The sequence below is a fragment of the Strix uralensis genome, chromosome 7, assembly GCF_047716275.1.
Source record: "Strix uralensis isolate ZFMK-TIS-50842 chromosome 7, bStrUra1, whole genome shotgun sequence".
Classification (NCBI taxonomy): Eukaryota; Metazoa; Chordata; class Aves; order Strigiformes; family Strigidae; genus Strix; species Strix uralensis.
The window spans coordinates 24,041,301-24,112,999 of NC_133978.1; the positions used below are offsets into that span (position 1 = coordinate 24,041,301).

The 71,699-nt window shown below is 40.0% G+C and overlaps 2 protein-coding genes across 4 annotated transcripts; one reads left to right on the plus strand and one right to left on the minus strand.

Moving 5' to 3' along the window:
- The first annotated feature begins 17,699 nt into the window (after positions 1–17,699).
- Positions 17,700–54,202, plus strand: TNKS2 (tankyrase 2). 3 transcript variants are annotated; one of them, XM_074874920.1, is made up of 27 exons: positions 17,700–17,922; positions 23,824–24,048; positions 25,019–25,114; positions 25,433–25,469; positions 25,753–25,828; positions 27,152–27,246; positions 28,440–28,506; positions 30,196–30,382; positions 31,263–31,384; positions 31,888–31,979; positions 32,071–32,149; positions 33,161–33,332; positions 34,009–34,088; positions 34,474–34,619; positions 35,046–35,211; positions 35,510–35,729; positions 36,148–36,257; positions 36,957–37,145; positions 37,914–38,166; positions 38,714–38,796; positions 39,403–39,523; positions 41,999–42,096; positions 42,729–42,803; positions 43,821–43,926; positions 45,494–45,680; positions 47,102–47,258; positions 50,094–54,202. In XM_074874920.1, the coding sequence occupies exons 1-27, from the start codon at positions 17,721–17,723 to the stop codon at positions 50,103–50,105; spliced, it is 3,453 nt and encodes a 1,150-aa protein (XP_074731021.1). In that variant the 5' UTR covers positions 17,700–17,720; the 3' UTR covers positions 50,106–54,202. The 3 variants fall into 3 exon arrangements, with proteins under 3 accessions (XP_074731021.1, XP_074731020.1, XP_074731022.1); XM_074874919.1 differs by lacking the exon at positions 50,094–54,202 and adding an exon at positions 47,549–49,749 and having other exon boundaries at positions 17,701–17,922; XM_074874921.1 differs by lacking the exon at positions 50,094–54,202 and adding an exon at positions 47,549–49,749 and having other exon boundaries at positions 17,701–17,922; positions 33,281–33,332.
- A 13,791-nt stretch (positions 54,203–67,993) lies between these two features.
- FGFBP3 (fibroblast growth factor binding protein 3) lies at positions 67,994–69,096 on the minus strand. Its single transcript, XM_074874017.1, has 2 exons — positions 69,005–69,096; positions 67,994–68,588 (listed from the first exon to the last, which is right to left on the minus strand). Exon 2 carries the CDS (start codon positions 68,513–68,515, stop codon positions 67,994–67,996), a length of 522 nt encoding a protein of 173 aa, XP_074730118.1. The 5' UTR covers positions 68,516–68,588; positions 69,005–69,096.
- Between the last annotated feature and the right edge of the window lie 2,603 nt (positions 69,097–71,699).

Here is a 71,699-nt window from a genome sequence, read left to right on the forward strand (position 1 = left end):
GTCAAATTTCATGCAGAGATTACTTTCATTTTTAGATCTGCTGGAAAGAATGAAGCTCTTAAATCCAAGTTGCTGTAACAGTATCAGTCTTGTTTCATCCTGCAATGGCAGGGAAAGTAGTTAGGGCCTCTGAGTGTAGAAAGATCTGTGGCCTAAATAACATATTTGCAATAAATTGGTTTTCTTGGGTTATTCTTGGATGCTGCTTCCCAGAAGAGAGAGAGTTTACTGTCAAAATGTGCTTGCTCCATATATGCAACAATGCTTACAGTAAGTTTTGCAATCTTTAAAATTGATTTAATCAGTGAGAAAAATCTTGCGTGCTTCTCTGGAGAATTAGAGTCATAGAATAAGAGAGGTAGCAAGGGACCTTTTGAGGTAATCTAATCCAGTCTCCTCAAAACAGGAGTAGCTTCAAAGTTAGATCTGGCTCCTCAGGTTGCTTGTCCAGCTGAGCTTTTAATACCTCCAAGGACAGAGAGTCCACAGCTGCTCTAGGCAACCTGTGCAACTCTTGCAATCTTTTCCGTTTACCTATCTGGAGTTCCTTTGCTGCAACACTTGACTGCTGCCTCTCTTCCTTTTGCTGTACATCCCGGGAAAGTCTGGCTCTATCTTCTTTCTAGTCCCTCTCTCAGTAGTGGGAGGCTGCACTCTGCCCCACTGTTACTTAGTCTTTTCTTCTGCAAGTTAAGCAAACTCAGCTCCCTCAGCCTCACCTTGTGCAGCACTTTCCACTCCCCTAACTGTCTTGGTGGCCCTCTGCTGCTTTCACCCCAGTTAGTCCATGAGGCTCTCCTATTGAGGCACCCAAACCTGGACACAGTTGTCCAGATGCAACCTCACAAGTGCCACATGGAGGGGAATAATCACTTCCCTTGGTCTTTATTTCAGGTTTCTAAACAAGATTGATGGTTTTCTCTCAGCAGAACAGAAGGAGAACTTATTTGTTTGCTGTGGCAAAGCCTCTGTACAGGTTGGTACATAGAAATTTGTGCAATTTCTTCAGGACTGTTTGGTTTGTTTGGGAAACAACAGTTATCTGTATTTTGGCATACAATAAGTTACATTTTATTTGTGCGTTGGGGGATTCTCTTTTTATCACTCTTTGTTCCAAATATGGCAGTTTTGGCAATCATTCTCTCTCGTATATGATTTCAGTCTCTGTGGAAGGGATGTTGCACTCCTGCTAACAGACTGTTGCAATCTTTCTTTCAGGCCTTCAGGACTTTTGATTTAACATCTGCCTCCATTTCCAAATGACACCTGTTCACACTTATCTGTAAAACAAAAAAAAAGTTTTCCCAAAGATGCTGATACACAAACAATTTGCTTTGCCCGCTTTCATGGATAGGCCAACTTCAAACCTCTGTGGAGGCTTTTGCTCTGACACTACATCTTAAGATCTTCCACATCTCTATTTCCACACATGTTGCTGCTCCCATCTTCCTATCTCTTCTAATTGATTTTGGTTGTGTGACTTCTCATGCCGTTGATTTACATTTCACCTTCTCATCCCTTCTGGCTCCAAATCTACTGAATTGTTTCACCACACTTCTACTTTATCTCCCTTAATCTATTACCCAAGGTTTATTGCCCTGTTAGCTTTGCAAAAGCCACTAAGATTTTCATTACTAATTTACCTCATCTCATTTAAACATTCAGGATGGCAACCTTTCCATTTTTCTTTCTGAAGCCCCTTATATAGGTATCTAATGCAAAAAATCACAGCTGCTCTTTCATCATGCTGTTCCTACACCACACCAACAAAAATTTCCTTCAAACCACTTAAGGTTGCTCAAATGCGAATCTAACCCACACACATCCTTCCTGGCTAGTTCTTTTTAGCCACTTTGTCTTAAGCAGGCAACTGGATGGACTTTGTTCATTAAGCAAAACATAGCTCATGCACTAACTTCATCTAACTTGCACTCTACTGCAAAAGCATAGATCTCACATCGGTAACGCTGACATACATTTACTAGTCATAATGTACTATTTAAGGGCATGAGTAGTTTTTTGAGGACTTTTTTCTGAAGGAAAAAGCACTAGGTGTGTTGGAGATGAAAAGGAATTCTGTTTTTATTCCCAGACTAGTAAAAAGGAAGAAGCTTCACTTAACTAGGGTAGTGAGAAATTTTTCTTTGTTACAAAATTGGAACGTTTAGAGGAATAATCAGAGTGCTTCTTGGAAACATAACAGTTGTTTTTTTTAAAAACAACCACACCACCTTTCTCTTTGCCTTTAGCAAGGAGTTCTACCAGGGACATTCTCCTTCCCAGAGAATGAGATGGGACACAAAATAACACATGGCATGGGTGGCATGGCATTGATGTCCTTCTCCTGGGTTAGGGAAAAAACATCCTAAAGTTTCTGATCCTTTTTCAGATGCCTATATATTTCTCTGCAGTATATTTATGTATGCAAATCTGCATATCTCTAACAGGAGAGGCTGAGAGAGATGGATTCCAGTAGAGGCAGTTTGCAGCCTACTGATTGGGCAAAAGCAGGCTCTTGCCAGCAAGTGCATGGCCATGTCATCTGGCTGTTATGGGAGAGGAAGTTGTGATTCTGTCCTTTGGGAGCAAGGGACGAAATGGAGGGAAGTTAAATATTTACAAAATAAAGCTTAATGAATCTGTTTCCATCCAACCCAGAATGCTGACTTTTTTAAACTCTCTGTCCCCCAAGGGAAAGGAAAGTTGCTCCATTTGTAGCTTTCTTCTCAGGGTAGTCATAAAGACAGTGAGCATGAGAGAAAATAAATTCTAACTCTGTATAAAAATGGTAGCATAGAAATGATGTATCCATTTTACTACTGCCATCATGCATTACACATTTGGCTTCTACAGATAATAGCCATATTCATAATTCATACAGTCTGTACTTGAATATTCCATGAAGAAGGTATTTAAGGAGAAACTTCTCTGCTAGTCATAACACAACAATGTTGAAAGCAGGATGGGGTGTTGGTCAATGGAATGTCTCTGTTTTAGAAATGACACCTTATTATGAGGGCTACTAGCTCCAAAATCAGGTTATGAATGCCCTGAAGGTATAATACCAGAAAATAAAATAGTATACCTGGCCCTTTTATGTAACATGATGTAAGTACAGATAGAGGAAGAGAAGTGATGATTCATTATCTGTTCATCCAAAACCCAAGATCGCTGATTCATACGCTACATCCTAAAGCTTCACAAGTCTAAACGTATTCCTGACTACTGTCAAATCTCTATAAAAAGATGCTGTGCACAGGAGCATGCCCATGCTTTCTATCATTGATCTTGTTCTAAATCAAAAGGTCTAGGTCAGCCTTAGACTCATTGGTATGTAAAGTCTCTTCTAGCACACCCTACTCCTAGCATCTCTTGTTATAAGCTTTACAGGTAATATAGCATTAGTTTTGTCCTCTGTGTTTTTTAAATGGCATGTAGAACTTTAAAAATAAATAATATCATCGATAGCACACTACAGCTTCTATAAATTGCATTCCAGGCTCATGCTTGTGCCCTGTTTTTTTTATGATAACCATATACAAATATACAAAATTACCTTTACTTTCAGGTAAAGGTCATTCTGTCCAAGGCAGGGAGCTTCTTTCTATCATTTTTATCAAAATAAGGCATTAATCTCTGTTTTGTTTAAACTGTACAAACCTGCTAGAGTTGGATGCAATGTTGATTAGAAACAACTGTGCCTAATGAAACTGAAGATTTTCTGAAAAACATGAGACTTACTCCAGTGTAAACACATCAAACTAGTGTGAAATGGTGAATAACTTGTTACTATATAAATATAGAAGGTCCTTGTGATGATTCTCCAGCTGGCATTTCCAATGATAAGTTCTCAATTAATTCAACAGAGATATTCCTCTCGCTTTTGTGGGTCTTTGAGGTCCTCTGTTCTTAGGATCATTCCCTTTCTTTAATCATATGAATTTGAAAGAGTAATTATACTCCTGAAGATCTTTTCCTGAACAATGTTACTACACTCAGTGTAACCCTTACAATGCAAGTAATAACAAGGGTGGAAACTCCCACTTGAAACTCCTACTACCAGTCTTTTCTTGATGGGGCAAGGAGATGCTTAGAAAGCCATTCAGTGGGATGTTCTCCAAGTTTTAAGACAATTCTACTTTCACTGTACATCATCCCCTCAGCCACAATAGTTTCCACAAATTTAACAGAGCACACGGTTCCTTTGAATACATGGGTTTCTGTACTTTAGTACCAGTGTAATTCAGTCAGCTTGAATAGCAATAACCAACACCAATCTGTTGCAATGCTGAAAAGAAACACTGTAAAAAACTATGATAGTTTCATAAAGTGTTGCCTAATATTTATTTCATCTGTCTGTATTGTTTATGGAAGAAGTGGTTCAGCAGACCAGCTGAGCAAATCTGCTACTTTCCCTGCAGATTAATATTGGTATAAGTTACACAGCTGAATGATGATGTTTTCATGCCTTATCAAAAGAGTTATATGGTCAAAGATCTGAAACAAGAAACTAGAGCAAGACTTTCTAGCAGGAGGGAAAGGAGACTTACAGATATACCGTACTATATACCCTCTAACAACCTATAGCCAAACTACTGTAGAATTCTTTGAGCTACTGTTACATTGCACAATATTTTAACTGTTGAGTCAGCATACTTTTAGCAGGGTAAGACTACTGAAACTTAGTATGACTCCATCGCTGTTACATAGCATCATATCTAAAACCAGTTTTCTTCCTTTTAAGTCTTATGAGTAGATGAGTTCAATTACCCACTGAGACTTCATTCTTGCAGATAATTGACTACTCATCCATCTTAAATTTGTCTTTGGTAGACTGGCTCAGAAGGCAGGTGATGGGATGGCTGATGAAAAAAGTGTATGCATGGATTTAGAGTGGGTAAGAGAGATATGAGCATACATTCTGAGAAAATGCTTAGTTTGCCTTTTTTTTTTGTCTGAAAAACAGGGCACTGATTTTCTGCCGGGGACACTTTTGAATAGGAATGTCTGGAATTATATACAAAACTGAGTCTAAGTTGGAGTAGGAGGCAGAGAGCAGGAGAAACTGGTGATGGAAAACATGGATGCCAGGCTAGGAAATGAGTTAGAGGCTCCATATCTTGGAGGCTTTGTTCTGTCCCTGAGCAGTGTCCCACAATGGGTACTGACACGGCACTTTGCTATGATGTCCTACGCTTTCCTCAAAGGGGAACCAGAAGAGAGCACTGCCAGTTCATGTTAGTCATTTCCTCCCATCACATATGTCATAATTTAAATGTAACATGTGACAAGAAAGAACTAGCAAAAATATTTTTATTTAGATACATTGTCTAAATATGAAGGGAAATTTTAAGTCTTCATAAATTATGTATTTTCACTGCAGTTAAGTGTTTTGTAGGCACATTTGATTTTATCCAAACATCAGTACCCTAGCAGAAATTCCCTCTTGGGTTTTATTTTAAAAAAAGACTTTCAGTGTCCTTGAGCAGTGCTAAGCACAAGGGCCCTAATTCAGAGGTGATGCTGGCCATTGCCCTTCCTTCTGTTCTCTTCACCTGTGCCTCAAGTGATGCAACACAAATGTTAGGAAAAGGTGAGAGCTAAAACGGTGTGTGACATTTTAAGAGGCACATTTCCCTGCCATCCTATTCCTCCTCCCACTGCTCTTTTTTTGTCTCTGCAGTTACAGGAGCTGTGCCAGTCCCAAGCGTGTCTAGCTGCTGTGTGTGCCAGCCTCAGGGCTGGGCTCACACATCCGCACAACAAGCATTCCCCAGTGGAAAACTCATCACTGAATTGAGGCAAGGCAGGTTGCTGGAGGGAACATAACAGAGGACTCAACCTGCTGTTCTTGCCCTGAGGAGATAAGGGGAAGGGATCAGACCCATCCATGTCTCCTCTCACCTGTAGCTAACAGAAGACAGCCAAGAATTGATTCAGTGAGTCTTTCTAATTCATTTTGGGTCACGTCAAAGACGTTTGCTGAAGCCACAGCAGGACTTCAGATTAACTTCTTTGCCCTGAAGAACAACTAACAGCAGTCGTGTTCTCAGTTAGAGCTGAGAGGCAGCTTAAAAAGTTAGCAGCCTGTCAGCTCCAAAGTGGTGCCTCACTGTAACTGTGCTATTAGACTTACCATATGCTAAGATGTCAGATGCAAAAACAAGGTTTGCATGTCAGTGGGTCTACTGCAAACAAGCTCCAATTCAGCAGCTCAAATGCACAACCATGAACATATCTTTAAAGGGAAAGGCTCTAGATCAAATTCAGAAGCAATTTAAAAATAGGAGGGTGTCAGTTTCATATAGATAAATATGGGAGAGTGATATAAGGTGGTAAAAGGCACATAGCAAAGGAAAAGATCATACAAATAAATCTCTGCAGGTCACTGTGGCCTTGCTTTGAATTCCTTCTGAATTTAGCCTGGAATGTCAATGCCTATATCAAGTCATTGTTTGAACACACCACAGCACAACCTGCCCAAGCTAAGCTACAAACACAAAAACCAGTTCCCCTATCTCTATCACATTTTTCCTTGTTAATCCCTTGATGATTTAAAGCCTTTCGACAGCTGATGGAAAAATTACTAGTTAGTAAGCTGTTTAGAGATCCTTGAATTGAAAGGCAGAATGTGAAATGAACACCAGTCGACATACCAAGAAATTATGGAAGGCCTTTCTCTTCTCTGTGATCAGTCCCTGGAAAAGATGTACTGTTTGTCTTTTTACATTCATAGGTTTTCCTATAAGAGAAGCAATGTAATTTTTCCTATTAAGCCGCCACAAAGTGCAGATAATTGTCACACAATGGTGAAAATATTCTTCCCCACCCCAAAATTCTGAGACCTTTTAAAATATTTTCACAGTTTTTTGTTGTTTGGAATTTTTTTAACATTTATGCTAATGTTTCCATCCATTAATTTTAAGTGCTCCAGTGTTTTGCAAAAGGTTAAGGTACAAAATAGCCTGTGTGCAGAATTACAAAGTAATTTCTTAACCATATTTTTAAAGCAGCTGTTACCAAAATGAAAGCACCGTTTTAGCCTGAAAAATCAAGGTCTTTCGCTGATTGTAAATTTCTGGCTTGAAACATTTTGATACATAATGCACATCATGTTTGTGTTGGTTTCTCTTCACTCAACTTTTTAAAGCCCTGAATGGTGGGCAGAAGGCAGGGTTTCCAAATGGCACTGACTGTGTTCCAAGATGTATCAGAGTACTTGGCATCAGAAGTAAAAAAAGCAGCAGAATTTGCCAGTACTCACAATAACCACATATCTAGCTGCTTTACACAACTCCTCCCAATATAGATACAGAGGTGCTATATCAAGCTTTTACACAATATAAGTTTGGAAGCTCTGTCTGGGTAGTATGAAGTCAGCTAAGCCTTCACATTTGTGCTGGGATCAACTGGAGCAAAAGCAGGGGTTTAAAAGAGGACGCTGGCAGTTTGCCCAAGAAAAAATAACTGCCAATAAATCCTCTGTCTAAAGTATTTGGACAAGGTGTAACTTAGAAATTAAAAAAATCAGTAACTGGGCAATTTCAAAGTACAAGCATAGACAATCTTGGATTCCTTGTTTCTTTGTAAAGAAAAAAATATATTTCTGAGTAGTTCAGTAACTAAAAGTCACATCTGGTTCCTTAGGCTTCTCTTTCCTAAAGGATGATTTTCAGTGTCGTCCCCAGATGACTTCTGTCCATACACACAGATCTCTAGCTTGAGTAACAGTATGAGCTTGGCCTGTGTAGGAGCATAGCTTGGAGTTCATGCATTTCTGATGCTCAGAGCAGTAATAATAGCAAGGTTATGACTACTCCATTCTGCCAATAGAACTATTTGGGTGGTTCTAATATCACTTTGCAGCACGTCTGCTTTTACTTAACTCCTCTTTCATTCTTGAGTTAGTTCTTTTACCATATCTACAGTGACCTCTTCTACCATCTCTACAGGTGAATTCCCTCCATAAAAAAGACAAAACAGCTCTACAAAACAGCTTTGAAAGAGTCCACGCAGCAGTGCCGTACTCTCTGTTCATGTTCCATCCATCCTGCTGCCTCAAAAGCTGCTTGCAGCCTGCAGCCTTGGTGGCCTCAGGTGCTGGAGTCTCAGCACTGTGAGGGACCAGCTCACACCATCTCCTAGCCTGCACTTCTAAGTCCGCATCTGACTGACAAGATTGTTGCTTCAGAGAGTGGTCTCAGGGCAGCCATTAATGCATACTTTAGGTTTAGCCAGTATGGTTTCCCATAGCTTTTTTTAGCAATGTTAAGTAGTATGAATACTTGTTTAATTACTTACTATACTGAAGCATAATGTCTCCAATCTCATATAAGAACTGGTTCTTCTCTTCAGGGGCTTATTAAATATTCCTTTTCAGAATGTTATGAGCTCAGCATCAAAGTATTATAAATCTGTCCATAGATAAATAAAACAGTACTGAGGAATGGTAGCTAAGAGACTCTATAGTAAGATTTATTTATTTCTCTATCCCTTCTGCCAGTGCAGAACTTCAGGCCTCCCCCAGCAGAAATGCGTGGCCCAGAAGCAAAGCCTTCCATTTCCTTTTCTATCCTAAAGGGACTGGTAGTTGACCAGCTTATTTAGCAAAGCATTTAGGTATGTTACGGAACTTCCCATATGCAGGTGTCTCTATGTAAGTCAACATGACTACTCAAAACATTATAATACTTTGCTAGCCAGAGCTAGGCTACCTGGGGGAAAAAAAAATCTCTTAGTCAAGATGGGATACATCTACAGGACTCCATGAGATCTGAACTAAAAGCAAAGCAATTCTCCCCCAGAAGCTGGTCTTGCTGTGCTGTTAGATGCAACGGACAGTTTCTGCTTCATACTCTCTGTAAGGTGAATCCAACTTTCCAGAGCTGTCCTCTCTGTGTTACCTGAGCAGATGCCAAATAAGAATAGCTCAGAAAAAGTATGATTTTATTTGGTTCCAAGTTCATTTTGCTAAAAGCTATTTTGGCTAAATTGGAAGATTCCTAAGACCTCCTGATGTTTCCTTACTATAATTGTTCTGTCTCAGAAAAAATGCTAGTAGCACGAGGGCAGGCATGTATCATTTGTTCTGATAAGAAAAGTCTGCACTTTGGTCAGCAAGATATTTGCTACAGCAAATGGGCTGCTTTCGGATCACTCGATCTAGATACAGAATGGGAAACTGATATTCCTAATGAAATTATTAGATACTGTTAAAGTGCCTGAATAGAGAAGTCCCTGAGCCATTTGTGTGCTTGCCTGCATATGCTGTCATAAGATCTACAGTGCTCTGCACCAATCTGAATACATACTAGGGACTTTGCTGGTTGCATCAAACTAACTCAAATGATAAAAATGATTTGTTTGCCTACAATTAAATGTCCCTAGTAACTAGCATGCATTCCAGATATTTTTTTCAAGGAATATAATTTATTTTGGAGCAAATACAAATGAGGCCAACTTCTGTCCAGTGCTTATCTGTTCCACAGGATTTCTGTTTACAAGCTAAGAGGGCCACAAAGTCGGCTGGGTGCTATGTCCTCATCTATACTGCAGGGGTTATTCTGGTCCACACTGAAGAGTTCCCCATTGTCCTGGTTTCAACTGGGATAGAGTTAATTTTCTTCCTAGTAGCTGGTACAGTGCTGTGTTTTGGATTTAGTATGAGAATAATGTTGATAGCAACAACTAAAACATCAGTGTGTTAAGTAGTGCTTATCCTAAGTCAAGGATTTTTTTCACTTCCCCATGCTCTGCCAGCAAGCAGGTGCACAAGATGCTGGGAGGGACCATAGCCAGGACAGCAGACCCAAACTAGCTGACAGGATATTCCATACTGTAGGATGTCATGCTCAATATATAAACTGTGGGGGAGTTGGCTGGGAGGGGCTGATTGCAGCTCGGGGACTGGCTGGGCATCGGTCAGCAGGTGGTGAGCAATTGCACTGTGCATCACTTGTCTTTCTTGGGTTTTATTTCTCTCTTTGTTATCTTCCTTTTCATTACTTTTTTTTTTTTTTGCCTAATTCTTAAACTGTTCTTATCTCAACCGGCAAGTTTTACCTTTTTTTATTTTCCTCCCAATCCCACCAGGGCAGGGAGGAGTGAGCAACCAGCTGCGTGGTGCTTAGTTGCCGGCTGGGGTTAAACCACGACACCATACATGGACATATCAAGAAAGACAGTAGTATCTCTGCTGCATGAGTTGTCCAGACAATAAAGAAAGGATTGTCAGTGAAATGATTTCTGAAGAACAGATACTGACCTATTGGGAGAAAGGTATTTCACTGTTACATGCCCATGGGGCATTTATTTTGTGTGCAGTGATAGCATTTCAGATGTCTTTAGGGTTTTAAGATCTTAATCGTGCCCCCTACCTCCCCACCAATCTAACCTTTGATTCAGCTTTTCTGTTTCCAGTTTGGAAATTGTTCAGGTTATGAGGTAGGTCTGCAAAGTGAAATGGGCTCCCACTGGGCATGTACCGTTGAAGGGAGCTAGGAGAGTCCTTCAGCTAAGTACTTTGAGATCCCAGCTTGAAGACCAAAGGGCCTGACCAGATGAGGCAAAAAAGTGAAAAGGAGAGGGAGAAGGATGACCGCTCACTCTCCTGGAGGGACTCCAGAGTGATAGAACCCAAGATATATTTAGTTTTAACCCCAAGTAACCTTGCTGTTGAAATGACATCCTGTGTAACTTCATCTTAACAGCAATTGTTAGTGTTTATGTAACTCTATAAAGTAAAAATGGCCTATTTTTTAATTTTATAGAAATGTATTCAGTCACCTCTAAAATACAAAAAGGATAACTTTTACAAATATTTCCCAGATAGGTAAAAGAAACCCCATGACATAGGATTATCCTATACACTCAAAAATGTTGCCATCTAAAAAGGAATTTATCAGGTGTTAGGCACTGGCTGTACTGGCCAAGTACACAGCGGGTACATGCTATGCAAAATAATCACAGTCACAGGTGAAATACAAGCACTCCTATTTACTATTTTTAGGCAGCTGGATTATATCACTGTGTAACCATGATCTTCAGAGTGACCATAAGGCAACATTTCAACAATCAACATATGTTCAATACAAAAAGAAAACCAGTAATTTCCTGGAATGAATGGGAAAATGATTTTCCATGGATCCATAAAGACATAACTTACTGTTAAAAGGCTTTCCATAACATATGCAGAAGAAACATCTCAGTTGCTTATAAAGAATTACAAGAAGAAGTGGATCACAGAAATAATCCTAAACTGCTTGGATAAAGCACTGAAAAATTTTCCCTCTCTCACTAGAAAATGCAAGAAAATGCAGAAAAAGGTTTTGTATATACATAAATGAAGGGTACATTGCTATTTGTTTACATCACTCAGCTGTGATAGAAAGCAACAATACTCAATTTGCTAATATTTTCCCATCCTTTAAATAGTATCGGCAACAAACAAAGCCTACCAATATACTAACTCTTCTTTCAATTAAGAAATCAATTCAAAAATTGCTTTACACATGGTTTTTGTGTGTGTGGCACTGATGCCCAAGACATTTTACTTTTAAAATTGTCTTTAATGGATCACAAAACTTTTTTTCTCCAAGAATATCCCTGATAAAATGTGCTCTACCCTTCTTGAGACATTATTACTCGTTACAGTGAATTATAAGATGTTTGAGAAATCATCCCAAAGAAGTTTTTATTTGTCATGTGCTGGTTTAGCTCCATGGTAAGTTATGCTTAGCAGGACATATAACTGTGTTCACTTCTCAAAATCCTCCAAAATCCTCCTTTTTTTAAAAAAATATTATTTATTTTCATTGATTTTTTACCAACAATTTGTGACCATTAGAGTGTGATTCCAATAACCTTGTTTCTTACTTTCTGTCACTCAGTTAAAAATCTGCATAAATATATACTTCACAGTAAGTCTTAGGATTTTAATGGTTTCGTATCTGATTTTAATACCACTGTAAGGACATTCCTTCTTTTCGTCACAATTCCTCTTCCGAATCAGTGCCATGGACTCCTTTTCAGTAGGAGCCTTCTGTTAGAAATATTGAAAGTAATTGGATTTGATCATTATTACTTCACGGTGAAACTATAATTACTTCTTGAACCAAGTAACTGTGTTGCTTAGGGTTAAGTCAAGAATAGCCTCTTCTCTTTTTTTTTTTTTTTTCCCCTCCCAGACTGTGGAACTGCCAGTTCCAAGAAGTCATCACTGGAATTGTTGAGAAATTGCCTCTCAACGATCTGTCCTGAAATAACATCTTGCCAATCTATGTGTAAGTAGTTGGAGTAGTACACTACCACTTGTTAAAAAAACATTACATTTAGCTGCTTCTATGCCTTCCATCACACTGCATACTCTGTATGGTACTTACATTACATACTATAGGCAACCAACGTAGGTATCCAAATTAAAAGTATATGCTTTTTATGCCATCAATGGAAAGAGGTAAAGTTCTTCAGAGGACAATTAAGATTGTGTCAGAGAAACCTGCCTGCTTTGTTAATTACTCAGTGGACCTGGATGCTTCTATTAAATATGCCCAGGATAGATTGTGAAGATGCCTGAACCTCCCCAAAGCCTTTTTTTTTTTTTTTTTTTTAATTGGGACAGGAAACTAGTATTGAAATTTATTAAAATAATGTCACTTGAACTGCAATTTAAATGCATGGAGAGTCTCTCACTAGTTCTTGCTCCTCTGAAATTTTCTCCAAGAGAATTACTATTTCCTATCTCAGTCAGTTCTAGACCGATTATAACCTAAGTAGGCCACTATTTTTTTCTTTCAGTCAGCTTCAGAAAAGTTGAATATGTCATGGTTAGACAGGCATTCTAGCTTGCCTTTTCTTTCTTTTAGCTTTTTCATATTATTGTACCTATTTGAGATACAAATGAATCTGTTTTGCTGGTATCCCTAGTCAATGCCAATCTTTGGCCCTACTGCTCCTCTGCTGCTTGTGGCTTTCTTCCTGATAAGAAATAACAATTTCCCAGGTCTCTGCCATGTTCCCATCCTGGCAGCCCATGTAATTCTGCTTTGCATGTGTGGAGTCTATGCTTTTAAAAAAGCTCCCTGTCCTCCAGAGATGTTCCAGGCACTACAGAAAAACAAAAAAAAAGCTCCTTTTAAGCCCTCTAGACTTGTTTCTGTCTAGCAGTCACTTACAGCGGAAATGGAACAATTTTAAAGAAATCACAAGGGTCCTGGACTAAAGGCTTTTTTTCTGTGTAATCTCGTTTCCATGAACTCTCATACACTTATCTGTGCTTCTGGTGTTAGGATCACAAGCTTGTCCCTACCACTAAAAAGAATCTTCTCTGAATGTATCATGTGAACTGTCATCTCCACAGCTGGTCACCAAGCTGCTGAACAGTTATCTTGGTTGCTGCATACAAGGATACAGTATTTTGATAAATAAATCGTCTACCATTACAGCTTGTCAACAACTCACAGTGTATCCCCATCTCCTAGAGGGACCACTTGGCTTTGTGTTTGCTCCTCTCTGCAATGCTCAGTCTCTCAGTGTTTCACTATCTCCAAGTCTCCTTTCATTTATTTATTTTTTTTTAAATCCCTTTATTATTCCAGAACAACATTTTATATTTACTCCACTTTACCCCCATCTGCTGGTAAAACAAAGCTGGCACATATAATATGGCACTAACTACAGATTAGTGACTGGCAGGGAAAAGGAACTAGCTCCTGCTTGTTTACGTTAAGTACCCAAAGTATTTGAAAGATGGGATGAGAAGGGGAAGGGGAAAGGAGAAATTAAGTTCTTTTAAAGATCCAGTTGTACACATATTCACTGTTGTACAACCTGTACTGCTTTGATTTTGCAGTGAGCTCTTATTTCTTAAATTGATCAGCCTCTCTTTTCATTTAGAAAAAGTAGCTTGCACTGAGAAAGTTTCTGTTTATGTTTTTAAAAATTTAGTAACTAAACAATGGACCATTTTGGTTTCTCTCCAACATTAACTCTTTTCTTTATAGGCATGTTTTATTATTTCCTGATGTACAGCATTAATTATTGTCGGTTGGGGTTTTTTTCCCAAGTCTTATCTGGAAATACTTCAAAGGGGATAAATTTTAAATCATTCTCCTTCTGGAATAAGCTACATTTCTGAACACTTGAAATGTCCTATTAATTCTAGCATTTTACTTTGCTTCCAAGAGCAAGACCAACCACTGCAGGGACCAACTAGAAAGAGCTGAGAAATCTTCACAAAATTAACAACTAACAGCTGAAAATCCTAAATCTGATGGACTGCCTTGTAGATTGGCATGGACGATGTCTCTGCCCATAAGCAAACTTTAATCTCCTAAGCAGAAAGGAAAAGGGCTTATTTTTAAGGTTGCCTTAGTCTGTCCATACCCAACAGTCCCTCTTTTTATCTTTTTTTTTTTTTTCTTTTTTCTTCTTTTCTGCCCTCTAGCGACCAACCAAGTATGTTTCTAAATAAACTGTTTAAACACACTTCAAATACACTTTCATGTATCTATCTCATGCCACTAACATAAATGTGCTTCCAAGGTAGAGGCTATTGATATATTACAAATTACACTAAAAAAAAATATCAGTCAAATGTTTCCAAGCTGTTTATGGCTGAGCCTCTTGGGTGATGCTAATAACAGGTGGCTTATAACCTCTCTGCTAACTCTAGAAAAATCCCTACCACATATTGGGTAGGATTTGGCATCTATTTCAACTGTGGTTTTCTAACCATACTATTGTACAGAAGACTGAAGGAAAACACTGGATTTTACAGATTATTTTCTCATGAAAGAAATAAATGTATAAATAAAATTAAAAGTACATTTATTTTATGTGATGTGAATCTCAGAAGTCAGTGTGAAGGCTATTTATACACCAGTCCTAAAATATGCTGAGAGTCTTTGACTCACTGAATTCAAGGCTAGTTGAATCCTGCTCTTACAGTACAGTATTTTTTAAAATTGTTTTCCATTCACAGAGACCTGCCATAATTTTAGACTCAAGCTACAAGGAAGCCATACTGGAAAAGGAAGTCAGGCTATAGGTAATTTAGAATAATAGTATGTTTTTGGTGTAATGATGTGGAAAGAATGAGGAGGTTTTTTATATTCTAACTCAGTTAATTTTTTTCCCATTAGCATTTGATAATTGCTTTTTCCAAGGAAAGAAACATAGACAGAGTTTACAGTGAACTAGTGAGAAATTGTTCTAGTTTTAAACTTCTTTAGAAGACCTGGGGAGCAGGATGTGTTTGTACTTACACAGGTATTTATTCGACAGACTTTTAGATACCCAGTCCCTTCTTCAGTTTTGAAATGGAAACAGCTTAAGTTAATGCATTTGCTACTTCTCCTGGTAGGCCTGAAGAAGGGTTTATGAACTCAAAAGCTTGTGTATTTTTTCCAGCTATGCTAATGGGATTAATAAAAGATACAAATGGCAGCACTGCAGGTTTTCTTTTCAGTCTGTAGAACCAGCACGTAGAAAGGGCGGGTTTCATTATGCACGCTTTGGAGAAGTTGGGAAGGTCTGAGATGGCTGCAGGCCTATGGGACACATTTGATGACAGTTTATCCTGGAACATTATGGTCACCTGCAAAGAAGGGGATGAACTACATATCTGTCACAAAGCTGAGGGAGGGACTCCAGTCATAGCCTGACTTTTCCCTGCCTGCCGAGCACAGCTTGTAATTTAAGCTGTGATGGGGAGAAAAGCTAGTGGGAGTGTTGTGACAGGATGAGGGGCAATGGTTTTAAACTGAAAGAGGGAAGATTTAGATTAAATGTAAGGAAGAAATTCTTTACTGTGAGTGTGGTGACACTGGAACAGATTACCCAGAGAGGTTGTGGATGTCCCCTCCCTGGCAGTGTTCAAGGCCAGGTTGGACGGTGCTTGGAGCAACCTGGTCTAGTGGAAGGTGTCCCTGCCCAGGGCAGGGGGGTTGGAACTGGATGATATTTAAGGTCCCTTCCAACCCAAACCATTCTCTGATTCTATGATTACAGAAAATACACCACCAAGGCATCACCTGTTTGTCAAAGCACATGGCTTCTGTCCCTGTGCTGGCTGCATTCTTCTGTCACACTTCTACTGTGGCTATGTATTAATTAGTAAATTAAACCGTGTGAGGACATAGACACAGGCATTGGATCTTGACCTGTTACTGTAGCATAGTTTTGGCCTGGTACAGCTAGTAGTCTCCTCTAAAAAACTCCTGGGCACAGTTTAGGTATTAGTATGGACCAAGGGCAGCAAACTTGGATGTAACTGCATTGCAGAGACAAGGATGTTTAACAGAATGGGAGTGACTAAACTGTACAAATTAGCAGCCGGATCTCTTTCCTGGTTCTCAGGCCATTTAATTTACTAGTATAACAATAGTCTGCAAGTTCAATTGAGCTTGGAGGCACCTTTCCAGCCTTTGGAACAGGAAGCTACTGACCCTATTCAACTACCTTTTCCAAAGTGTTTTATTATGGCATGACTGGAAAAATAAATTTCAAAATTGCTCTTCTAGAATGCTCTTCTAGTTAAGTCCACCTAGGCTCAAGCTTCCCCATCAAGCTTGTTAGGCTTAGAAGAGGGAAGGAGATGCTCTCTGTTCTCTTCCAAAGCCTTGAACTGGCAAAGTCAACTAATGGTATTTTCTAATACCCGTTTTCTGAAATTAAAACTGTGTAACTTGTATTAAGTTCCATTTCATAGTTATTATGCAACCACTTAACTTCCTTTTGAGTAACATATTTTATGTAACTGTGTAAGGATAATAAAGTTATTAGCACCAAAATGCAGTCTTACAAATTTTACAGGGAAAAAAATTCCCTCAATAGTTGTCACTTCCTCCTCTATATTTAATTCTGTGATTCTGTAATTACTGTAAGCAGCAAAGGAACACTTCTATTCTTCTGGGACGAACTGCTAGTGCTTTTAGTTTTTGTGCTACAAATCTTCCCTTAGAAAGAAGTGGACAGCAAGTAAAAGACAGACTATGTGATAGATATCTTTTATCTTGCTTCCTCCCCAACTTTTTTTTTTAAAAAAAAGTGTATTTAAAACTGTTTCACGTTAACATGAATGCAGTTTCGCATCTTTTCTGCAGCAGTAAGGGCCTCCGGCGGGGGGGGGGGGGGGGGGGGGGGCGGAGAAAAGAGCACTTTGAGACAAGAGTTTCGCTAAGTAGAAATGTCCGCTAGACCGGGAGCCCCCCTCGGTTCGAGCACCCCCACCCCTGCCGCGGCCCATTCCCACTTCGAGGCCCCAGCGACAAGCGGCCGCCCCGGCAGCGCCTCCCAGAGCGCAAGGGAAACACCGGCTGCTGAGGTAAGGGCCGAGCAGCGGCGTACGACCCTCAGCCCCCCGACTACGCTCGCAGCGGCCCGGAGGCCGCGGCACAGCCACGGGAGCTCGGCAGCTGCGGCCCGAAGCCCGCGGCACCGCCCACAGCACGCCCGAGGCAGCGCGCGCCGCCCCGCCGCACATGCTCGCTGCCACCTCCCACGCGTGCGCGCCTCGCGCGTGCCCAGCCTGGCGGCCCGCGCCTGCGCAGTGCGTCCGGCAACGGCGCTGCTGCCGCGGCCGCTCCGCCCGGATCCCTCCGCCGCGATGCGCCGGGCCCAGCGCCCCGCCCAGCGGCGCGTGTCGAGCGCTGCCGCCGCGGAGGGCCGCGGCCTGTGAGCGGGGCGGCGGGGGCTGCTCGGCCGCCTCCGGTGGGCCCGGCATGGCGGGGCGGCGGTGCGCGGGCGGGGCGGCCGCCTTGGCTGAGGCGCCGGGCTGCGGCGTGGCGGCGGAGCCGGCTCGGGAGCTCTTCGAGGCCTGCAGGAACGGGGACGTGGAGCGGGTCAAGCGGCTGGTGCGGCCCGAGAACGTGAACAGCCGGGACACGGCGGGCAGGAAGTCCAGCCCGCTGCACTTCGCCGCAGGTACCGGCCTGAGGCCGCCGCTACCGCCCCTGTGGGGAACGGGGAGTCCGGGGGGCAGCCCCGCCGGGCGCCAGGCCCGCTGCTGGGCCGCGCACCTCCGCCTCCCGCTGGGCGCGGGGCCTGGGCAGGGCCGGGCCCGGCCGGGCCGCGGAGGAGCGCCCAGAACGCTGCTTCCCCGGGGACCTGGGCGCAGCGCGGGGGTCGGAGTGCTTCGCCGCCCCCCCCCCCCCCCCCCCCCCCCCGTGCATCCGGCGCCCGGCCCGTGGTTGTGGCCGTCTGTAGGTGCAACGCCCGCTCTCGCGTGGCTGATTAACCACCCGGTGGTGGTTGCCGAGTGGTACAGGTGGCGTCTTGTTTCTTCTCTTTTATTTTTAAAAAAGAGTCAGCTGGCGTTGAGGACATCTGGACTGGGGTTTAGGCTGTTCGTGTTGTGGTGTGTGAGCTCTGGCAGGTGACATGTCCCCGGTACTGTTTCCATTGATTTCAGCAGGCCTGCTCATTTTTAGAGCTTCACCCATGAAGGGTATCTGTCAGATAACACCCTTTCTAAGCTTTTCACATTCTTATCTTTAACAGATAGACTTTGTTAATTCGGGTTTTAGAGACACAAACAACTGACATCACAGAACAACTGCTATTGCTGGCAACAGGCCAGAAGATTGTATCCCACCTTTTCAGACAAAGACCTGACTGTGACTGTTGTTTTCATTTTGCTTGTTTTGATTTGATTACAGTGTTAGATGTAGGACCCTAAGGCTGGCAGGCTGCAAGAGACAGCAGCTTCTTTTCAGCTAAACAATACGGATGGTAATAAAGATGTTTGTTTCTTGACTGAATTGTTTTGGAAGAGGTTTCTACTTAAGGTGTCCTTTCCTCATGTTCTAAGGTCTAAGAATTTCTTGAAAGCCTCTTCAGGACAGCTGCATTTCACGGATTTAAAGATCAACAAGAGAGCTCAGGAGACAACTTAAAATATGCTGTCAGAGGAAAACAATTTTCCAGCTATCTTTTTATATGCAGCAGTCCTGCCTGATCACTAATAAACTCTGCACTTCTAAACAAATTAGTATGTTTTACGGCATTTGGGAGAAGTGAGGTGTTTTCTCTTTTTTGTTGGTTTTTTAGGAGTTCATCATGCAATACAGTGATGTCGTTTATCTCTCTGGACAGAAGTGATCTGTCTTGACTTTAAAAAACAGAATTCCTGATGTATAGAAAACTTTTTCTTTAAAAAATGCATAGCAATAAGTTCATGTAGTTGTTAGACTTCTGATGTTAAACAGGTGAGTGTGTAAATGGGAGAGGCCGTTGCCACGCTTATGTCTGCTTCAGACTTGATACAGAGAAATTAATTGCTCCTCTCACAAGACTGTAGGAGATACCAAGTATTTCTCGTTAACATGTGACATAAAATTCTTCTGTAATTGCTTGCTTTAGCACTCTTCCACTGCTTCAGGTAGAACTCTGCTGTTGTCAGCCTACCTGCAATAAACTCAGTGTGAAAGACGGATATAAGTAACTCCTGTATTTTGGGGTTATTGGTTTTGTTTTGTTTTGCTTTTCCCCCATTAGTCACAGTTGGAGTAATACTAGCTTCTTTTGTCTTCTCTCTAAAGGAATTACATTCCAGGAAGTAAAAGAAAAAGTCTGTTGTATTCTTGCTTTGTTTAGCCTAGGTGGCTCAGTGTTCTTGGAAAATACGTTACAAAACTTCTCTGACTAGTTTCATTCGGCTTCAAGGCTTGTTTTGTGGAAGAGGTGGAGCTGAAATGTGAATATAGGTTTTGTATTTCCATTTCTTTTAATTTTTTTTTTTTTAGTGGCATTCTGGGGTCTGAACTTGGGTTCCATTTTTTAATTTCCCAGATCTTACCTGGCAATTTAAAGAAATAAAACAAATTCCTCTTTTTCCATGTGTCATTTTGTAAAGGTGGATTTTAAAATATATTTTAAAAAACATTGCAAGCTCTCCCTGGGCATGTGTCATTATTAGAAGTAGTACCTACTGGGATCTTGCTGAAGGTTGCACTTTGGATTTTTTAGTACACAGCTGTGTGTGTAGTAGGTAAGTTGTGCTGAAGTTTAAGTCAAGAGCTCACCTTCACGGCGTGTAATAGGTTCAGCCCTCTCTTGCTATAAGCTGCATATAGTTCCTCAGGTCAATCCTTTTCAGTGAAACGTGAAAGTATCACAAAGTTTTAGACACTTGACAGGAACCAATATGCCCTTCCTGCAAACTAAAATTAATCAAAAAAATGAACGCCTGAGGCAGAGAAGAAGAACTGGAGCTCAGTTGTTTCTGTTAGCTTTTCATCCAGTCAAAATTAGGTGAATGTCAATTACGGCACAACAGTGACTGTAAATAATTTTTTTTTTAATTACATACAGCTACAAGTTTCTATTGTGATTAATGTTCAGGATTTGTCAGCTAAAAGTTTGTAATTTTTTGGAGAACGAGTGCAGTGAGTTACTTAGCTATCATAGATGGTAGAAGAGTGTCAGCTGAAAGCCCTGAGCATCCCTTCTGCTTTGCAATAGGAAATAAAGATGATGAGGCAGTTATCTTGCACAGTTGCAAGCTGTGATACCATTTAGTTGGTCTTTTGATAGAAGCTCAAGAACCAAAAAACCCCACCATCCCCTAAAAATGACAGATTTTTTTTTTTAAAGTCTTGAAATTGTTTTTGCAGCTGTGTACTAATGGCAACGAGGAACTGTTACAGTAGGTAGTGGCTCCCTTCCCTGTGTCAGCAAAGGCTGGTCCCCTCTTTCCACTCTGAAAACAAGAGGGATGAGGGAGGGACCGTCGTACAGAGGTTGACCACCTTCTCCGTACACATATATTCTTCAGAAAATGAGAAAATACTTCTTTCCATATATGGTGCCCTCTTATACAGATGCTTCCACAGGGAAGTAAGGAATCCCTGCTGTGCACTCAGTGCTGAAGAGAAGTTACAAAAATTTCACCAGTGAAATAACTGCAGGTAGTTTAGGGGTATTGCTATACTTAGAGTATTTTCCGAATGGGTGCAGGCTTTGCGCAGAGAGAAGCTATGGTTTGCTCATGAACTGTATCTGATTGAACCGATGTACTAAATAGGGGGGGCATCCATGTGAATTCTCTATGCCTATAATGAGGTTTACTACAGCTGATTTTCAGTTATGGTATTGATTCCTGCTAAGGTTGGCATTTTACGTTCAGAAACATGGCTACACATCAAAGCTTTGTGCAACAGGAATGCCTTCTGTACAAGAATGAGTGGTTTAACTACCAGATGTGTAACTTCTGGACAGACAATTTGATCAGTGGCTTTTCTAACATAACTAAAGCAGTTCTGGAAAACATTTTTTGGTACTGAAAGATTATACCAAGCAGGCTGTCATCAAATAACAGCTTTGATGATATGTTTGCAGGAGACTGGCACTTGTGAAAAGTCTCATCTGAGTAGATCTTTGAAGAATTTAGCAAATTTTGAGTATACATTCAACCTAGAAATAGAATTTTTTTAAATTCTGAAGACATAAAAAAATCAGGAGGACACATTTAAGAAAAGTAATATTTGTAATATCTAGTTATGAAAGCTAAATGTATTTAAGAATGAGAAATATGCTGCATATAATTTACTATATAGACAATATGGCTGCATGGGTATATGTTGTATAGGTACTGAACTTTTTTTGGCAGCAGAATTATGCATGCATGTGCAGTGAATGTGGTTTACTGTGCCTGTGCAGATAAATCATTTTTGCATGGACCATATGTCTGATCCAGTTCTCATCTCAAGTGTGCTGAGCTCCTGTTCTCAGGCAAGGTGCCTTCTGTTAGTTATAAAATGGGTAACTGTAATGATGAGACTCAAAAGTGAATTTGCTATACAGTGAGTGATTCTGTTGAAGTCAAGGTGCTACCAAGCTACGATTTGTATTATTAGTAATGTGTTTTGAAGAATTGAAGCACATCACCAATATAGTCTTGTGACTTGCTTGAAAATACCTTGGAGTTCATTTTGGGATTCAAATGTCTCACATAAAATTATTTTTATAACAATCAGAAATTGTGAGGAATGTGGTTCCTTACAGACTTTTGAGGGAAGAGAAGGAAAGTTAGAATTTAACAAAGGCTTTTACTGAATACCTTTCCTGGCCTTTTTATCTTTGGCATATACAGCTTGCATACAAGATCTCCTCTTGGCAAGTAGGATCCAGAAATGGCTTAGTAATAGCAATGTTTCGTTTTTGAGCTCTGAATAGCGAAGGTGAAAGTGCTTCTTGCTCCAGGATTTCAGTTGCTGTCAGTCTGGGAGAAGGATTTACTGAATAGTCAGATTTCACAAAGAACGTGCTATGAAAAACTTCAGTTGCAACTAAACTAAAACATTCAGTTGTAACTAAAATCTGACACTTCTCATACACTTCTGTGACTTTGTCACTGAAATGCGCTGTAGTTACCAGGAATAAACATCATTTCTAGGTTATGGTTGCAGGGACTTATACCTACCTACTGACTTTCCAGGAATGATTAAATTTGCTACAATCTGAGTATCACTGCTGTTGGCAACTGTGTGATGGTTCAGTCTGAGGCAAAAACTCAAGCCACCCAGGAAAATGGTTTGCAACTCAAGTTATTTAAACTAAGGAAGGGCAAGTCCTGCACACAAGTTGTTCCCAGAAGTTAATTGGCACGAGTCTGATATATACCAAAATATGGCTCTTGCCTACTTTAATAATCCCTGAGACCCAAAGAGACCTTTGTGAAATCTTTGAGGGATTTCTGTGGGCTGTAGCCTTTGGAATGTAACCGATGGACATAATGGCTACAAGCAGAAGTCTTAAGTCATTCTGGCCTCTTGGGAAGATACTAGAGAAAATAGAGATACAGTTTGATGTCCTGGTTTATTTGCTGTGATATAAATGTGAATAACAGTTGAAATTAAACAATAGTAGCTATAGAATGGGCTTATAAGAGCAATTACCTTAATTATGATACGTTTCTAGCCCCAAATGTACAAGTGGACGTATTTTTTTTGCTGTCTATAAACTTGAATAACAGGTTTGTAAAGAAGCGCCTCAGAATGTATAAGAGCATTTTTGTGCTTCATTCATGATCAAATGTTTATAATTGTTTTAGACATCACTGAAAATAGACGTTATTAATATCTTTAAATTATGGTTGTGCATACTCTCACAATAAATTTCTTCAATAGAGAATGGTCTCAGGTAAACTTCTTACATCCCTAACAGTTTTCTTAAGTGATTATTTCAAATATGGAAACTGTGCACATCATGTTAATTATTCCTTAGAAAGCAAATAGCCATGCTTCTAGTTTTAACCTGAGAGCAGTGCTGCTTGCTTGCTTTTTTTAAAAAACAAGTAACGTGTTTCTGTAAAATACTTTTCATGTTATATGAGTCTTTGTTTAAAAAGCTTAGAATGTGAATTGTACATGCATTGGCTTGTAGCCAGTGTCATCCTTACTGCTCCCAGGGCTCATCTCTTGGTCCATCCACAGACTGGCTCTGGGTTGGCAGAGTATCATACAAAATATTGTTCAGTTTAATAGCCATATAAAATGACTAAAGAAAGAGGTTTTGTTGTCAGTGTTTTGTTCTTTTTTTTTATGTTTTCAAGAAGCTGTTGACTGTTTTTCAAGAAGTTGTAGAGCCCTATCAAGGTAGTAATTGTTCCAGTAATCTTGAATATTATCTACTGATTTTAATCTAATTTTTATGGGTTTCAAAAATGGCCTTAGTGTGTAAATGCTCCTTTAGTAAAGAATGCCACTTGTGATTGCTATTTAGAGTGGTTATTGTTATTTTAAGTTTGTTGTTTTAATCTGTGTATGCGGGACAGGGAATTCTCTTACCCCACCCTGACACCTTTCCTCCCTTTATCTCTTCCAGGTTTTGGTCGGAAGGATGTAGTTGAATATTTACTTCAAAGTGGTGCCAATGTTCACGCGCGAGATGATGGAGGCCTTATTCCTCTTCACAACGCTTGCTCCTTTGGTCATGCTGAAGTTGTCAATCTTCTCTTGCGGCATGGTGCAGATCCTAATGCTCGGGATAATTGGAATTACACTCCCCTTCATGAAGCTGCCATTAAGGGCAAAACAGATGTCTGCATTGGTAATTTTCTCCCACTCTTCCTGCGACTGACTAATTTCTTTTCACTGTAAAAAATCAAGAACCTTTAAAGACCATTTTTACTCTATGAAGCTATGGCTGGTGTAAGGATTAAAACTAAAAATCTTTGATAAACTGAAATTCATATGCCAGTTTTGTAAGAAATAAGTTTTTAGATGTATTTTCGACAATTGTCCAAGTATGAAGGTTCACATGGACATCATGGGGGATGAGCTTTAGAGTGACATGATGAAGCTAGATTCTCTTCTACTTCAGCCTAGGCTCTTACACTGCCTTCTGCTGCTACTCGCAGTACAGTGAAAAGAACAAAACTGGTTTTAATAATGGATTCATTCTGTCTCTGTATATCAGCCATGTTAACTTAGTTAAGGATAGGAGCTAAACTTCAATTATATTCACCACTTGTTTTGTCTACACAGTTCTTCAGAGTTAGGAAGAGGTAGGAAGTTAGATACATGGTCAAGAAACTAATTTGTTGATTGTATGGTTTGTTCTCATTTACTTTAAGGAGCACATCTGGATAGCTGTGTACATAATGTTGCCTGTTTGGCCCCAATATGAGTGCAAGGTGTATGGCCTGCTACTGCTGTGTACAGTTTAGGGCATAGCCACTTGTGGATTTGAGGCAGCATGCTCTGGATCTGATGGGAGGTAGCTACTGGTTTTGATGGTGTGTCAGTCACACAGTCTTTCAACTGAGACTGCCTCCTGCTAGTCTGTGATTGTTCCATTTCTGCTCTGCTTTTTTCTCATAAAATGTGTCTAGACATGTTTCAGTAGTTAAACTGCTCACAGATGACATCAAGGAATTCTGACATTAAAAATTTGAGAGGGGAAGTTAGGATCAGTAACTGGATGTTTATTTTGTTGCTTGCGGCTTACAGTAATGATACATCTCGTAAGCCTTGTCTTACAGAATTGTTTACTCATGGAAAACTTTGGCATTTTGTAGTACTGCTGCAGCATGGTGCTGAACCAACCATCCGGAACACAGATGGAAGAACAGCTTTGGATTTAGCAGACCCGTCTGCAAAAGCAGTGCTGACTGGTAAGTGATAATCTTTAGATTACGTTATGACTAATAACAGTCAAATTAATGTAATACAGTATTTTGGTGTTTGTCTTTCTGATATTACTTTAACTTCTCTCTGTTTTATCATTCTAAGTAGAAATTCCCATATGGCCTTCATCATCTCAGTCGTGGGATGTGTTCTGGATAAATAGTTTATTGTGCTAGTTCAGTAATTGGACTGTCAAATTTTTAGCACTTATGTTCTCCAAAATTATGGAAGAGGAGGATAAGCAGTGGACTTCACGTATATAGATATTTATTTAACAACTAAAGAAACTCCCTTTTGTCTTCCAGGTGAATACAAGAAAGATGAACTCTTAGAAAGTGCCAGGTATGCATGTTGGGAAGATATCTGGAATTTAGTTATATTTTCAGAATTGTATGTAATGAATATGTATATATTGGGTTTTGAGCTGACATTCCACCTAGATGCTAAGCTTTGGCTGTTGCGTGTGAATAAAGCTACAAAAATAGTTATATAAATGCATTTTTGGTTTTTCTTTAATGTTGACAATACAGAAGTGAATGTATAGCAAGGAAAAATATAAAAACATAGTAAGCTGCTGAAAACTGGCATAAAAATATTTCTGCCCATTTCACATCTTGTTTTTCAGGAGTGGAAATGAAGAAAAGATGATGTCTCTTCTTACACCATTAAATGTTAACTGTCATGCAAGTGACGGCAGGAAGGTATTTTTGTTTAAAACCTGATTAACATTAGTTTGCTCTTACGTGTTTCACAGTTATTGTTGGACCAGTTTTAAGAATGTTAAACATAGAATCTATCTATTTTCTTTAATATATGTGGGAAAGTAAGATTGTACCTCTTTAGCAGCTAGCTGATTTTTTTTGTTTGTTTTTTTAACCTTAAAAGGACTATATAGGTATTTCCATCTAGGAGCAATAAACAAACACCTTTTCATTGGGAACTTCTGCTTGATCTTCATAGCTGCAGTGATACAGAAGGGATGCCTTTTCATAGATTCTTGTTGCTATCACAAACAGAAGCACACAGGCCCCTTATTTGCCATACACCCTAGACAGGTTACCACTGCTGTTTTGGGAACAAGCTATTTATCGCTATAAGTACTGGTAAGGGACTATGTGAAAAATGTTCAAAATCTCCTTTCTAAAAAGTCCTGAAGGTTCAGATTATTGAGTATCAATTTTTGGCATCCTCGTTCTCATTAAGTGTGTGTACTCATTCACTTAAGTTTTGTTCGAGTGAGTTTCCCTGTTTAAGGCTTTGTGGTAAGATACTGAGATATCCAAAACACCTATGCATCTCTATTTTCTCATCTTCTAATTATGAGACTCATCCTCTAGGAACTGTACAAACCCAGTTCAGTTGATGGGTTTGTAAATGAAGAGGATAAGATTTCTCTTCACTAATTTGTAGCTGTGCTCTTGCTGCTGCTGATGGGTATGCTTGAGTGCATTTTCTAGAAGAGGTCGTAGAGCAGTTACCCAACTGCACTGTGGAGGGTGAGAATTTAGAAGAGAACATTGTTTCCCTCATACCCCACTAACAGCACTCACAGATGTGGATAACAATATCTGTTGTTAATTTCTAAATGTAATCTGTTGATTAGCAGGGAGGTCTCTTTATAAATTAGCAGTCATTGTTTGTAATGGCCACCTTCCTTCCCCTTCCACAAGGGACATAGTTTATCCTAGCAAAGTATTTATGGTTATGGTAGGCTAAAAGATAAAAATGGACTGCAGAACTCAAAAATCCTTTAAGAAGGCCTTCGTTGCCAGAATGTGTTAGTGATGGAGTAAATTCGGGATTTGTGTTTATGATGACTATCATAAATACTGACTAATGAGAGTAGTCAGTAAACAATGAACATAGTTATCAAATGTCTGATCAATCACCCTGCTTTTTTTTAAATGTTGCAAGTACTTTATGGACTTCAGTGATTAGTACTGTTAACAGGTTTTGAAAAAAAAAAATATAAAATCAACTCTTGATTTTGTGTTACTGATTACTTCTACATTCTCTCATTTCAGTCTACTCCTTTACATTTAGCAGCTGGGTACAACCGTGTAAAAATAGTACAGCTCTTACTGCAACATGGTGCTGACGTACATGCTAAGGATAAAGGGTATGTTCATTTTCCCTTTGTTCAGAATATACAGAATTTGTTAAAAATTTAGATGAAGTACAGAATAATAATGCTATTTTAACTGTGAAGGATTTCTAACTTGAGACCATTATGCCATCTTTAACCTTTCTGTTATGACAAAAATGCAATGTGTACAGGCTTAAGACTTGTGAATCAGTAGAATCCAAATTGAGGTGACCATAGAACATGCTGCCTTTTAGGTATCACTAGTCAAATTATTATCTGTTGTTTAATAAAATACATTCATACACCACTGTGAAGTCAGTAAGTATTTCGATGATTTAATCAATCTTAATTTTCTTTCTACTTTTAAGTTTCTGTGCTTCTTTTTGCAAAGAATGTGATAAAAATTGAAGATCTGTTTCCCAAAGGTTTTATTTGGACTATGTTTTTAAGCATTTGGTTGTTATGTCAGGAAATGTAGTGAAATATAGACATGCTAAGTTTATTTAGTTACATAAAATATAATGAAAACCCTGTTTTTAAAATGTATATTTATGTACATTAAAGATTATGGAAAGCAATCTCTTACTCCTCCTTTTTCCTAGGATCACTTCACAGCTACATAAATAGCTGCCTAGTCAGACAGCTTTAATTGTCCCCTTGGGGTTGGCATTCACTTTTGTCATTTCTCCCTTACTAGCCCCCAGTGAAAGAATGCACTTTGAGCAGTTTCTCACTTGCTGCTAAGATCACTGAGTTTGAGAGAGTATGAAGCTGGCTTTCAAACCTCTGTAGCTCTACTGTTACTGTAGATTATTGTACAGTTACTTAAACACTAGCCAAAGACTACGTTAGTTCCAAAGGAGAAGATAATCTTACGGCAATGTTCTTGTGAAAAAGGAAGTAATTACTGTCACTCCTGAAAATCCCCTGCAGATAGTTCTTCCTGCTTAGGGTTGAGTCTGAGCAGAACCATTTCATTTGCAGTAAGATGGTGCAATTAATTTCTCATCTTCCAGTTATTTTAAATGTTTATTTTTCTGAAAAATGCTGATAGGATTTTCTGGGTTCTTCAACTTATTTCCCCTCAACTTCATCTGAACGTCTCTGATGCTATTTTTGTAAAATGTTCAAGGTGCAACATAGTACCATTTACAATGTTACAGATGGATTTGGAATTGAATTATGCATATTAAGATACTCATCCTCCCCCTTTCTCTCCTGTATAGAGATTTGGTGCCACTTCACAATGCCTGTTCCTATGGTCATTATGAAGTAACAGAGCTTCTAGTAAAGGTTGGTCTTTGAAGAGATTAAGTTGCATATTATTAAATAAGAACCATATATAATAGACTAATGCAAGTTGCATATTTCTTTAATTTTGTACTTAGATTTACAAAACTTAAAGAATTATAGATTGCTTTTGCTCTCCATGTTAGTGATTATAAAGTTGGAGCTACAGAATCTTCTGCTTGCAAGGAAGCTTTTTCCTTATAAATGTGCTTTCTGTTTTTAACTCTCTCTGCTCCAGAGTTGAATGTTTTTGTACCACCAAGTAAATACTTTTTTATCTCAACCTTCCCACTCTCACCCAAAAAAACCCACAGAAAAAAAACCACAAAAAGTGAGCAATATTTTGAGTTTGACAATAGAAAAATATTTGAGAAGACAGTAATAAGAGGTTTTTGAGAAGAATACTAGTAAAGATGATTAAAGAGTAATCAGTCTCTTGAGGGAATGAACTTTATGACATCAATTCTGACCCTGAATTGTAGCCTTCACCCCAAAGAAAGAAAAATGTGTCAGTGTTCCTAACGTAAGTGAACTGTCAGAACTGAGGTGTCTTATCTGGATTATGTTAACCTTGAAGATAAAGTATGATATGTATTAAATTAGTGCCTTGAAGATGTGGCCTGCAAAAATCTGTGAATGTTGTCCACCAAGGGACCTCTGAACTGTGCTCACTCTCGGCTGCTACAGCAAATCATGATCGTTATAAGAGCTGGGGGTATTCTGTTAGATAACTCTAGATGTTTGGATGCACAGCGAATAGCTGTTGTTATTCTATCCTGTGTGTCTGTCCCCACTAACTCCATGTGTCCTTCTATTTAGCAAAAATTAAGTAAAAAATTACTGCAATTAGCATATATTGTAGTAAGTATAGTTAAGATATTTTTTTATACTTCAGAGGCCAGTTGTAAAGTGAATCTTTACAGTTGTGGTACTGGACAAAAAAACCTCCTCTTGCCTAGACACTGCTACATGTCTTAACTGTTAAGCTAGAGTTGTATTCCCTGATGGATTTCTGCTCCAGTCAATCTTGAATTATTTTTCACAAAGCCCTACAGCTTTAATGGGAGCAATGGGAAGAAGCATGTCCTATCAGACTTGCTTACAGACAGAACTCAAGGTGCACACAGAATGTTACTGGAGAAGAACTACACAGACATTAATCATCCAATAGTATTACTTGCAGAACTGTGTACTTAAATGTTTTGAATTTAAGTCAACTTGGAGTGCCTAGCTCCTTCTAGATACCCTGGCATTCATATCTTGTGGGTTATTCACAGAACATGTATTTATCTTAGTGCAACTGTTCACTCTAGACTTTTTCTAGAGCAACAAGAAACAGGGGCTTGTTCAAAGATGATTTGGAGTATATGAATTAGGCTCTTTTTGTGATTTGACGTGTAGCAGAGCTACTCTCCTTTTAGAGATGCTGGAGAAAGTCTGAAGAGATTAGCCTGCCTTTGGCTTCTTTGAATGTACCTGTGAGACACTATGGGATTAAAAACTGCAGCGTGCTGAAATGTTGTGTTTTATTGAAAATGAAAAGTTTGGAGAATGTCTTGGATACAGTTTGCATACAAGCACTGATTTTTGGGGTTTTTTTTAACAGTCTACTGTGTTGAAACTAATGACAGAAGTCTTTTTCTAATTATCTGGTTTTGATATCGCATCTTTTTTACCCCTTTCCCTTTCAAGCATGGAGCATGTGTGAATGCAATGGATCTGTGGCAATTCACCCCTCTGCATGAAGCAGCTTCTAAGAACAGGGTGGAAGTATGTTCTCTTTTGTTAAGTTATGGTGCTGACCCAACACTGTTGAACTGTCACAACAAAAGCACCATTGATTTGGCTCCAACACCCCAATTAAAAGAACGATTAGCATGTGAGTATAAAGTGAGGTCAGTTCTACAGTTATAGATTGTAATGTGTACTTAGGTTCCCTAGACAGTGACCTGCCAGAAATGAGATTTGGAAAATGCTTACACTTTCCAAGCAATTGTGCAAGGTTGGACAGTACATTTCACTACTTGTAATTTGAGATTGCCAGATTTTCTGAATGTAGGTATTTAAAATAATTTTATTGTCAATTTTATAGTCATGTGGTTGTGATGGGTTTTGTAGCTTTTCTTTCCTGAATACACGCTTTCCCTCATGACCTTTCATTTTGCATACTTTCTCCTGTCATTGCATCAAGACTGCTGAAATACTCATTTTTATTCCACTGTACTTTGTTTGAAGAAAAGACATGACTGTTTGGAATGCTGAATATGTTGAGTATGCCACAATCACTGAAAGTACAAAGAAATTGATGAAGCATTGATTTTTGTCCAGCAAACTTAAGGAGTTGAAAAGAATGCCTTCAAATTCTGTTCTTGAGTGGTCAAACAATAACTAACAGTAAATAATGTTAGCATCTAGAAATGGTTTTCTAAAGGCAGGTCAGAAGTAGAGATTTAAATATGCTTGAATTAGTACATATGCAAAGAGTGGAACCTAGAACAGTGGTGAGTGAAATAAATCTTGTTCAGCCAGTTTGGATGTCTCTGGTTTTGGTTTAGAAACAAAGCACATTCCTGTAGTGTTTTGACTTAGCTAACAAGTTCTGTCAAGTGATGTAAAAGCTTAAGCCTGAGTTGGAAATGTCTGCACCATGGTTTGCTGAATAAAATGAATATTTTTATCTAACTGAAAGAAACAATCCTCTTGATCCTTCTCAGTTTAAGAAGCGTAACCTTCTGGTATGTATTTATTTCTTTTTAAAGATGAATTCAAAGGTCACTCGCTGCTACAGGCTGCAAGAGAATCAGATGTTGCTCGTATAAAGAAACATCTTTCTTTGGAGACAGTGAACTTCAAGCATCCTCAAACACATGAGACAGCATTGGTAATATCTCAGGATTTATTAATTATTTTGCATATATTGTGGCTGACCTAAACATACTAGGTGATAGTTTAGAACTAAAAATTTCAATGTAATTCAGACCAGCCTGGAATACCCAGTGTTTAGTTAAACAAATAACATTGGTTAATATTTTGTCCTTAAGGTTAACGTTAAGACTAATCTAAATTGCCTGTTTAATTTAGGTTGTCTAAATACCTGTTTTTCTGTAGAATAGTCTAGTTTTAAGCAACAGCAAGCTACATATGTTAACTTTGTGTACAAAGCTTGAAGGTTTCCAGCAGTTATTGGAGAGGGACCTCTGAAAAATACCAGAGTAAATCCAAAAGCCCAAGTAGAATCTTCTGAATTAATAAGCTTCTACATGTTCTGGGTTTTTTTCTGTTGACTTTGCACACAACCAGCTCTTAACTGCCAGGTGATCGGCAAGCAGTAAAACCTGTATATTGCTAGCTAGTTGTTAATGCCACAATTTTTAATGTTCTCAGCACTGTGCTGCTGCATCTCCATATCCTAAGAGAAAACAAGTATGTGAATTGCTGCTGAGGAAAGGAGCCAACATCAATGAAAAAACAAAAGAGTGAGTGATTACACATGAATACTCTTTAAGTGTTCATTTACAAGATGTTGCAAAATACGTTTTGAATTATTCTTTTTTTTTTTTAAAAAAGCTTCTTGACTCCTCTGCATGTGGCATCAGAAAAGGCTCATAATGATGTTGTTGAAGTAGTTGTGAAACATGAAGCTAAGGTATGAGTTACTATTCATACTTCTTTTTGTTGAGGTTTGCCTGCTATATAGACTTTCATACCATGAGAATGGACAGCTGAGTAGACAGACTTTTCTAAAATAATTCGTTTTGGAAGGTTGTAGATTTATACACTTAAGACATAGGCCATCAGTCAATCAGTACATTGAGGCGTGGTTGTTTTGGTCCTGTTTTCTAAGAAGTGCAGCTGTAGTTCTCGCTGTTAACTGAAAGCTTGTAGAGTGTCTTATTTGGTGCTTCATTGTCCAGCAGCAGTAATGAAATGCTTAAGGAAAAAAAAGTAGGGGGTATGTATGAACAACAAGAAGCTAGACTGAACTATATAACAGGCATACTTTATGTGGTGTTGTGTGCAGTAAACATTACAGTGAAGGCAAAATGTTAATTCATAACATAGTGTTTAGTTCAAATTCCCACAAAAAGTGGAGAGGAGATACTCTGTAATGCTTGAAGCTTCCAAAACTAGGAGTTGAATCTCTCTCTCATGGAAATTTGATTACAGCCTGACTCTGTGACGTTTCCAAAGCAATGATCAAAACCAGAGGAACAGTAGGGAATACAAGGAACCTTTGGGTGCAGAGTTTTAAATTGTTAAGTACACCTTGACTGAAACACATAGAGAGTCTTCAATCTGAAAAACCACAATAAGCCAATGCAGGTAAAAGCTGTTCTGCATGTTGGCACTGAGGATTTGTGCTGCCGTGAGCAAAATACTGGCCTACTTCTGTATGTGGTAAAATTGCTGTAACTGTTTTACACGGGATTATTCACATGCCTCTAAAAGGGGACTATTCTTTCTCAGTAAATGTAGTTATAACTTTATGAACTGCTTTTGTTTAAATTTTATCTTTTGAAATGTCATGACCTTTGGAAATATGCCATGTTCTTTAATTAAAGTAAGAATGATGCTTGTGAAACTCTCCCAGTCAGCAACAAAAACAGCTTTAATATTAAGTTTTGATGGTGATATTTCTTGTCTGTGCTATTTTTAGGTTAATGCATTAGATAATCTTGGCCAGACCTCTCTTCATAGAGCGGCACATTGTGGTCATCTTCAGACATGCAGGTTGCTGTTGAGTTCTGGGTGTGATCCTTCCATTGTGTCTCTGCAGGGCTTTACAGCCTTACAAATGGGGACTGAAAGTGTGCAACAGCTACTACAAGGTACAACTGATTTATTCAAGATCCACTTCTGAAGTAATGTGGTGCATCATTTTACTTGTTATTTCAAGTTCTGCTGAGAAATAATAGTGAACAGAAGTAAAAAAAAAAAAAAAAAAAAAAACAAAACTTTCTACAAAAGACAGTACTGTGTTGTGCAGTTCTTATTCCATAACCACATCCACAGAGAGTGCCTGCTCTAGGTGTAGTTAACAATATCATTTACTCTCTAGTATTCAGCTACACAGATTGTCAGAGAAGGTCGGAATGTTTCATGGTCTAACCACCCGGAATAATTTTGGAAAAATGATTATGTAGGGAGGGGGGGTTGCTTTGCATGTGTGAGCAGAGGCAACAGGGTACGTGGATTTTCAAGAGTAAGGTTTGGACATTACACACACAGGTGAGCTGTTTGATATAGTCTTATTCTGAAACTAATAAGAATATTTGGTTCCACAGTATTTCAAGACGGACAGGAAGCGTGTTGCTAAAGGCAACTTTGCAAGCACTGTTAGAGCTAATAGCTACAGTTGTAGATAGTAAGAAAAGACAAAACTTGTCTGTAATTGGTTAACTTTTTTTTAAGGGAAATACTTGAAATACTCAAATGATTTCCTGTCTTAACAAATTCCTTCAACTACATACACTTACCTGTCATGCAACCTCATTTATTTTGCAGAAGGTATCCCATTAGGTAATTCCGATGCAGATCGACAGTTGCTGGAGGCTGCAAAGGCTGGAGATGTGGATACTGTAAAAGTAAGCTTAAACCTGTCCAAAAAATAAGAGGGAATTATATCCCAAACTATAATTTCTCTAAACAAGCAAACAGCCCTTCACAGAGTTGTGATCCCTGTTCTAGAACCTCTGTATTGCACAAATATTACAGATGACAAAATGTAATGTTCACCACCTCCAGAAGTTTTGACTTACATAAAAGCGTAAATGAGAAGTCACAGGTGTGGATTTGGAAGGGGGGATTATTTAATTATCTTTTTCTTGGGACACAATCTGTGAAAAGTAGAGATTTTCTGTAAAAATAAACAAAGAAGTTAACTTTCTTTTTAATTAAAACATTTTTTCAAATTAAAACTGTGCCAACACTATATATAGTGATGTATGTTTTGTTTTGGGAATTCCACAGAAACTATGTACAGTTCAAAGTGTGAACTGCAGAGATATTGAAGGACGTCAGTCTACACCACTTCATTTTGCAGCTGGATATAATAGGGTATCCGTTGTTGAATATCTTCTTCAGCATGGAGCTGATGTGCATGCAAAAGATAAGGGGTAAATATTCAAATGTATATTTTCTTGGCAATTGTAATTGCTGGTATCTGTCAGCTCTTGAATATTGCTAGTTGATATACATGCCGTCTTTCTTCAGGCACTCCATTTTTTTGTTTTCGTGGAAAGTTCTGTTAGAATGAAGATGTTCAGAATATCCACAAAAGCGTTTTGCAGTACTTGAGACTAGACTGTCAAGAATTTCTCTGGCCCTGTGTTTTTACTTCTCTTCAGTGCCACTGCTGATTGCATTTCTACCTCTTTGGCAGTAGATATTTGTACTGTATTAGACTATTGTGGGAAAATTTTTTAAAATTTTTTTGTTATGATTTGATTGTTGAAGGTGCATTGCGTTTTAAGTTTATATCACTTTGTGAAATAAGACTCAGTTTTTAAAGGTGATTTTTCTCTTTTTTTAATTGTTTCCAGAGGACTTGTCCCTTTACATAATGCTTGCTCATATGGTCACTATGAAGTTGCAGAACTGCTTGTTAAGCATGGTGCAGTTGTCAATGTAGCTGACTTGTGGAAATTTACTCCCTTGCACGAAGCTGCAGCAAAAGGAAAATACGAGATTTGCAAACTCCTGTTACAGGTATTACATATGCTGGTGAGAGGTTACTTTCTTTTCTTTCTTGTTCAGTCTGAAATGTGATTTGACTTCTTTAAGAAATTGATTTGTGTTTTGTGGTTTCTGAATGACTGTAGTTTATGTTTTCAGTAAAATAGATACTATTAGCAACTATGTTGTACTTTCTCACAGTGTAAATGGAAGGCGCTCTCTAAAGTATTCAAGTATATGTCAGCATGCTTGCTCAATAAGGCATAAGATGCCTAAGATGCAATGTGTTTATTCTACTTACGTACTTACCACCTGTTTTTGATGTGCACAGCATGGAGCTGACCCTACAAAGAAGAACAGAGATGGAAATACTCCTCTAGACCTTGTTAAAGATGGTGATACTGATATACAAGACCTACTTAGAGGAGACGCAGCTCTATTAGATGCTGCAAAGAAAGGTTGTTTGGCCCGAGTAAAAAAGCTGTGTTCGCCTGACAATGTCAACTGTCGGGACACGCAAGGACGGCATTCAACACCACTACATTTAGCAGGTCAGTGTTCTATTTAACTGGTTTGATCAGAGTTACTGCTTACTGTGGCTGAACTTTCTATGTCTAAGCAAGTTTAAAGGGTAGCCTCAAGCTAGAGGATTCCATATGTTCTCTTTAAAAAAATAAACTAGTATTTTATGTATATTAATCTTATGTTCCTCTTCTAAACTGTTTAATGACTTCAGTTTCCTATTCTCTCTAGCCAAAGAGGATCTTTCATTGTTTATTGACAGAGGTTTTAAAACCAAATGCTCTTAAATAGGGTGAAGCTGTCCTCACTAATAGGTAATACACTGTCTTCACTGGGATTGACATCTTAACTTTCAAGTAATTTAAGTGAATTACTACTTCTCTACAACCTGTTGAGGATTTTTCTTTTGATATGTTCTATTTATTGTGTGCTTTTGCAACCTTCCAGCTGGTTACAACAATTTGGAGGTTGCAGAGTACCTGCTACAGCATGGAGCAGATGTGAATGCACAGGATAAAGGAGGTTTGATTCCTCTGCATAATGCAGCATCTTATGGGGTAAACATCTCAAACTTTGAGGCTTTGTTTTTTAAAAAAATAAGGTGATACATGTCATTGACAGCATTGTGAGCCAATACTCTCTAGAAAGCTTTTGCCATTGAGTTGTAATGCAATCTTATTTGTAAAATGCAAAAAAAAAATTGATCATAGTCAGCTCATTGTGTAGGTGAAGGCTTGATTTTGTAAAGTCATGGTTGGAATTTACAGAATTAAGTTTTCTGAGCATGAATGAAAACGAGCAGCCTGAAAGGTGTTCCGTTAAATGCATTTCCTTACCTGTGTCAGTTGAATTTTATCAGCAAGATCTCATTTTCACTTACTTGGAGTTGAGACACTAATCGTTATTCTGAACTTCATGGATATTTGTGCTTGGATCAAGTCTTTAATCAAAACAATTGGAGTACTTACCAAACTGGAAGTTCAAATTCAGGCTTTTTTCCTTCAGATTCCCCTGGATTTGGGATTCTATTGTAGTCTGCTCTCTTTCCCAAGAGAATAAATCTTAACTTTTTAATGGTATGTTATAGGTGAGGAAGAAAACACCTTGGTTTAATACTCTTTTTTTTAATCAGAATTAAAAAGTAAATGTGTTCTAAGAAAATTCAGAATTAGGATTACAGAGAAGTATCAGTAATAGTTCTGAGTTAATTTAATACACTCTGGTACCTTGGATTAACAGGTGGTTTTATTTTCCAGCATGTTGATGTAGCAGCTTTACTTATAAAGTATAATGCATGTGTGAATGCTACAGACAAATGGGCTTTCACACCTCTGCATGAAGCAGCCCAGAAAGGAAGGACACAGCTTTGTGCCTTGTTACTGGCACATGGGGCTGATCCAACTCTGAAAAACCAAGAAGGACAAACACCATTGGACCTGGTCACTGTAAGTGATGGGGCTCTTCTTGGGAAATCTGTACTTACCTGCCATTTGTGGCAGCTCATCTAAAAACTATCTTTTAAAAAAACAAAAAGTAGTATGTTAACTTCTGCAAAATTTAAAATACTGTGGTTTCTCTGCTGTTTCTATGTGCCTGGTAAGGAAAGTCAGTAGAGCCTTTATAAACCTTCTTTAAATATTTGTTGCTCAAGACTTCTTATTTCAAGATGGAGGGGGGGTGGGAGGAAGAAAAAACAACAGAAGGAATTCATGCTTATAACTTCATGCTTTTAATTTGGCACTAATACAAAAATTGTGTCAATAAAACATAAGCAAACTTTGTAGTGACATAAATTTGGGAAACTATCTGGCTGTTAAGTTTCAAGGTGTTTTTTTCCTAAGTATTGTAATACAATTCAAAGCTATACTCAGAGTAACTGTTTTGTTTCATAAATTCTAGTTGCCAGTAGAAGCTTTTGTTCACTTTTCCTAGAAAATTAATTCTGTTAACTGTCCCTAAAGTTTTTTAGAAATAGCCAAGTATTTACTTTTTATCTTATTACAGCTTCTATTTATGAACATTTTACAGTTTCATGTATGCTGTTGCCACAAAAGGCCATTTGTAAACTGCATTATAAAATGCATATTTTTCCAATATAGATTTATTTATTTTGTGGTATACTTAAGAAGTCTGGAGTAATGGTGATGCATTCTGGGAAGAAAAGTTGTATAAAAGTGTTCCTCTGTTTTGATAAACTGTTTTCTGCTATTTAGGCAGATGACGTCAGCGCATTATTGACAGCAGCAATGCCTCCTTCTGCCTTACCGACTTGCTACAAACCTCAGGTTATAAGTGTGTCTCAGACTACAGGTTCTACAGCTGATTCCCTGTCTTCTGTTCCATCCAGTCCATCAAGTCTATCTGCTGCAAGTAGTCTTGACAACTTGTCTGGTAGTTTTTCTGAACTTCCTTCTGTTGTTGGTACAAACAGCACAGAGGGAGCTACTGTTCTGGAGAAAAAAGAAGGTGAGGCTTTTGCAGTTAGGAATGAGTAATGTTTTCTACCCTATGGTAAAAAGAATACACAAAATTTTAGTACTTTCCCCTTACAGAATCTTTAAAATGTTGGGGTTTTGCTGCACAGAACCAAAATGGGGAATTGTGCTTTAAAAGAGAAGTCAAATGAAATTTGGCTCCATACCAAGCAGTATTTTACTACAAACTTTATCTCATTTCTAAGAGGCTATTCTTAGGTCGGATATCTTGAAAAGGTTACTTTTGTAACATTTTAGTTCTCAAAATATTTCCAGTTTGAACATGCATTTCTAGTAGCTAGTTAGTTGCGTATCTCGTGGAAGCACAAAAACTGCTCTTGGGAGGGCTAGATAGAAATCTTAGAGTACTAGGGTAGATTAAGTAATAGTTGCCACTGGCTGGTGATACAGATATTTATTTCTTATTTTCAGAAACCGTGAGTTTCTGTCTTGTTACTTCCACAGACAGTATGAGATGTGTATACTTCATTCTGAAATATATGTATGAATGTTCATTGTGAGTTGTTCTTCTTACCCAGTTTCAGGTGTAGATTTTAGCATAAATCAGTTTGTGCGGAACCTTGGCCTTGAACATCTAATTGACATATTTGAGAGAGAACAGGTAAGTAGCTGTATTTATTACTAGATACTCAGCTAGAAAGCAAGGGAGAATAAATACTGACATTAGAATAATATAAGGAGACAGGTTTAATAAAATGAGTGAATATCAAAATGAGTGGAATAAAGGAAGGAAGTGTAACTGCCTTTTTAAATTTATATATAATACAAATATCAAAGTATATGTGTATATATAAAAAACTGGGGGGAATAATGTGTATATCAGTTGGAGTGTGTAGGCATGTTTCCTTTCAGTGATATAAATGGTGGAGTAAATAAGTAGTCAGTGTTGATTAGTAATTTCTGGTTTTGTTTCTGTTGGCTTGAATACATCTAGAAAACTGTATTTCTCAATCAGAAGCATGATCCTTGCAAGCAATAAGAGTTAAACGATTGTAGTTTGTAGCATTATTTAAAGACAAAAGTTTAGCAAGAACAGTTGAGTAAAAGTAAAGTACGAGAGTAATACACTGAAGTCTCCAGTGTTTGTGTTCTTTTCACACTTGCTTTTTATCTCAACTCTTGTGAAGTATATTTTCACTGTCATTGGCAGCTGTTTAGTCTGTTTATGCTGTTGTACCAAAAAAATGGTGTTTCTTTCATTTTATAGATAACACTGGATGTATTGGTTGAAATGGGACACAAAGAATTGAAGGAAATTGGAATTAATGCTTATGGCCATAGGCATAAAATCATTAAAGGAGTTGAAAGACTCATTTCTGGACAGCAAGGTATATACTTGTTTCAAATTACTATGTGACACTGCCTTTATAGAACCTGTTTTTATAAATGCTTTAGATTATTCCAAACTGTATCTCATTAAAAAGAATTGATAATAACACTTTGCCTAGAAAATGGCACTTCAAATGATAAGAATGTCTTCTGAGTTGAAACATAAGCACTTCTATTTGTGCTGGGAATTGTTGTGATTCTTGCCTTTCAGTTCTCCAATTTATTTTTTACTTTGTGATTATTGTTTTGTGTTTACTTAAGTGAAGTGTAGCTCTAGTGCAAAAGGGTTGTAAGCTTTTTGAGGTAGGCAGTATTTATCTTCATCGGAGCACTCTGGAGAGCAGAGCACATTCTCTATTGATGGGTTCAGGCCTGTTATGTGCTGTTCCACTGGGTTCTGCAGAAGAATACTGTGTTTGTTCTCTCAGAAAGCCAGCTGAAATTCTTATATATACTTTAAAAATAGAGTTGGTGTTCTTCCAGTGAATGAAAATTAACATAATTGCTTTGTTTAACAGCTTCAGCTTCTATTGAAGTTTATGCTAAAGCCTCTTTATTTGTGCAGCACTGTTGATACCAGCACAGTCCTGGGAACTGTATGCTTCATTTAACTATGGCTGCATAAGAGACAAAAAAACAAACCTTTTTTTCCTCCTTGTCTGACTGAAACATCACTTACTCTTGTTTTGCTGTGTTCCATAGAAATTGAATAAATTAGTTAGAATTGGTAGGATTTTTTCCCTCTTGAGACACGATCTGTGAATTCTCATTCTAAAATCTGCACTCCATAGTAATGAGTCACTCTCCAAAGCTCTAAATTATTTTTTGCTCCTTGGAACAGTATTAATCAACCCTTAAGATAATCCTTTTACTAGTGATGAAGTATCTAAGTGAATTTTCATAATTTTCTCTTAATTGTCAGATGGTTTTTGACAGAGCCATTGAGTATTTTGGATAGAAGTTACTTTTAAGGAGTCATTTCAGCCTCATGTCCCGTTTGAGTCCTAAGTTTACACAACCAGTGATCATATACTGATTTTGCCTTTCAAGTAGGACTGATGTGTTTTTGAACGTGTCTATTTGTACATATTTTAATATGTCTGTATAGAGACAGAATGTCAAACATCTAAATCCTTCACCACTCCCACTCTCATTCTTTCTAGACTCTTGCTGTCTTGCCATAAAAGATCTGACATTTTTATTTATAACATTAGCTACAGACATAAGTACTTAAACTGAATATTTCAGCAGCTCTTGATTTTTTTTTTTTATTTTTTTTTTTTGTTGTTATTCTGGGGTGTGTTTTTGGGGCAGGCAGGATTGTTGTTGTTCAGTTGTCAGTTTTCTATATTTTGCCATTGTGCTCTTGCACTAGAGTATGTTTGCATTGGTATTTTGGCATCTCTTCTGAGCATGGTATAGCCATTATTTTGAGGTCAGTAGGGCTTTTGTGGAAGAGCTTTATTTTGGTGCTTTCTTGCCAGTGTTTCTTGCTCCTGAACACTACTCCAGTTGCACACTCCTAACATGAGGCTCCTGACTGTGGATGAATCTGTAATTTCCCTTTCCCCACATTATTCCTTTTAGAGAGATTATGACAGACCCAGCATCTAACTCTGGTCACCTACTAGATGTCTGGGAAGGCTATGCGCAAAAAGACACCTAATACACACTGTCTTTGTATTCTTATGTTCACTAATTACATTCCCGTTACTTGCCAGTTCTGATTGAAGTCTGTATGTAAATTGACAGTGGATTCTGCATAAAATTCCAATATTTTTTTTGGCATATTTGGAATGATAGAGAAGTTTCCTTTAGGCATTCAGTATCCTTCAAGTATTCAATATCAGGCTTACAGACTACCTTAGTTCTTTTATTAACTCTTTATATGCTTTTATATTAGCTCTTGTTCATGATGCCATTGCCATCAGTAGTCATGGACTCTCTACAGGTACAGGTTGCTTACTGTTTCACTGCCTAGAGTTGAAATGAACTCTTAAGTAAGCAACTGCTTACATATAGTTTCCCTGTCATGTACGTTAACAAACAGACAAATGGGTTAGTGTGTATGAAATGTGTATTCTTGGTGAGAGAATGATTGATCAGTATCCACAGATCATTTAAAATGATTGCCATTGATCTGCATCCAGACCCAGCTGCTGTGTTTCTCATGGCATTTACAGGGTATGCATGGTAATGTATGGGTAGAAGTTTTAAACAGAAATGCTGAAAAAGTTTGTTTGAAACTAAGGAAATTATTTGGGGGATCGCACTTTGACATCTGCAAAAATGTATGTGGCTGATGGAAGGCAATTAAAGTCATTAGTAATCTCTGCCTTCCTTAGCAGGTAACCTCTTCGTCTTGTAAACTGAGTTTTAAGAAAATGGTCCCTTTAAAAATTAAAATCTTTTACCGGTTATCATTCCAAATTAGCAGTTTCTGAAACTGTTCTTGTGTTTTGTTACATTCACAGGACTTAACCCGTACCTGACTCTAAATACTTCTGGTAGTGGAACTATTCTCATAGATCTTTCCACTGAAGATAAGGAATTTCAATCAGTAGAAGAAGAGGTATGCCTTTCTTTGTAGTCTCTCAGTATTTTTGTTATTTCTACAAAAGAATTAGATAAAGAAGTATTACTAGACAGTTTAACAGTGCAATAAACATCTCTAAGCTTAAGAAAAACTTGCATAAGGATACTTCATATTCCAGACTGACTGCACCACTTATAATCTGTGCTCATTACATCCATAATTTTTTTCTTGCTTATGTTATTACTGCTTGTAGTATTTTTAAAATATGTACTATGTCAAAAAGCTCTTTGATATAACGCATAAATTCTATGCTACCAATTGTCTGTCTGTTATACAAGAGTTTTAAGTCACTTCCTTCCAAAGTGTCATAATCACACAGGACAAAATTCCAAAGAAAAAATATTCTAAATAGATTAGTGACAGTCTTTTTCAAATTGAAAATAGACAGTGAACTATTCAAGATATGTTTTTTTTTTAAAAATCATGAAACCTGTTCATGTGCATCCACAAAATCTGTCATTACTTAACATACAGTCATTGCCTAAAAAATTCTTGTATGATTTTTTTAAGACAGAATTTGTTCTTTTGATCAATTGACTGTTTGAAGGATATGTGTTTTGAATGTGTTCCAAAACAAAGTGATCCTCCTTAAAATTCTCAATCTTCAGATGCAGAGTACTGTCCGAGAGCACAGAGATGGAGGACATGCTGGCGGAGTCTTCAATAGATACAACATCTTAAAGGTAGCTGTGGCATTTTTATGGTCAATGGCTACACCTTTAGAGTTTTGACTGAAAATAAAATGTCCATCAAAGGTTCTACGTTTGTTTGATAAGCTTCATAATGTGATGAGATGTGCCATTCTGAGACATGCACAGGAAAAAAATAATCTTCCTGGGAAATTCAAAGAATAAGATTATATGGAAAAACTGCTTATGGGTTAATAGTCATTAAAAAACTTTATAAGGAGTTGACATAGAAGGACCTCACAGAAAACTGTGGAATGTTTGAAGAAAAAGACAGAAGGTGTTACAGGAAGCAAAGGAAGAGGGAAAACCAGCAAGAAGTGAAAGCAAAATTATTGAAGCATGGAAGTAAGAGTACCTATTTTGGGTTGATTTAATGCCAAAGAAGCTTAAAACACCAGGTAGTAGACAACCGTGCTTTAAATAATTTAGTGGAATTTTGGTTTGCATTTTTTTTTTCGCCTGAAGAAATGGTCATTTTCATTAAAATACGGAGATTTTGATTTTTATTGTGAACTGATGATACAGTTTCCCCAGTAGAACTGGTATGCTATATGTGTACACATAAGGCTTTGACAATGTCCAGCATACCTCTGCAGAGAGTACATAACTTGGTCTCTCTTAAAATGTTCTAGAAGTCTTCATGTAAGACACTTCTTAATTTACTAGATGATCTTTTTACTAGTGGTTTGGCATCACGCTATGTTTGGAGTGATACTCAAGTAGGATTGTGACTAAGCCTGCTAAATTTAAATTAAGAAGTATTGCTCAACAGATGTTTGAAATTGATTCTTAATTAAGCATATAATTATGATTTACTTAAGTTATGCTACAACAATGAACTTCTGCAGCATAAGTTAGAGAATTTGTGTTTCATTGAGTTCTAAGGAAAGTATTCTTGTTTAAGTGGCAGTGTAGGTGTACTGTGGTATAGCTGCTGTAAATTAAACATCTGTGAAGTAAAGCAAACAAGTTTTCAGTTTCAGGGCAGAACTTACATTTTGACTCTTTCAGATTCAGAAAGTGTGCAACAAAAAACTATGGGAAAGATATACTCACAGGAGGAAAGAGGTCTCTGAAGAGAATCATAACCATGCTAATGAAAGGATGCTGTTTCATGGTGAGATACTGAAATGCACCTTATGGATTTGTTTCACTATCAACACTCTTTATTGGAGGGTTTCTACTGACTCAAAGTAAATTTTCCTCATGGAAATAGGTTCTAGGTTTTGCATGAATTTTATGTGAACAAGTGTTTGTATATGTCACAATGAGAACATATAACACATTGCATCTTTCTTCTGAAATTTGCATCTCCTTATCTCTCCCTAAATGAGACTTCAAATTTCTAAGTGAAAACATTTTAGCAATTATGAATGGAGATTAAGGGGTGTGCCGCCTCCTTGGTTAAGTTACTAATTCAGTTTTATTGGCTGTATGACCAAAATGATTAAGGGGTCAAACTTTATTCTGCAATGGGTTGTTTTGGGGTAGGATTTTCTTGTTTTTATAATTTGAGAAGTTAATTCTTGTTCATCATTCCAGAAAAGATAGCTTATAATTACCAAATTAAAGCTCACTTGTGCACAAATATATAGTTTGTCCTGACGAGCAAATTAAGCAAGCTCACCATACACCCTTACTATGAAAGCTGCATAGTTCCCAACATAATACATTACTGTTGGAAGCAGCAATGACATGGTAATTAACTGCTTGCCCAAACTCATAGGTATCTAAATCCTGTCTTTTGACTGCGGTCTGTACCCCTCCCTGTAAGAGGAAACAGCCCCTTAATGGAATTACCTGTTTTTGAAGGAAAGTCTTTTAAATTAGATAATAACAAAATTATCCCTGGAACAAAACAATTAATGCCTTATGAGTGTTCTTTTTTTTTAAAGTCTTTATATAATTTTTTTTAAGTGTTAACATATGTTTTTAACCATGTACATCACTTGCAGAAGATGACCAGCAATTGTCAGAGGTTTTTCTTGTTCTCATCTGGAATGTTCTTCTGCTTCATATACAGTTTAATCGTATTTAGGCTGGAGGATAAGGCTTTGGATTATTTTCTCTATAATTCCCAGCATAATTCTGAAATGCTGTGTTCTCTTAGAAGAGCTTTTCTCTAAAGGTGCTTTCATATTTTTATATACTGTCATAAAAATCCTTACTAAAAAAACCTGCCCTTTTTGTGAAAATTAATGGGTATCGGGTGTCTTGAGATGCAGAATCCAACCATTTTGAACAGATTATTCTTTAAGGCTAAATTTTAGGACCACTGCAAGTAAATAAATACTGGTTTACATTTACTGCTTTTTAAATGCAGTCTACTTAGTTTTAGGAAGAAGATGGGATTTGTGTAGCAATGCTTTCAATGAATCTTGGTTAGAATGAAGGTCTGCCAAAGGGAGTGCAGCAGATTCATAGAGCCTTCTCTTGCAGCAAAAGTTCTCTCAGATATTATCCTTTGTAAATATTTGTTAAAAATACACACTTACCAGCTACTGTCTTTTGTATAATACCTCTAGCAAAGTGGCTGTGTAAATCTGAAGTCAGAATTTCTGGAGACTGATTTCCTTGTATATGTAGAAAAAACACACAAAAAATGTTGGAAATGGATGACTGAATTGTGACACATACAAAAATCTGTATACTGTATTTTCAATATTTTACTTCCTTTCTCTTAGGCTCCCCATTTGTGAATGCAATCATTCACAAAGGCTTTGATGAGAGACACGCCTATATAGGTGGCATGTTTGGAGCTGGGATTTATTTTGCTGAAAATTCTTCCAAAAGCAATCAATATGTGTATGGAATTGGAGGTGGCACTGGATGTCCAATTCACAAAGATAGATCTTGTTATGTTTGCCACAGGTAAGTCATTCAAAAGAATCTGATTTTGCCTTTGTATATTGTGTTTATAGACCATCAAGTCAGCAGAGTCTCTCTCTGAAGAAAGATTTGCTTGGTAACCAAACCTCAGTACTCTCTGTGTGCTGGACCTAATAGAGACTTTCAGAAAACTTTGATATTTAAGTCTTAACCTTTAACCATCTTCAGTGCCTTTAACCAAACCTTTGCCCTTAACTTACAGTAAAAATCAGACCTAGGTAGCCAGAGAGTGAAGAGTATCTGCTAGATGCTTGTGTGAAAGATGCAGCAATATGAGGGTTTAGTCCATGGCCTGTTACAGAGAAAGGAGAAATTCAGTGGTGTTCAGATGCTGTATTTCTTGAGGAGGATGTACTTTGTAACAGTTAGCCCCCACATCACTGCTGCTTCACATACTAAAATACAGATGTGGATTTGTGGATGCTCTACCGCTAATTGAGTTCTTAAATCCACTTGTCTGCAGAACACCTGTTATGTGTTATTGACACCATCAGTTCAGAATAAAGTTGTTGTTACTTCATGGACTTAATTGTGGTAGTGGCCATGATTTCAGCCAGGAGAACATTTTGTGTGTTTGTGTGCATACTGTTTTACATTGGTATCACAGGGATAAGGTCAATCTTCTAGTTTCCTTCCTCAAGTCTCTGCCCCTTTTTATATTGCTTACTCTTTTCTGGCACTCTGAAATAGAATAATCTTCTAGAGTTACAGAGGATGTCAGTCTTTTCATGCTTTCCAAAGTTTTGAATAAGAAGATTTTTCATTTGTCTTGGGTGAAGAGTTAGAAAAGCAAAGGTTTTGGCTGAGCAAAATGGTACATAACATTGGTCTACAAAAATGCTGAGATTCCATTGCCATTGCAGTAGAACATATGTAAAGAAGTAAGTACCCTTGTTCCGTCTTTTTATAATGAAAACAACATAACAATACTGACAGATGCTAGTATGAGGTATTTCGTGTTGACCTAGAGTTTGCAGTTGGCCTTGATGTTGATTTAGCTGTTAGGTACAAATCTGATGTTAGAACACAAGTGAATTATGTTTTTAGTATGAGTAGTGATAGGGGGGCACCCTCAGAAAACTTTTAAAAACAAACAATTCTTAAAAAGACATGAAAAGGTAGTGACAATCTTTGAGTACATTAAGTGTGCTGTTTCCAGTAATTAAGATAAACATTTTTTGATGTTATTACCATATCTTTCCTCAGGTTAAAGAACTTTTCCAAAGGGAACTTAACTATTGTCTTTCAAAACAGAACTTCGGAATTTTGTGAATTACAAAGTGACTAAAGTGGCTTTAAAATTCCATTGTTCTCCTCCAGCAAAAGTTTCAAATTACAAAGATAGTCTTTCTGGAGCTTCACAAGCATTTTGTATTCATGGTCCTTTACCCCTTTTAACCCAGGCAATTGCTGTTTTGTCGTGTAACGCTGGGGAAGTCTTTCCTGCAGTTCAGTGCTATGAAAATGGCTCATTCTCCCCCAGGACACCACTCAGTTACTGGGCGACCCAGTGTAAATGGATTGGCATTGGCAGAATATGTCATTTACCGAGGGGAGCAGGTAAAGAGCTTTTTTGTTTGGTTCTTCAGACTTTCTTTTTAAAGAGATGTAATATGTTGGAGTGTACTTCCTAATTTCGAGGCGCTAGGACTTGCTTTTGTCTTAAAACAAACTTCAGGTGTGGTTGCAAGATGAAAGGATTCGTGTTTCCTGAATGCTCCAGGCATTTTACTTTTGACATTTTGCCTTTTTTTCTTTGTCATAAATACTTTTTTCCCCTTTCTAGCAAACATTCTGAATTTATCCAGAAAATGAAATCATAGTAAAGAATGTGTGTGTCATTCTTTCAGGCTTATCCAGAATACTTGATTACTTACCAGATTATGAAACCTGAAGCCACCACTGAAGCTTAAGACAAATTACTTGTGGGAAACCATAAGACTTTGGATGCGAAGATACCAGTGGCTGCCATCCTGTTAATTACAAGTTGTTGAAAAACTTTCATCCACAGGTGGTGTGGTAGCAAATGTGAACAAAATATACCATTTTTGACTTGATAAAGCTTTAATAATGTACAGTATGTTTTTCTAAAATTTCAGAAATGTCCTCTTTTTCAGCACTTTAACAGATACCATTCCAGGCATAAACTGGGGTTTGGCTGTACTAAATTATAAACAACAATTAACTTGAAACAATTGTTTTATACAATATTGCATTGAAATTTAACAGAAATTATAATGCTCTATACAGGAACTCATTTTACTAATATTGTGTTCTTTAAAACACTGCATTTACACTGAAAATGTTTTCATTTGTAAAACTGTAAATAAGAGCTTTTGTACTAGCCTGGTATTTATTTACATTGCTTTGTAATATAAGTGTTTTAGAACTGCAACCTTGTACAAAATGTTTTTTCCAGATGTTGATTTCTTCATCTGTGTTTTCTCATGCACGATAGATTTGAAAAGCCAATTTTTTTTTTCAGGATTTATCACTTATTTGTGAGGGAGACAGCAAATTTTATCTGAAGAGGTTTAGAAATATCCAACTTTAGACTGAATATGCAAATCTTTCTTCTGTGTTTTTATTTATGCAATATACATTCCTGAAAATGATGGGCTATGAAAATAGAATGTTCCAGCTGAATACTAAAGTGTTTTTCCACCTACTTCCTAGAGTTGCATATTTTATTTCTGTAAAATGTCTTTTGAAGTTTTATTTAACTATAGTTAACCTGCATCATCGCTTCAAGGCTAGTAGACCTTGCAAGTTACAGTTTTAGTAAATTATTTTCTTTGAATGTAGTTGGAAAATTAACCTCAAGGAGGTCTTTCTTGAGTTCCTCTTGCTTACATTTAAGCTGGGAAGTTAAATAGTTTATTCCTAATATGAGGGCAAACAACTTGGCCTTTTTTGTATGCTTATTTTGGTAAATTACCTACCTGTGGTGCCCTCGGGATATGAGTATTACTAGGTGGAAATGTTAAAAACCATCCTGTCATCCTCTGTGTTTCCTCCATGTTAACGTTCGAGCTGTAGTGGAAGCAGATGTGTAGAAGTGTGTTTATCTGCAGTGGTTTTGGCTGAGTGGATCTGGTCGGGGTGCAAGGTTCCTCTCCCTGTGCTCGGCTGGCTGGGCAAGGAGGGTGTAAGCAGGATGAGTAGCTCTTCCACAGCAGCAGCTGCCTTCGGTAGCCCTGGTAAAACTGCTTGGGTGGAAGAAGAGTACAAAAGGTACAACCCCCAGTTCAAGTCTCGTTCGTGGTTACTGAATGCACCGATCAGTCAGCCCTATCGTAGCTCTCTTGTGTATTCTGTTTATCTTCCACCTGCAGTTTTTACCTACATATTTCAAAAATATTTGGGGTTAAAGTGGTTAGGAGTATATTTTAGTTGTTTTATATTTCTAGATACCGGACACTGTCCCAGAAGACAATTTGTTTGCAGGGCATGTTATCATACCATGGTTTTAAATGTAGTAACTGCTCAAGATAATGAACGTCTTGCTGATGTGGTGGTTATGTGATTATGCTCTGTGTAAAAATGTATTGAACCTTACCCAGTTATTTGGGGAATCTGAATAATAAGATTGCATAACTCTTGCAGAAAGTAATATTGGCAATGAATAAAAAAGGCTTTGATTTTTAGGTACTTTCTCCCAGCATGTTGCCTGTTCCTTAGGTATAGTAATGCTGGAATTGGTGTTCATGCAAAATCTGTTAAGTATGTTTAAAACTTTTTGTTATTGCTGAAATGCTTCATTCTCTATGAATGATCACTTAATGTCTTGTAAAATATTGTGGTATGATAGCATTTTAAGTGGTACCACAATGTTGGTTTTGTCTGCTTGGGGATTTTTTGAGCTGTTTTTTTGCATGACATACCTTGCACTCTGAAGATGGAAGCTGTAATGATTTGATAATATTGACTATTGAGGTGAACCTTTAATCTCTTGTGCAATTAGTTCTGCTTTACTCATCTTGAAGTGTCTTTACATGTACTGTATAACATTCCATATCCATTTAACACTAAATAAATTTAATTCACTGGTTTTCTGGTAGCATGGGAGTAATTACAGACATAGTGTGTCAACCTATTGTTTTAAATGTAAGCATGCACAATACTATAACAAACTACATCATTGGAGGAGAAATTAATTGCATTGAATAGAAAAGCTTTTAATGTGGATGAAAAACTGTAAATACTGTGGAAGTTTGTAGTTTGGTATATAGCTAACAGCTTTAGCTACCAGTGAAAATGTTTTAATAATAAATCTAAAGTAAGCTTCAATTTATGCATTTAAAACTGCATTATATGGTCCCAAACTGAAAAAGCAAACTGCCTTACATTGGTTTTGTAAAATGAAAAGTAACCTGTAAAATTCTTACCTTTCAGGTAACCACATAGATAGCAGTGTGATACATACATGACCAACAACACAAGTACTGCTTAGATTACTTGTAGTATCGCAGTAAGTAAATAATCCTGTTTCAGTAGGACCACTTACATGGTAGGAGGTTTCAAAAACCAGACTTGTATAGAAGATTTAAATAGATACGAGCACTAGAGGGCAGGAAAGCAAATGTTTAGTAAGATGAGTGTGATGAAACTTGAAAGTATCTTAGTACATCTTAGAAAATTGTTTCTGAAAATTCTACCAATCTAAGTTGTTAAAAAATTTAAATTTAACTTTCCATTCCACGTTAGTGTTTTTTAAAAACTAAGTAATTAGTATAAAAACAGCTGCAACTAAGCAAATTGAAAATGCTAGGGTATTTTCTTAAAAACTTTACTTAATACTTAGACCTTAGTCCTTAGAAATTAAAAAATAATTTGGCCAGACTCTTCTGTCATATATAACTGAAAAACTTAAGCATATCTGTACAATGCATGTTCAAGAGATCTTGGCACTAGTTTTGAATGGAAGTAACTATGTATAAAAGGAGTTGTCCCTGTCTTTTCTACCCTGAACTTGCTCATTAAACACCATTCTGTGTGTGTATATACGAGTGCGCACACTTGCTCACTCTCACTTTATTCACCAAGAAGCTGAGAAAAAAGTTTAAAAGTGACTTTTCCATTGTCGGTGAGGGTGCTGCAGCCTAGGAGCCATTTCACCTTTTTCTGCCCATCTCCTGAACTTAATGTAGTAAAACAGTTTTTCTGTTTTGCTGGAAACAACAACAGAATCCCATGGGTGGCTTGCCTTCTGCCTTCCAGTAAAAAAATGTAAAGGCTTGATTTGTACTCATCTAATGCAACAGTGCAGCAAAGACTCCTTTCTCACCCTCAGTGAACTGGAAAATCAGACTGACTGAGGTCTGCCCCTCTTGGAGCTGTGCTTTTCCTGCACCCGCTGAAGTTGCAGTAGGAGGTGGAGATAGTGTCAGCAAGGGAGCTGCTATAGTTGGGGGTGTGGAGGGAGGCGTGTGCCTCTTCTTGCCCCTCTCCAGCAAGCATAAGCAGTGGTACTTCTGAGAGTATCAGGGGGTTTCTTTCCTCTGCCTGTGGCTCACTAGATCAGAAAAAGCTTCAGGCAGCCAGAACAGAATGCAAGATAAAAAGAAAAAGCATGTAGATGACTGGTTTGAAGTTAACATGTTCTGCCCTAAAAAGGGACAAGGTTGGTAACTGAGAGAAGACAGACAGGAGGGGAGAGATACTAATAACAACCTGTCAAAAAAGGCAGACAAGTTCTACAGGCACTGAAAAGTTACAGTAGGAATAACTAATATAATTCATTAGGAATGGCCGAGTTTGAGTTAACAGCAAACAAGCGTTGATGTGTAGACATTACAGGGATTTCAAAATAACTTCTTGAGAAGAACACACATGTTTAGGAGAAAGTTGCAGCCAATTCAAAACATTAACATTAGACCTGGGAAATAACGTGTGCAAGAAAAAGAAATAGAATTTTAAAATTGAAAGCAAATGTTCTATATAGTAAGTCTTAAAAACATTGGTTTTGAAGAATTGAGTAGCAGAGGCAAGCTGAAAAAACATAATAGATGGCATACCAGTAAATTAAAGTATGTCATATTAAATTATCTACCAGGGTTCTGTCTAACGATGGGATGTATATGGGGAGGTGGGGGTGTGGATTTTAATGCAGCCAGAAAATTCAAAGGAGGAAGTGGAGCTCACATCCATCTATCTATCTGTAATCTTGATAAAACTGCTAGATTTATTCAGCCACAACTTGAGTATGTTTCAGCTGGGATCTTAATGGGTGGCAGCGAAGGGGATTGCGGTGGTTTCTTACGTGGTACAATTGCAGTGTATGTGAGGCTATTGCACATCGCATGTGCAGTGACACTGCTAGGGGAACACTTACTTGCAGTTTTTAAGTTGGGACCATTAAGAGTTTTCAAAAGATCTCAGCAGCATTTGCAAATCTTAATATTTAAAATAGATGTGAATTGTTTTAAGAAGCAAAGAAAATGCCCCAGTGCCTAAGAATGTATGATTGAGACTTTTTTGAGCAAGTAAATAGGATTGACATGTAAGTAGAACTGAAATTACATGAACAAAGGAAAAAACAGATTTTGTTGCAAAAATGAGTATCAGTAAATCAATTAGTGTATATAATATTTATAACCCAACTGAGGAGAATATTGTATCCAATAGTTTTATTTATTGAAGTAGTCAAAATGGAAGCTGACAGCAGTTAGATAAGTATTGTTTTAATTAATGATAGAAAGAACTACTAAGCAGTCCAAAAGCGTCATCTTTAAACAAATAAATCTGTATGTGATGACCAATGCCAGATATATAGTTGTTCCCTATTTGGGAGTATATTTTTACTGAACCATTGCAAACATGTAGTAGTATAAATTAGGTTTGAGTTGGTATTAAAGGGCTTCATTTTTAATAATAAATATTCATTAGAGCACCTGTTTTCGTAAAACAAAGTCTAGTTCAGGATTTAGGGAAAGAACTAGGAGAACTTAGCAGTAGGCTACTAAAACCCAGAGATTTATGAATAATCAGAAAAACTATATAAATAAAGGCAGTTTCACAGATAGCGTAGTCCTAGTAATAACATGAGGCCCCTGAAGCATGTAGTGTAGAAGGTGTTATTTAATGCAAGAATTCTAAAACCAGGAATTGGACAAATAAATAAATCTGACTTCAAAATAAAGGAACCAATGGTAAAGCTGATTTCAAAATATGAGGAATGTGAAAATGCACTAGAAGCTGCAAAACACAGGTTTTAAGAGAAGAGAAAGTTCTCCTATAGGGACTAGAGTCTTGAGTGGAGAACAGGTTAGCGCATTGCTAGTAAGATGGATTTGTAAAGGTGCAGAACAGACAGACCTTGAAGCAAAATGGGATTAAAAAAAAAGGTGGCAGGGATGGGGGGTGTTGACTGAGCATCTGAGAGTGGTGGCAGATGTTAACGGAGAAAATCTGGTCAGTGGTGTACCAGAAGATCTGAAATGGCCTACTCAAAATTAGAATGAAAGGCACTAAGTGTCTTGATAAGGAGACAAAAATAAAGTGCTGCTTTTAACTGTGGTGAAGAGTAAGTCAGATTACTGAATTACTGAAAGAAGAAACTTTAAAGTGAACCTTCTATCCAACATCCTATTTATATATGCCATGTAAGCGTTTTCAATATCTTTAAAAGACTCTGAGCATTTGTATTATCAGACTCAAAATGAGATGGAGTGGCAGAATGATGAGCTGGTGCTAGCACATTTCAAGCAGTCCTCAGTAGCAGCATGGAGCAGACTAGTCCCTGGGGGGAATTCTAGTAGAAATAACCTATTATGGATAGGATTGGACAAATAATATGGGAACATGTTCTCTTTAAGTAATTGTGTATTAGACCATATTCCAAGGCACTACTTCTGAAATATTACCTACTATTAAAAGTGCACTTAATTATAATCTAGGAAACACCTAATAAAAAGAACAGTTGCTTGTAAAATACAAGAAAGAAATAGTGATTTCAGACCTGGAGCAATTAATATTTCACACTTACTGTAAATGGAAAGGTTTATTCAGGGACATGCTTTAAAACCAGTTTTGGATTGGTTTATGTAGATAAGTATTGTGTGTCTGCTGTAGGGAAGTAGTCCAGCAGAACTACTGAAATCATGACAACAATTTGCAAGAAATAAGACAACCTTCTACATGTGGCAACTTTTAATAGCCAAGGACTTGTACAAATTAAGTCCATAAGCAGATAGTTACGGATTTAGGTATGCCTGCTTTGTGTCTTCTGAGACTCCCTCCCCATTCCCAGAAAATGCCAGCTTTTCAGTAAAGGAATTTAATGAAATGTATGAGTTAAGTATTTCATATATCAAGTTTTGGTTGTGTTTATTTTTTTGAAAAGAAGAAAGAGTAATGATGCGATGTTGTACAATTAATAGCTTAAATATTATTAATTGTGTAATAGGGTGCATTGTTATGTATTACAGATGTTTTATTGCAATATCAATAAATAACATATTTTCCTTTAAAAAAAAGAAAAAACTTTTAAAAATAATGCTTAATATGTCTCCTTCACTGGACTGATTTTACAGTACAGATTTTGGGGAGTTTATGGTTCAGCATCTTTAACCTACTTGAAATACTGTTAAAATAGTGGGTTTAGGCTCACTGACCTACTAGTTTTAGCATAATGAATTTTCTCATACCTGTAAACACTATGAAATTGCATGTATTTGCTTCAGAATTCTGTTATTTTTCAGAAAAAACAATCATAACTATTTATACATACCCTGATGGAGCAATACAGTTATTTTAAGGTTATTAATGGGAACAGTTGGCTTCTCAAACTCAGACACAATTCATTCTCCCCTGTTGTATCTAATTCTGGAGGTAAAACATACCCAGGATTTCCCAAGCAAATTAATGAAGTGTGTATGTCCTTTAGTTTTAAAACTTTATTCTGGTTTCTTCTTTTTCATAGCATTTTGTCTCTTTTGACCCAGTGAAATTACTTTATTTTACTGTGGCTACCTCAAAAAAGCCTTGCTTCATTATCACTAGTTCTCCCTTATACTGAGATCAGAATAGGGTTTGGCATGTAATACCATGTAGGGAAATGTAGGGAAAAGGCTGTACTTGCATTCTGTCTTGCTTGCTTGCTTGCGCTTGTTCATATCAGGAAGACTTGCGGGTAGTTCAGAAAGGTTCAGGTGGCCAGACGATCTGCCTCTCTTCCCTGAGCGATCCTGAGGGGTCCCTGTTGCGTTTTCCGTCATCACTGCTATAGATGGCTCCAGAGTCAGAGATGTCTCTAAACAAATATCATTGTAGCCTGCATTCACCTGAAAGACTCAGGGCTCCCATCGGTGGCCTTTTGCACCTTCTCCCTTGTTACAGGCTGCAGGGACTCGCTGGCGTTAAGGACCTCCGCTTCTTGGTTCAGAGTCTGCCCTGCTGTAGAGGAAGCACTAGAAGTCTGTTCTCTGTGGCTGGAGCTTCATGATCTAAAATGTTTGAGTGCTGTGGATGGCATGTGGCAGGAATATACACATCCTAAGCAGCAGTTTTCATGGGGATCTCTGTACCTGTAGATTGTAGGCAGCTCTCTTATCATTTTTACTGACGGAAATTCTCTTCAGCATTCTCTATAATTTTGCCTGGTTTTTTTCTTCAGCCCAACTCTGTAATGAAGTGATTCAACCCAGAGTTCTGTGATAGTCACCATACCCACTGAGAACCTGAAAGGCACTTCTGTTTAGATAAAGGTGAGGTTTATCCAGCTTGCTCCCAGGTAACTTCACACAAAAATACCTGCTGTGGCACTTTAATATACACCCTGTAAAAGCAGATTATAGTGGAATGGTTTGGGTTGAAAGGCACTTTTAAAGGTCATCCAGTCCAACTCCCCTGCGGTGAGCAGGGGCAACTTCAACTAGGTCAGGTTGCTCAGAGCCCCGACCAACCTGGCCTTGAATGTTTCCAGGGAGGACGCATCTACCACCTCTCTGGGCAACCTGTTCCAGTGTCTCACCACCCTCGTCGTAAAAATTTGATTAATTCTGGTTGATACTAAAGAACCTAAATTGCAACTGGTAATTTTAAACCTTGTATTTGAGAAGGATAAAATGAGTATATATTTCTAGGTGTCTTTCATTTAGAGAACTTTGCTTGCTGTGAAATAAGCTATTTCTGTTCTGTGTTAAATTATAAGAGTAAGATCACATCATCATAAAAGCTGTTTGCCACTTTAAGTAGTTTCAAGTAAATGAGTATCTGCCTGAGAGAAAAGGAACTATGTCCAGCTTGTACTTACAGTTTAGGATTCCAGAAATGAAGTTGAGGAAACATATACTAATAATTAAGAACAAGATAGATTAATCTGCATGCTAACGATGTAAAATGCATGTGAAATCTATAGCTCCCTATGAGCACCAGTTCTGCCAATCAGTCATTTGCATTTCCCACTGTTTTCCTCTATTGTAGCAAAATGTGAGAAGCTGCTCTCAGGCCACACAAACAATGCCCTTTATTGGTCTTTACTGAGGCATGATCAGGCGTCTATGCTGAGACTGCCAGTCTCAAAGAAGTGCTGCTGGATGACATCTGGCAGCCTGGCTTTGCTACAGATAGATTTATGAGCTGTGAAAGATGGTCAAATTAACATCTTCTGCATTCTTGATAGGATTAGGGTTTCTGGGACATGCATCCATTTGCATATTGCCCTGACTTACCACATTAGTATTGTGTTCGTTGCTCATTTGGGGGGGGGGGGGGGGCTTTCTCCCTTTACGTCCTACCCTTTTTCACTGTTGGCAGTGACACAGCTGTGTAAGTTTAACAGACCTAGCAGAAATCATACTTCTTGCTCTGACTTCATCCAGTTGCAATCTTAATGTAAATCAGGAGCAGCAGCAGTTGTAAATACGCTCTTTCACTCAGGGAAAGATGCTCTTCACTAGGGATGAGCTCTCTCACACACAAGAAATTGAATGACTAATGCACTTCTGTAAGAGTCCACAAAAGCTGTCCCTCAGAGTTAAAGAGAGATCTGACCCCAGCTACCTTTTACAGCCTGAAGCATTGAAGTTCTTGGAAAGCTTAATTTCATCAATAAAACTTAACTAAACCCCCTGTTACATAAAATGCTGGTTCCTTTCCCTTTACCCTTCCTCCCAAATACACACAAGACTCAGAGCACATTGGTGGTTTTCAATGCTGGTCATTCAGTGTTGCTAAAATATAGCCCGTGCTTGTCACTAGACTGGAGACGGCTTCAGGTTGCTGTGTGTGCACTGAGTGACAATGGCCAGGCACCCCTCAGCAGCTCCCCAGTGGTCTGCCTGGGTGGTGGCACAGGACAAAGCCTCTTCCTGGGGGACAGGGAAGGGTCTGGGCTGAAGATATTGAGCCCTGGTCAGCACAGGGCAAGGCTGACAGCAGGGGTGGGAGAGGGGGCTTGTGGGGCTGTCGTGGGACAACAAAATGTGAGGGCTGGTGGGCAAGAGCACGGCCAGTGCTGGAAGATGCTGTATGAGAGCACAGGCCATCGTCCTTTCAAGACCCTAGTGTGGCTCTTAGCCTTCAGCGATAGTGGTGGATGTAAAATGCAGTTCAGATGCACTGTTACAGTCCCATTAAATGCAGGGCCAAGGACTGTGTTTAATTCAGCTTCTGATCAAGATACTAGCAGGGAAACTGTTAGCTTGTGACAGTGAGGCCGTGATTGTTGTCATCACAGAAAAAAAAAATCCCATTCTTTTCAATAGTCTAACTGGTTGCACCACTTCTCTGAGTAACCAACCCCTTTAAATAGCTATTTTTTTTCTGCCCATCAGCTTTGTTTTCCAGATAGAAATCAGCGGTGTAAGTGAGACACACTGTGGCAGGGTGCTGGAAGGGTGGTTTCAGCTGCGCAGGCAGCTCACTGCCTGTGGGGCTTGGAAACAACAGCAGGCTGCTGGCCCAAGCCCAGAAAATACAGCTCAGAGCATTTAGAGACAGAAGGCAAACAGAACTGCAGTTAATACTGTGTAACCACACAGATTTCAAGTTTTTGGTGATTTTTAGAGCCAGAGTTCCGTGGCCTTTCCATGCTGCTGCTGGGACAGCCTCCAGATGCTCTGGAAAATGTGCGTGGAGAGTTTGGTAGGTACACTGGGTCATCTGAACTCTTCTGTGTAATTCACTGTACATGATGTTAAGTGAAACTTACCACTGCTGGTAGCTAGTTTGAAATCACCCTTTCTTCAGACCACGTGTAGGAAAACATAAATAAATGAATCTTTGTGGACCCCTAATTGCATTCGGTTGCAAGAAATGAACAATTTATGCTGTAGACTTACAGGTATTTCAAATGAGATTTCAGCAGTCCTGTCACTGAAAGAGCCAGGCTCGCCTGCCTTTCAACACTCACTTCAGCTCCTGTGCCAGCCCTTCCCTTGATGCTCGTATGACCATCTAGGGGATCTGACCCAGCCGAAACCTCTCCTGCCCCAGAATGCTTCAACCCAGACTGGTTCCCTGATCTTGTTTGCGATATGGCTGCATAAACACTTGCACTGACATAAAAACATGGGCAGTAGCAAAAAAGGAGAAGGACAAGGCTGCCTATTCCAGCTGCAAGGCCAGCTTCTGCTGACTGAAGTTGATGGCGTAAGCAACGTTCCCCAGCCTTGGGTGCCAGTGCGAGATAACAGGGTTAACTGCACAAGTATGCAGTGAATTAAAGTATGGTGTTTTCCAAGGTGCATAGAAAGAGACGGTATCCAGCAAATCACTATTTTAAATTTACAAATAGCACTTATATGTACTTAGTCCCTACCTAGACTATGTAATAATAAAAAATAAATGAGCTATACTTCTTCAGGAAATGATTTTTCCAGCCTTCTGATTTCCCTACTGCAATTTTTTACACTCACTTCCACTCTGATTTAAAGTTAGCTGGTGCCTTCTCTCTAGAGACAATTGCTTTTTCTGCAAGTGATGCATGATGGAAATATTTTCATTAACCTCATTTAGGAGTTAGCTCCAAATTTCCAACAAGAAGTCTGCTCTGGCATTTTAGTTTAAATAACTTGAAAGGATTTGGCATCTCTGAGAGTCTCACCATGCTGTCAAGTTGTGGACAGAGGAACTAAGAGGCGAAAACATACGTGATCATCTGAGTCTAATTTCCTTGGGCAGCAAAGAGCATGAAGAAGACAGTGAAACATCTGCACAATAAAAGGCAGAGCAAACTGTGACAGATTATATTCTGGTGGCATTGAGTGCTTACTCCTAATTTTGTGATGTTATCCTGTTCCTAAACCACTTTTGCCATGTGAGCACATTGACAGGAAGAAGGCAGCCAGCAACAGGCTCTCCCCACCATCCTGGCACTGGCAGAAAGGTTCAGCCGGAGCCTCTTGGGGCCCAGTGATGTGTTGTCCCCACAGGTGCCCCCTCCACACAGCTGGCCCTGGCCCCAGGGCTGCCTCATCTCCCAGAAATGAAAATAGGAGCCTTTATCTCCCTTAGATCTGTAATAACTTCTTAAAACAAACCATTTTTTGTTTCCTGGTACTGTTTTCCCATACGACTACGGCACTGTAAAGTTCCTGGCTCAGAGACGTCCATTGAAGCAAACCATCACGTTACTGCTGCTGTTTACCATGGACTAATAAAGCTTTAAAAAGCCCCCAAAAGCTATTAAGATGCCATTGATTGTACATGTGTGGCGGAGCTGGGTGCCGGAGGACGTTCATTGGCCCCACACTGGGTGGGATGACATCAGGCCCTGCTTTCCATAGGGCCTCCAGCTTGCCCTGGCGTCTGCTGAGGGCTGCAAAAGAATAGAGCTGAGGGGAGAAAACCTTCACGCTACACCCTCCCAGCTCCAATGAGAACACAGGCAGCTTCAGCCAGGGATAAAAGAACTTTAAAAAAAAAAAAAAAAAAAAGAAAAAACAAAAAGAGGGAGACTGTAGTCTTGGAGCTGCTATTAATGGGAGATGAATCGCAAGAGACCATTTCATGCCGAGGGACTTTAGAGAGCAGCATCCCCAAATGCCATTAGCTCTCGGTGAGAGTCGTGCCGAAGTCCTTTGCTGTCAGGACAGAAGCATGCATATAAATTTTATACCATTTGTCTTTGAGCAGAGACAAAAGATCGCTCTAAATCCTCAACATCTTGCCCTGACTAACACGAAATAATACTCTCTTGTATGGCTGTCTTGTAACTCTTTTCCCATCAACAGAATACTAGTGATAAATTTATTCATAATTTTGAAAAGTTTTGCTCTTAAAGTTAAAAAAGAAGCAGCAAACACATGGGGTTGACGCTATATTTATTCCCATTAGTGCAAATCGTGCTGCTGCTAAGGATGGCGACTTGGGGAAGCACACGATACTTTTTTTAACTGAAAAGAAACACAGCTTTAAAAAGTTGGCTACTAGGTTTTCTGCTGCTTTTCCCTAAACTAAGGATGATACATCTCGTATTTTCTAGGTACAAGTGCAGTCTGAAAAAAAAAAAGAAATTACTGTAGGATTTTTTGCTCTTTTTCAACCGAAAATTCAAACCCTATAGACATTTTGGGACCTAAAACCTTCACTTACTCATGCAAGAAAATCTGCTGAATCCAGCAGTCAGACTAAATAGGGCGTCTGGATATAATCTGCAGAATAAAATGCTTTAAGATCTTTTTAATTAAATTAACAATGTGTGGTAAAGTAGATATTACATACAATTTTACATTTTAGGATTTGGGTCTTTTATTGGACCAGATTTTGTTCTAAGTATTTCCTTTGTTAAACAGATATTTTAACGTCAGTAGTTTGTGAACATGTAATAAGAAATTATTTAATTGTGTTCACCATGACACTTTCATCAAACATTTTCTCATTTTATGACAGTTTAAATAGAAAATAATATCATGTTAGAGTCTGAAATTAATTATAACGTAATCCTAAGAAGCTTTATTTTACAAGGAGCAATTATTCCTGGATTTCCTCTGAGAGATGAACATAAAACTTCTCCAGCTGATCCAACAGCTACCCTACAGTGGGTGTAAAATGAGTGACTGAATTGCACGATGCAGGTGCTAGCATGATGATGGTGCTGCGTGTCTCAGGCACTACTACAGCAGAGCCCTCTGCCCAGGGCATGTGTCGACAGCAAGCCACTATGAAATCCAAGTACTCATCCAGCGTGCAAGGGCCAGCAGCAAGGACAGAGCTCTGAAATATAGATCTATAAAATATAATGTATATATATATAAATATACATTTTTTTGTTTGCTATCAGTGAAGCATCTGTGTGTTTCCCTGATGCGCTGAGACCCCACAGGCCAACCCTCAGCATTGGTGCCTGCAGGCCAGGGCTCCGTGGGAGCCTGGGGGAGGCTGGGGCTGCTCGGGGTGCAGGGGGAGTCTCTCCCGTGGGAAGGCTGGACCCGACAGTAAAATCAGAGCCCAGTGGTCAGGCCATGCCACCTGCTATTCAGCCAGCGAGAATGTGGGCTGAGCTCAGGCTGCGCCTTGTCGACCCTCTCACGCCCTCTCCCCCCTCAGAGAAGCATGCATCATTAACCTTCTGAGTGCTTGAAATAAATCGGACACGATATTTGACTTCTGAGAGGCCAGCGTAGACTGTACACACTTTACAAAGCACAGCACATACTGAACAAGGTTAAGCCCTAAAACGCTGAATTATTTCTAAAGCTGTAGATACTTCATACATGCTTGTACTTAACAGATCCCTTCTGCTGTAAGGAAGCAGTGTGAGGGCTGGGAGAGTTAATCTAAACTCTAATACTGTATGGTTAAAAGCTTCTTTCATGTAACTGCGTTCATGAACTGAGCTTGGAATTCTTAAAAATCCAAATTATGGCAAAGGAAGGGGTTTGGTGTTTGGCAAAATGACAAAGCCTGCCATTCATTTGCCTCTTGTGTTCCTTGGCTTTACAGTGATCTCAGACAGGGCTCATAGCACAAGGGAGAGTCTAGAATATGTCAGAGTCATTTAAAGAGAAATTCCCAAAGATTTCAGGTTTCTTTATCCAACCAGCTCCCACTTGAATAGTTGCTTTTTTTTTCTTTTTGTGTGTCTCTGCCTTATTATTATTTGTCAACAGCCTGATGGCTTTAAGTTGCACCACAAATCTCCAAAAACATAGCATCCCTTTGTAGGCTCCCTCAGAACAGGTTGGTTGTAAACTCAGGTAGAAAACAGCAATGTCTGATGATCAGATGTGGAAATATTGAATGTGCAAACACAGGCATGTATTATAGCTGGTAGAGCTGATAGTTGAACTGAGACTGCCTGACCAGATTTCACTTGTTGAAACTGTGAGTTGTTCAGAGGAACTGTGAAGGCATGAATGACATGGAAATTCAGCTCTCCTCTTGCTACGGCAGTGCAGGAAAGCAGGTTAAACCCCAGTTTGTGTCAAACACCTGACAATTGAGCTCAGTTTGTGCTGGACTCTCTTTAGCTCTCATTATTTCATGGGAAATTGAACTTTCTCATTCAGCCTGTGTGACATTCAGCCTCAAGGAGGGTGGGGACCCAGGCTAAGCGTAAATCCTCGTAGCCTAAAACACTAGCCGCATCCTCTTTTCCAAAAAACAATTTCTCACATGTATCTGTAATAATTAAAGGACTTCTCCAGCCTAGCTGAGGCCACAGTTTAATCAGCTTTTGGAATAAGCAAGATTTACACAAGTGTCCTTGCTAGTAGTGCAGGGCCTCAAGTGCTGGTGCTCGGAGGCAGCGCTAAGGGCTCCAGAGAGATGGGGGGGACATGAAGGTGCCAAAGCCCAGGCCTGGGAACCCCACAGCACCCACCTCTCGACCAGGGCATTGGGGTGCTGGGGGCAGTCTGCAGGCTGGCTGGGACCAAATATGTCACAATATATAGTACTAAGTACATTTTTGCACTGCTGCACGTGTAAATAATGACATCTTGCTCAAGTATATCTCTTCCTATGCCATCCTCCTGCTTTTTTCCTAATATCAGGCCTTTTCCACATGGAAGTCCCTGGTGCAGAACCTGGGAAAGGGTAATTCCTGCTGTGCACTGGGACAAAAGACCAAACTGTTCAAAGTCTGGGGTCTGCAACCCCAGAGCCGTCCTGGGAGCAGCCACCTCAGGGCTGGCAGCTGTGCCGGGGATGTGCGTGCCACCAGTCCCCACACCCTGTCTCCTGGCAGCCTCCTCCAGCAGTCCCCCACTTTGTTCTAGGTTTCATGGTCACTGACATTTCTGGGTGAAGCTCTCTGCAGCTTAGCCATTTCAAGGGTGGTTTTTTTTTAAATTGTCCTCCATAGACTGCTTCCTGGCAGTGACCCAGTGCTGCTTGTGGGAGCATCGTCCTTAACTTGTCTACACTGAGATAACACAACATGCTGCCTTTCGAAACTCTGCATCTAACTTTGCATGTCCTGAAATGGGTTGGGAAGAGGTGATTGGGAACAGGAGCAAAGCTCGGTGCTGTTTCTGCAGGTCCTGAGTATATAACAAAACAGAGAAAGTAATTTGCAGAGTCAATATTAGTAATGTAGATGTGTGCAAGAGTACTTGTGTGCTGTGCTGCAGTAACTAATCCACTGAGGATGTACAACAGCTAGTGTCCTCTAAGCCAAAACTCTTAAGTATTTAAAATATGTTTATGACAACTCAGTAACACTATGGCACTTTAAACTGCAAGAGGTATACTATACGTGACAGTATATTGTCATGCGTTGGCTTATTTTAGTTTCAGTTTCCCCTTAAAAACCAGGAATAAATGGATGGATGGTCCTTCAGAGGACAACAGCTAGTCCTGCTGTTCAGACAGGACTGAGCACAGCAGCCTTTTGTGGATACTGGACTTTTCTCCCACCTCAGTCCAACATAACTCACAGGCATTAAGCTGATTTACAGAAATGGAAATGCTTTCGAGTGAGACACAGCCACATCCATCTAAAGCTGCCATCACTGCATCACCCCCTATGCTGAACCTTTGGAGATTTCTGGTTTTAGTTCAGCTCTGCTCAGATAGTGAAGAAAGTTCTATTTCATGTATTAGTTTTGTGATGTCACTTTCTAGGAAGGGATTGTTGCAAACAGCGAGACAGCTTACTGCCTACTTTAACCTTGCAAATTAGAGTAACATCTTGTAATTGTCCCTTCAAAATCAGAAAGTAGTGAGAGATTATTAGTTTGCTATTTCATAAGATCAAGGATTTTCTATGTATAAAAAGAGTAATTAAAGCCAGCTGCACTAAAAACATACCAGATTCAGCATCACTGATTTCTCTCCAAAGGAAAATCTAGAAATGGTATTGTCAGCTCTTGAGATTCTGTCAGAACCTCCAGACACTGAGATATGTGTTTGTGTGGTCTCATGAATTCATAATGAACTGTGAATTCAAACTGGCTACCATCTCTATTAAGCAGCCAAAGGAAAGAAAACAATGCTATATGTGCAATATGGCACAAAGCTGATTTGTTGGTTTGTTTTTTTTTTTTTTATCTCTGAAAACTTCCAAAGAGTTATTGCTCCCAGAACTCAAAATCTAGAATGTTAACTGAGTCTCTTGTTTTCTTAAGGTAGCTCATACTTTTCCTTGAAAGACAGACCTGGTATCCTGATACATTTAGCTAGCAGCACCCTTGTAATAACAACCCAACCTGCAGCTGCATGTAGGGAAGGTACCTTCTCATTATTTATGCCCAGGACCACCTGTCTCTGGGATGGGGGAGCTTATCAGGCCTGTGGGACAGGCAGCTTGGCTTTGCTCCTGTCAGGTTGGCTATGCTGGCTCTTCTTCTTGAGGATATTGTGTGGCTAGGAGGCACTGAGGAGGGAAAGATGAGATGACAGGAGCCAGCCAAGCCAGGAGTCGGAAAAGTGGTGAAGGACCACCACAGTTGCAGTGGGAGAGCAGAGGTAAGCCTGGCTGTAGAGTGGGTGTGTGGGCAGATTTGGGTGGCTGAACTGGGGGGGTGACAAGTATGTGTTGTGCAGAGCTGTTATTGAGCTGGAAGGGAACAGATCCTGTTGGAGGTGAAGATCTTGGCTACAAAGTCTCCCTGTGTTTGGTTGGCTTAGCTGGTGGTGTCAGCTGTCACCTAACCATAGGTGAGGACAAAAATGTTAAGAAGCAATAAGCTACAGTCTTCCCCCTTGATAACAAAGAAGATAATATGACTGTGTTTTTCGAGCTGTTGTGATCTGCAATACCCAAAGTACAAAAACTAAATATTTGTTGCCATTCAGCTCTAGGTGTTGGTGTTATTAGCCACAGTAAATGCAATGAATACAATCTCTTGGGTTGTTGTGTTTTATTACTTGGTGGTGCTATAGAAAAGACTCTGAGCTCTTTTGGAGATTCAGGGGAATAATGTTGTGAAACATGGAGCAAGGGATCCTCTTCCTTCTCCCTCTCAGGTAAAACAATGAATTTGTTCAGAGTTCCTAGCTGTTTTTCTAAACGCAGGGTGATGTGAGTAATCAGATCAGTTACCATGGCATTGCACCTTTGCATCTAATGGTGTGAAATGCAAGTTCTGACGGCACTGCACAAAGCTGTTGTGGCTGGGCCATGGAAGTAAAACACAGCTGTGTATTAGTGCAAGGTATTGTGAAAAGTATGGCCGGCAGCCTGCTGTATGGCTGTATGACATACATATAAAGGAAAAGTGAGCTGTCACTAAAAATTGTTTAAGTCGCATTCATTGATAATCAAGCTTTTGCATAGTACTGCTGAGGATTATCCAAGCTACTTGCTGTAACAGAAAATCCCTTGGCACTAAGATCTATATGCAACTGTCCAGATACTCTTGAGAGCCACTGGGCAGATCCTTATTGCCTCTTGGTGGCTTCCTCCCCACAGCTATCCATACAGAAAGAGTCTGCAAGTGCTCCCAGTCATGGGCAGGCACCTGGGGCTGTGTAGGACCACAAGCACCTCAATGTGCTGGGGGACAGTCTGGGGGCAGCGGAGCAGGGCAGGTTTGCAGAGCAGGGCATGCTCATGGCTGCCCTCCTACCAGCCCTCGCCTGCACCATGACGGTACTCGGGTGTACCTGTGGCACCTGGTATATGAACCAGGTCCAGGGACTGCAAGCAAGGGGTTCAACTCGAATACTCCTTCACTGTTAAACATAGAGATTAATGATGCAAAAGAAGGGCTAAAGGACAGATTGTGAAGGTACACATGCGCTTACAGAGCTACATAAGCAATAGTTCTGGTTTGGTGTTTTTGTTGGCTTTTTCCCTTTTCATGTGTCTTTCTTTAAGCATGTTAAGTTGTAGGTTGGGTGTATTTAGAGGTTGTCCGAAGGGGCCACGTTTAGGACTAGGAATAAGGAGCTTGCATTGCATAACCTTTTTGAACAACCTGTAGTTCAGCTTTTAAAATAATTTCAACTCTAACACTGAATTTGTCTCTGGCCAGTATTTAATCAGTTTCAAATTCTCCGATTGAACAATTACGAACTTACATTAAGGAAAGTGAACATCACTTGTTATCTTGCCACATCTTGAGCATCCAAGTTGCAAGGGCTGTAAGTCAGTAACTGTTTCTCTCTTGTCTGGGTCAAGTTCAATTTCAAAGAGTTAATATTCTGGTTTAGCTCAGTCACACCATGTCTGTAGGCTGCTGTGCTTACCTGTGAGGCTGGATAACATTTTGTCCTAATAAGCTTGCCAACGGCTTAGCCATGAAATTCAAGCTTTTGCAACACAATATTACCATTTCCCTTGTATGAAAAGGTGAAATTCTGTAATTCAGCAAGGTAAATAATGCTACCATAAATACATATATTACATGGTGAAACACTCATCTATCAGTGATGCTAGAGCTTGGACAGAGGTGTATTTTCCTGAGGCAGAGAGCTGGTTACACACTGATCACTAGCCTTGTAAAAATAGTGACTTCCTCTGCTAGCCCAGCTGCTGCCCCAAATGATTCTTCAGGTTAAAAAAGAAAATACCTGGTGCTTCCTGATGTGACTGCTCCTCTGAACCCTCGTTTGAAGGGGACTGGGTTTTATTTTTGACACTGCTCTCTGTGCTTTATTGACCATGTGGTTGTTTTACTGCACCTGTCAGGGATTTGATGTTTAATCACTGGTCCTGTCATGTGCGAGGGGACCACGATGGGCGCTCTGCTGCTGCTGGGACACTGCTGCTCTGTGCTCGTTCTGCTGATGCACTGACGTGTTCTGGTTCAGGAATAATGTATGAGAAGCAGCCCTCTGAGTGACTGCAGGGGTAATTTTGAGAGACCTCTGCAGAACAATTAAATTAATGCAAGCCTTACTCAAACACCTCTCTGCAGACAGGTATTGTTCCAGTTTCTGCACAAGTGACTTCCCAGGAGCTTCTTTTCTACAAATAAAGGGGCTAGGTCCTTCCCACATTTACCTCAAGTGCAGACCTGCTTCCTGCACAGCTGTACTGGGCAGTGGGGCAGAGCAGTTGTGGATGTGCAGTCAGGTATGGGCTGTAGAAATCACAGTCCCTTTTTTAAGAATCTGAATGGCATGTGTGTAAAGGAGAGAAATCAGGGCTGAGGAAAACCTGAGGTTTCCTTACCGAAATGTACCACAGAATTGTGCTTCAGTAAGTGGATTTTTAACATCTCAAACCCCTCTTCCCCCTTGGTAAAATAACACTATGTCCCCTGTAAACGTGACTGTTGCGTTGGCCTTAGCTCATTAGGTAGGTGAAATCTCCCAAATCCAGTCTGTGTACCTAGCTGCTTCTCAATCTTTTCAGAGCTGGCTTCTCACCCTGCTCTGTTCATGTTCCTGTTTCCAGTCAGTCGGTGATCATCTGCTCTGGGGAAACAGGACTGGACTGACTTGTTTAGCTCGTGAAATCTTTGTTAGCAGGGAAGATTTTCAAGGACTTACTGTTCAGTAAAGTGTCAGCTGTTCCTTATTTTGGTATAAATGTCTGGTTTTCTAGTTGGGCAATTTCAGTGTAACTTTAACCTTGAGGTGTTACAGAAATTTGTTTGGGAGAGGGAAGAGCTGTCTGTCGGTTTGTGTTCTTCGAATAACTTTAATGTACTCAACTACACGAACTGTCCGTAGATGCTCCCACCTCCGTCTGCTGCCAGATGTCCCGGGCACTGTTCGGCAGTGTAACGGTGCTGCAGGTATTACAGAGCTTTGCCAAGAAAAGAGTGACGTGAGCTTCTTGTCATAAAATAGTGACCACTTTATTGGGGAGGAAAAGAGGAGAGCTGACAAAGCCGAGGGCCGCCGGTGGCAGGCGGGTGAGGGCCGGCAAGGCTGGGCGAGCCGCGGCCAGGCAGAGCTGAGCCCTGGCCCGGGGGCCGGGCGGCCGCGCTCCCTCCCGGCGGGCCGGGGCCGGCTCAGCCCTCCCAGAAGCCGACGAAGAAGCTGCACAGTGAGTGCCACCGCTCGGCGCAGTAAGCCTCGGCCTGCTCGCCGGCGGGCTCCGCGCTGGCGGCCAGCGGGGCAGGGCCGGGGCCGGGGCTGGGGCCGGGCAGCAGGCGGAGCTGCGCCTCCGGCGGGGCCCGGCCCGGCCCGCAGAGGCGGGCGCTGAGCGGGCCGCCGCTGGCGCAGGGGTGCCGCCGCCGCCGCAGCCGGCCCAGGATCTGCCGCCAGTACTGGCGGCTGCGGGCGCCGTAGGCGGGGCAGCGCCGCGGCTCCCCGCGGTAGGCGCAGCTCCGCGCCGCCCCGCCGCCCGTCGGCGGCCGGCAGCTCAGCCGCAGCTCGCTGGCCCCCGCCGCCGAGCGCAGCTCCCAGCTGCAGCGGTGCCGCTCCGGCGTGGAGAACCGCCCCGCCTGCGCCGCCGCCTCCCCGCCCGACTCGCTGCCGGCGGCCCCCAGGGCGGCCAGGGCCAGTGTCAGCAGGGCCAGGGGCAGCCTCATCTCCTCGGCGCCGCGGGAGCCTCCTCCGGTGCCTCAGCGACGGCGCGCCCCGGCCCGCCGCATCCTCCGCGCCCTGCGGAGACACGGACACTGGCGGGCGGGTGCCCCCGCTGCTGCCGCCCGCTGCCCGCCCCGGCGGGGAGCGCAGCCCCCGAGGTCGCGCCAGGCTGCGCCGGGCGGGGTTTGTTTCGGCAGAGGAGCGCAGAGCCGGCTTGTCCCTCCAGGGCCGTAACCCCCGGGGCTCTTAGCTTGTTTCCCCCCATCCCCCGGCTCCGCTGCCGGACCGCCGATGGCGGCGGGGCCCCGGTACCACCCCAGCCGGGAAGCCGTAACCCCGGGGCAGCGTGAGCCGGGAGCCCGCACCCGCCGGCTGCAGCGTCAAAGCAGCGAGCGGCCGCCGCTCGGCAGCCAGACCCGGCGCGGGGCAAACCGCTCCCCTAAAACCCCGTCGTTTCCACCCCGAGCCCGTTTTTCCCCTCCCCAACGCACCCCGGTATCCTCCGCTCTGTCCCGAGGGCCCTCACGACTCGCTCTGGGGTGGGCGGAGGTGCACGACGGTCTCCGGCGGCGGGGCCGGGCACGGGGGTTATCAATGGCCGGGGGCTGCCCCCTCCGACGCCCCTCCCCGGCCCGCCGCCCGCGGGGGGACAGCGCGGGGACACGCGGGGAGCCCTGTGCCCCGACGGCTCCGACTTGCGGGAAGTTCCCCCCCGCTCCCCTTGCGGTCGAGGAAACCGCGCGCCGGTACCGCAACACCGACCCGGGGCTGCGGCGCCCCTGGGAGGTGGCGGGGGGAGAGGGGTGGGGGTGCGGAGCCTCCCTTCAGCGGGGGGCGATGCTGGTGAGCGGGAAGCGATTTCTTTATTTTCCTTTGCATCTGATGGAGTTAGATCACAAAAAGGGATTCTCACTTCGGAAGTAAAATACCGGTGTGGATTATTCTAGGATGGTTGTTAATTTTCGTTAATGTGGAGACAGGCTTCTATATAAAGAGGATGTGTTTAAAAAACAAAAAAATGCCAGAAGTTTCAAGAGAACGTGGACGTGATCTTTATGTTACTGCAGTTTCAGAAACCTCTGGGCGGAATTAGGCTCTCAAAAGCCAGTCTGTTCCGACCTACTTACCGCTCTGACCCTCTTACGAAGATCGAAGCCAAGCCCTCGGGTGCCCAGCAGGTCCCCGCAGCCGCGGAGCCGCAGCCGAGCCTGTCCCTGCTCAGCACGCCGAGCCCAGCACCGCACGGCAGCGATGCTTCTCGCCCAAGGCACTTGCAGGAGAGGTCCAGGCTCTACCCTGAGCTGTCACAAGCTTTTGGAAAGATTATTACTGAGACATATGTATAGATACACTGATATCCCCCCACTGATATTTATACCCTGTATTTACATTGATGTGGAGATATTATCCAGCCCATCGCACTGTCGGTGCAATGCAATGGTTGAACGGCAGCTACCCAAGAGCAGGCAGGGCTGCGGGTGCCCCTTGGGGTGTCCCCCGTGTCAGCCACCGCCCGGGCTAGAGCGTGGCAACGCAGCTGGTGGCAGAGCAAAGCTAAAATGAGTAGCTGCCTTTGTACAACGAGATAAATGTTGTTGTAATGAGGGCTGGCTGGGGCAGTGAGCTAGGTTTTCTAGCTGGGACAGTGAGACAAGGTTTTCTTCTTGTGTCATCCCTCCTTTACAGTGACTTCTTTGAAGATCCCCCGTGCTTATAGTATGGTAAAGCCCGGCAAAGCATCCCAAAAGAGTGCCTCAGTTACACATGGGTATTTGGGGGTACTAGTACCCCTCTAACCTTTCCTCATGGGGCTGTTCTATTTTGGATGAATACTATTCAGTGGCACTCAGTGGAGGAGAGGGAGGCTGATATTGACTCATTTATCTTTCTGTGCAATAAGTCCTAAAAAGGAAAGACTTCTGCAGAGGCTGAATGACTGCTGGAGAAGAGGTGGGATGCAGAGTCTTTTCTCCAGTTCAGGGGAGAGGGGGAGCGTTTTCAGATAGATATCCCATTTCCTAGCTGCATTTCATACTTGGGGCTCTCCTTAGCTCTCCCTAGTTAATTGATTGGGGTGGGGAGGCAACAGCAGGGGAGAGAGGGTCATGAGAAGGAAGTAAAATGGCTTAGGCAACAAACCATAGAAGAGGGTTTACAAATCAAGAATCTCAAGTGGAAGTTGATATCTCCTTTTCTCCTGGAGTTACACACATAACTATCTCTGAAGGACAAGGCTTAGGTGACCGTTGGCTGTGCGTGGCTCCTTGCTCAGCATGCTGGATTGCGTAAATCCCTTTCATGGGTGCTAAGGACTTCCCATGGGCTGTAGGAGGAATCTTGGCATCTAAGTTAGGGCTGTGGGTACCATGAGGCATCATAAAGAACTGCATTGTGACTTTTAAGACCCTCTGTGACTCCAGTGAGCATAAGGCACATCATGTGCCTTAGCTTATTAGTCCACCAAACCTTGGAGTTGCTTTCAGATTAAGTTCTGACCACCTGTAATTGCTATATATTATTACTCTGAGATCTTTGTCCATTTTGCACATTCTTGCTATCGTTTATGCAATGTAAAATGGAGTTGCCTAATATGTTTGAGATCACTTTTAGTTATCCTAAGTGTATCAGGTTTGGAGGGAAATATTACTGTGTGTTTTAATGAATGTTTTGCTGTTATACTTTTTGGACAGTTTACTTTAAATCTCATACCAGTTATTACTGTTCAGGAATTAAGGAAAGAAAATGAAACAGAATGAAAGTTTGCCTAGCCTCCCCATATAGTAATTTTATTATCCTTAATCTTCTTTGCTATGTTCTCCTGGTACCTATATTTACACACACATTTTCCTTCATGTTTGTGACTTGTCTTTTGCAGTAAAGCAGATGTTAGTCTTTGATATTCATTACTTCTATATCAATTTTCCTGCACATGCTACAATTTTATCTCTTGGTTTTGATGGGGATGTGGGCTGGGGGGAGAAGATCATTCTTCTATTACTAAAATCACTGTATCCTTTTGTTCTGTGTTTGCAGTTAAATTAATCTAGTTAGTCTGTGTTGCTGCTGTGGCTGGGTTTTGACTCCTCTTTCCCTACCATCTCCCTCACCTTAGAATATAACCTTTGTAATTCTAGAAGTCGGCTGGTTATGGAGTTATCTTTGAAAACATGAACAGGGCGCGCTGTG

Coding starts and splice junctions, on each gene's coding strand:
- TNKS2 (XM_074874919.1), top strand. CDS start 17,721: ATGGCGGGGCGGCGGTGCGCGGGCGGGGCGGCCGCCTTGGCTGAGGCG. Junction 28,507..30,195: donor TAACAGAGCTTCTAGTAAAG/GTTGGTCTTTGA, acceptor TTCCCTTTCAAG/CATGGAGCATGTGTGAATGC. Junction 34,089..34,473: donor GAGATGTGGATACTGTAAAA/GTAAGCTTAAAC, acceptor GGAATTCCACAG/AAACTATGTACAGTTCAAAG.
- FGFBP3 (XM_074874017.1), bottom strand. CDS start 68,515: ATGAGGCTGCCCCTGGCCCTGCTGACACTGGCCCTGGCCGCCCTGGGG.